Raw genomic sequence first — 72089 nt, forward strand, 5'->3', positions numbered from 1 at the left:
GGCAGTGCCAGTAAAAGAAGGGGGCGTGTCTGAGTGTGTTTGTGTGTGTGTGTGTGTGTGTGTGGGGGGGGGGGGGGGGGGGGGGGGTGTCAGGGTAGTCTGATTAGATGGGTTTTGATGGGATAGTGGCTCTGCAGTCCTGACCATGGAGGGAAGATTGCTGGGGAGTGCTGACCGGGTGGAGCGAGGGCCAGTTCACATCAGGTGCCACTGCTACTTTTCCTATGATGCAGATTCTTCCTGTAACCTTGGTGTCACTTAAAAACACAGGAGCTAGGTGCAGTTGAGCTCATTTGAATGGCACATTGCTGTCGTTATGTGAAAACCTTGTATCTCTAAAATGACACTGCCATCAGTCAAAAATAAGGCTGTTTCTCTGACATTTAGAGATATGTGGTTTTCAGTGACAGCTGTATTATGGCAGTGGCTGGTGTGTCCGGGAGTGAGGTAAGGAGTGCCTTGAAATATAGCTCATGAGGAAAGGATATCAAGAAATATTGCATTCACTTTAAACCCCTATGTGTAGAATATGTACCTGTCATTCTCAAATTAATTTTGACAGCATAGTATAATGGATGTAGAAAAATGAGACCATTGCGTTATAAATTGGTTAATTCTATGTGTTGCTCTCTATGTGTTTATTCGATTTGTCCCCAGGTACAATTTGGCCTGAAATGTGTATAATTGACTCAAGGCACAAAGATAGAGCCTCAACCAAAACAGAAAGAGGACTCACTTTGAATTGCTCTGCTTGTTTGTACAGAAACAAATATAAGCTACAGGCAAGTACAGATGCTATCCAGACTCCTATCTTTTTGAACGGGGAGTCGGTCCTCTATATCTGAAGTTCTGATATACATATGTATTTACATTTCATATTTAGGAACTCTGACGAACTGTATACAACATGGAGTGTTAAAATTTGTCCCATAGCTCCATAGGCGACACTATTGTCAGTGTCAAGTATGATTGACAGATTTTCTTGATGATATGCATACAAAGGTGCATCGATTGGCCAGTGTTGTCGGTTCCGCCATCTTTAGCATTACAGATTTTCCCCATTCAAAACTGATAGAGTGCCCTGTCTGTATATAATTGTAGGCCTATATAATTCTGTCTATTCTGTCGTTAACATATCTGATTTGCATACTAGCTAACATATCTAGTAGTAGCTATAGTAGCGGATAGTCGCATGCTAATGTCAACATGCGATTATAGCCACTACTAACACTACTATGCTTTGCTGTATTAGACTGTTGTCTAGTTAGCTAGCTAACAACACCAAAAAAAACCAAACCTGTTTATGCGCCAACTTGTAGAGCAATGGAGAAATGACTCGGAGCGCTAGAGGGGAAAGACAGTTTCCTGTGGCACAGCAACCTAAATTACTATAAAAGAATCCACCTTATCAGAATTCACTTAGCCTACATTAGGACCTTATTACATAGATTTGTGACACAATTGCAAAGCCATATAGATAGAAATGGGAAGGATGTGACTGCAAAGAATAGGAAGTCAGACACCATATAAAGAGATTCCCCATTAATGCAAAAAAAAATGGCTTGTCCTCTGTCACATATTTTATTGTTAAACAAATACATGACCATTAAAGTCCACTTCTCTTTAACCATTAAAATGCTAACTACTACAGCTATCAAAATCTGGTCATATATCATACATGTTTCCAGTCTGCAGTGTTCCTAGAGAGTTTGGTGTATTGTAGTGCAAAGGGTTTAGGGCACAGCGACTCTGGTATTTTCAATGGCTGCATGAAGGATACGTTTTCTAATTTTAGCTTGTTAACTATAATTTTGTCTTTTTGACATCACAACTAGCCTACATGACATAATTCCTAGCATAGTGTTAGCATTTTTTTTTTTTTTTTAGCATTTTGAGTAAGTCACTAGACAACACATTTTGTTATGGTTGTTTGAATCTCAAAATAAGTGATGACGACTGAGGTAACAGAAAACAGTCATGGTGAGAGCCACCTCCTGTGCCCTTGTTTACACAGCCCAGGGCCAAGCACCATGTTAAAATGGGCTCTACAATGTAGGCTAGTTAGCTAGGCTAAGATAAGAGATAGCACTTTATTGATCTCCTTGGAGAAATAAGTGATAGAGAATTAAACTATATAGAATAGCAAGATGTATAGAGATAATTCAACACAGCCATAGACTGCAGCTGTATCACATAGCCTAGGGAGTCCAAACTTTTGAAATGGCAAGACCCCCAGAAACAAATCACAAGGACACCCTTCTGAGGGGATTTGTTGTTGATATTAATACAGAATGTTATAGCCTACTATAGTGCAGGTGAGATAACAGCAGGGTGAAACCCAAGAATATTAATTCTTATACACTTACTCATCCTGCTAAATTATTGTAAATGAAATAATACTAATATTGAATAACTATTTCTTATCAGGTGGGGAGCTCCTGCCACCACTCAAGCATATACATCCATTCTAGGTGTGACCATGTATTGCAGGCTATAGCAGTTTAGCCAAAAAATCTCAATGATTTACACGCCTGTGAGAATAAAACGAAGTTTCCTCACATCCTGCATATGAAACTCCGAAGTGACATCATGTATGGAAATATCCCAGTGTAGCCCCTCCCTGCCCAGTGACATCAGATGGGGTCTTGCTGCTTTCCTACAGAACACGGTGGATGAAACACAAGCTCAACTAAACTGGGAGAGCTCGACAAACTAAACCTGGTTTATGCGTTTGCTTCATGGGACAAAATTAGCGTGCTTTCGTACCAGGTAAGTTGCCATCTTTTCACCGGGTTGCTCTTCACCGTTATTTGTGAAAACAGGCTGTTTTTGCACAGCTAAAAGTGTTCCCGGGGTCTAACAAACAGTCGCTCCACCTGGAAGCGACGTACCGAATCGTAAAGCCAAAGAATTAAAACTTTTCGTTATGGAAGGCAACAAAAGTGATATAATGTCGGCTAAATGTGCTAGAAAGAACGACGCGGTAAAACAAAGACATAATGGTCAACATTTTGATTTCGCCTGTCTTTCCAGTGGGGAGTATATTTACATTTCTTTCTTCCTTTTTTTTTTCCTATCTCGGTATTTCCCCTAACTAGGCAATGTGCACGTCTTTGAAGTTCCAGACATGTATTTTGTTACTTAACTGTATCCTAGATGCCACGAAACCAGAGTAACGTTTGTTACCACTAAAAGAAAGACTCTTTGCTACGTTGAAGTCTTTTTTTTTATCCCTCACTTCAAGTTCCAACCCGTTCGAGAGAACGGTATCATAGCCTTTTTTTTTTTTTTTTTTTTGGTAAGATGCTAAAAAATCACAGCAAAACCGTAAGTCTCTAAATAAATATTGTAGGAATAATAGTAATGGCATAGGAGATAGGCTACAGATACCATAAAGTACGATACGGTGACTATAAACACTACTGAGCACCGAATACACACTATAAGGAACACTATAGGAATACTTCAGGAGTATGATGGTGATTTTTCTTTAGGGGAAAAGGCACTGTGCGTGACATCGGTTGCCATGGCATTAAAAAAAAACACAACCCACCAGATTTCAAGTGAGGATTTGGCATCATCTTGAGGGTACAGACTGATGTGTAATGCTTCAAATTGCAAGCCCCATTTTATTCTGGTCTGGCTCTCTGTAGTCGCCAGCCCTGCTCACCAAACTGTTAAATGCTTGCAATAACACAAGCTACGGCCTGGTCTCCTCTTTTTCTAATTATTTTCCAAAGCTGATCTGTCATTCACTATATAGCCTACCACAGTAAGTAGCTTATATTGGTTCCCCACTTGTCTGCTGGCACACAGGCTGCTAACATTGCAATGATGGAAACAGCAAAGCATTAATCTGCTGTTTTGTCCACTCCAGGTCACCTTCAGGTTTCTCAAGCAGTGAAGTTTGGTTTTGTATGGAGAGAAGGGTGTGATGTATTCTCTTGTCTAGTGAAGTACAGTAGGCTGCCAGTAACCTGCTGTAGCACTTACAACAAGGGAAAGTCATTAACTGAGTGACCGACCAGCATGGAAAAACAAAGGTGATCAAGTCTTTTGGTAGATTTGAATTTTTTTCATGTGGAATCAAAACCACAGCCTTTGTATTGCTTTGAGAATACAATTTTCGTACTGAATAATACATGAATACCATATAGCTTATTTAACTAAATGTCTTACTGTGCCAGCAGCAAGAGTCAGTCTCATTTGCTCTCTAGCAATCTGAATATACTATGACCACGATTCAGTGAGCTTACATGTGTTCACATAGAAGGAGCCGGTGTATGCCCATCCCAAAACATGACCATCTGCTTGTTATGAAAAGAAGGATAATGAAGTAGATGAAAGATACTCTGGATTAATGGCCTCGCTCACTATCTAGCAATGTCTCAATCCAAACTGGTCTTCGTCAGGCATGATTATGATCTGACGAACCAGTTTTGATAGAAGACACAATCAGTCCAGTGTGTGGATATCTCTTTTCTTTTTCTTATGAAATTGAAGTGATGTCTGCCTGAAATAATCAATAGCATCAAGAGTAAATTGGCTGTGTGATGACCTAGATCGATTAACATGTGTGAAGTAGAGGGCAGCGTCTCCTATCTGATGTGCAATAGTACAATTTCTAGCTGTCTCCTAGCCTTCCTATTCTATCAGTGCTGTCACAATAACTGGAATTTCAATACTACTTTGATACAGTTGAGAAAGATTGAATTCAGTGTTGAATTTTCTAAACATTAGATTCTGTGTGTTCTGTAAACTAGGATTCCATTTTAACATAATCTATAGAGGACGTACACATGCGGATTAGAATGGTTCAAGTACTAATCTGCAACTGTTCCATATAAATAAGGGTCCACTCTGCTACTTTCTATCACCCATTGATACCATACAATAGTGATTCAACCTATACCCAGTTCTTTTACATTTGCTGTTCTAAACAACTATGAGGAACAAATCCTCTGCTGCGCAGGAAGTGATGCATTGTATGTCTACGGAAGCAACGACAGGGCTTTGTTGGAATAAATATAAGAAGGTAGAAGAAATATAAGATGCCACAATCAACATTGAGTGCCTTTATTGTTTCATTATATATGGCTAGTGTCTAAATTGAATGCAAAATAACAAAGCAACGACTGCTTATCACCAAAGGTGTCACTAAAATCAAGACAAACAAGAATCTTGTGGATTATCGCTTTCAAGAGCAAATCAAATCACTGCTCTCTATGGGTTGAAACTTTCAAGCATGTTGCACATTTGACCGCACCCCGATCCGTGATTTCAAAGCAGGTATTTTGCCTTTTGAAAGCTGATTTGTTGGTCTGGCTCTTGACAGATTGCAGCATTCGGGAGCTAAACGGCTAAAAACATGGCAACAGCATCAAACAATCCACCACATCTTGAACTGGATCCCAGTCCACCTAAACTGGCTGACAAAACTGGTGCCAGGAGCAAAATATGGAACTATGTCACATAAATAGCCGACAAAGAAAGACACACAAAATACATCAAACCCCCTGTGCAAAAGTTGCTACAAAGCTGTCCAAGTGTGGTAACACATTGCTTGACGGTTCTTCTTGATTGCTGTGGTCAAACTTTTACAGATTTAATTTATTAATAAATGGTATCAAAGACAAAATTCTGATATTGTGACAACACTGCATTCAGACTGGACATTTTATCATTCTCCCAGCAAAACCTATTGCACCCCCCCCCCCATCTTGAGGACCCAATCTTAGGTTACAGCTGGACTTCAATAGAGTTCATTGTCTGAACGAATGTGCATGTGATTCCAGATAAGCTTCTCCCTCCCGGCGTGAACGTGCGTCTCCTGGTGTTCGGTCTTGCCGGGGCTTGGTTCCAACTGATTACAGTCTGAATTATGACAGAGAGGGCACTGGCAGGGTTGGCATCAGATACGCAGCTGATGAGCCCCCCACCCCACCCCCCCTCACACACACACACCCACACACCACCACCACCCCAGGGCAGCCCTTGTCAGCCTTACTTGTCAGTGATGGTAGCCAGCGATTATACTGTGCATGAGTCATCCTGAAGCGTGGTCATTCCCTCGCAATTGTCCCCCTTCACGCCAGGCATCAGCTGGAACCCAGAGTGAGTGTTCTCTGTTGAAGGCGTGCACTTGTCTCTACCTGTTATCAGGAAGGGAACATAGAACATACCTTTTTTATCAGTTTCATTTGCATCTCACTTGTTTGAACATAGGAATGCTCCATGACGGGCTGTGAACGTTGTGTGTTGTAATTGGGAATCGTGACTGGAGCAGTATGTTTCAAGAGAGCCTGGGAATGGAGCGTGTATATATGTCACTCCGTGTGTGTGGGTTCGGGGAAGACGGGTGGATGGGGAGGGGTGCGGGCATGTAATGCCATTGTTTTGTAGTTCGTGACAAGACTGGCAACAACGAAAGAAGTCCAATGAAATTCCTTATAAAAGCCCAGAATGACAGTTTAACATGCCCTCTAACCTCCTCTTTATTATTGAAAGAATGATAAGTTTTCCTCTCTTTTTACCCCTTTACTTGAATAATGCATGATTTCATTTGGACCCCGGCATACCACGCATTCCTTTTCACTTTATCCCCTGCAGCCATTTTGCCTTGGTGTGTTTATATTGCGAGGTAAGGAATGAAGTAGAGATTGATGGCTAGAGCTAGAGCAACACTAATAGAAATTTTTTTTTTTGGCATTTTCTTTTCTTCCCGGCATTTTATGACTGTCTATGTCGGATACACCCGACCGAAACACGCCTGGTTGCAGTGGGAGAAAAAGAGACATTTGGGAGAAGCCGTCTGCCAGAACTAATGTGCATGACAGTTGTAATTCTGGCATAAACAAGCAGTAAAGCCAACATGTAGTTAAGCAGATCTACCCACTGACTCCTCATGCTGATAGTGCCAGAGGTGTTGGCTGCCCAAATGTTCTAACACGCACAATAGTTTTTATTGCCCCTAGTCAGCAGCATACTACACTGAGGATGGTTGACCAACAGATTGGTCAGCAAACACAGACTGTACGTCTTACAAAATGGATTACTGCGCAAAAGGTCTTCGTCTACATAGGGTAACTTTTAGTCTCAGAACAGACAGTTTGTCTACTGGCTGTGGACCCCAGGCAATCAGGAGCTGTGGCTGCAGAGTCTTGACAGCTCTGACAGCTGAGATATGGGAGAGATACTCAGTATAGCCGGATGGTCTTCTGAAAAAGAGCAGCACTAGGATGTGATACCTCCTCTGATTGAAGCTGGCACATCACCCAGGTAGTTTTCAATGACTTATTTATTAGCTGAAATAACTTTTCCCTCAGAATGAAACATTTTATGATTGTGCGGAGGAGGGCGCGTAAGGTGAAACAGTCAGAACGGTTTTACTCGCACATTTCTTTGTCAGAATACTGTTTCTGTAAGACCCCTGTAAGACTGCTTCCCCTGTACACACACCCTATTAAATATTCCTCTCATTAAAGTGCAACATCAGTAATCACCATTTGCTTATGCTTTAGCCCTAGTTGTGGAGATGGCTCTGAGCCCGAGTGTAATTTTACAGATTTAGTGAAACATTTTTCCTCCCTCGGCAACACTTAAGTATGACAATTGTGTACACTGAAGCTTAGCTCCACCTTGCCCCGGGACATGAGATATTGGAGCTTTGTTTTCCAACCAGTCAAGGCCGGAGCACTGTTGACTCAGTATGAGAGCGTTTGTGTTCTTGCTCTCATTTTCTGTTGCCTGAGAACAAGGCATCTGTGTCACTCACATTATCTGGTGAGTTCACAAGCAATTTCAAGGTCCCTGTCCCTCACTCTGACAACAAGGTGATGCACTGTAACCAGGTTTGCCTAACCTTTTTAAGCTGCGTCGCACGTATATCACGTTGTTGGATACTACACTAGACGACGCTGCACGTGGGCGGCTATAAATGGCAGCGAGAGGTGTCTGTTTTAAACATTTGAACTTCAATACCCATAAATCCTGTAAGGTGATGTCAGTGAACTGCACACAGCACGCTCATGTTTACCAGCCCGGTCGGTCTGTGATGCTTTATACCAAAGATACCAAAGGGACGAGAGGCAAAAGGGCCAATGTTGATAAGTGGATTTGGATTTCACTCTGAAGTTTCAATTTTTTACTTCCTGTGTGTGTGTGTGTGTGTGTGTGTGTGTGTAAAACATTTCCCACCAGTGACCATACCCAACAAAATTTGATTTGGGTAATTGGGGTGAATGTCTCATTGTAGATTCAGTGGGGGTGGGACACTCTTCTCATTTGCAGTCCCACTTAAAGCGGAATTTCTCACTTTTTTGTGAATCGCAAGATGAGAACAATGCGTCGAAGGCTTTCCGTTGAAGGAGACGAGGGAGGCAGGGAGAGTCAGGAGAGATCTGGCGGGCTGTCATCACAAAGGCATTTCCTCCTTGTTTCTGCTGCTCAGCCACTTCCTGCTCAGGAGCAGCCTTCCTTAAACACAGCACAGCTCCACATCTGCGCCGGTCGCCAAGGAGAATATGAAGCCGGCTTTTCGGTCGTCAGTGTTTCCCCCGTATATTGCTGAGGGGGCGAACGTCATTGTGTGCCTTTGGCCTTGTACACATTGACTGTAGCATTTACAGCCTGTGCTTCATTAATGCTCATCCTCTGTCGTCTTTTCCTGTATCCAGATGTACAGAGGCACACGAGATGGATTTCCTTACTAATGTAAGCACCGGCATGAACTGGACATGATGAATAAGAACCGAAGCATGTTTTGTTAATATTATCGCTAAACATTCCTACATAAGGAGAACATCCAACTTGTAGAGTTCTCTTGTGTGTATGCTACATATCACCTTTATCATTGGATTGGTTTGTCCATTGGTTTGCAGTTTACTTGGTTAATTAGATCCAGGGCACAATGTGCAAGTAGAGGTGTGCAGAGCCATTGTCATTGCCATCAGGAACTCGGTCTATGGTAAACTGTACACCATATGATAATAAAGTAATAATTATTGCAAAGACTAATATTAGAATTGTAAATGTCTGATGTTTTGATGGGAAATTAGTAGTTGTGTGATTGGAAAAATTGCTCAGAAGTGTAACCTAGCCAGTGGTGCAGTTTCTTAAAGCTTTTTATGTTACTCTACAGTAATTTCACCACTATTTTATGATTCAAATAATACCATTTGCAACTTACTTACTTACTCATTACAGGACACCCCCCTTATAATGAAGCTGCATAGAACTTCGCCTTTTTCATTAATTTCTTTCGGACTTATTGAATTTCATTGTCAGTAATTTTATTCCTCAGATTAGTTCAGAAAGACTGAAAACCGTTAAGTTTGTACTTTTCCACTTTCATACAGATTGTGATAAGAGAGTAGTCCAATGAGAGAAACCAATGAGATAGCACCACAAAAGAGGTGCAGTGATATAGCACCTATTAAATAAAAAACTGAAATTCCATATGTATTTCATGTTTCTTGCTGCTTCTTGTATGTTTTTTTTAAGAGGGTGGATAAACTAAAGCTGTGCATCATAACCAATCCCCCTTCTGGGAACTCATTATTTTCTAAACCCTTCAAAATCCTGTTTTAACATTCTACCTGAATATTGATATAGTTTTCTCACTTTTCTGAGATGAAGGTGGGTATCTGGCGGTGCCTTATCTGCTGATAAAAGGGGCTTTGTGTTTTCCCTGCCACTCTGTAATAAAAGCCATTTGGCACCGGCCTATTCCCCGAGGGACATCAACACGACAGGAAGTGAATTGCTGAATAAAAGGAGTGGCATGGATGACAGTTTCATAGTGCCCTTCCTCCGTGGGGATTGGTAACGGAAAGGGCGATTTTTAAGACGTTCTCCCGTGGCCGCCGCACTGAATTGGAGTGTGGTAATCGGCTTACAGTGCCTCAGCTGGGTTACTTGCCATTGCTGCTGCTGCTCGGCGAGTATGGCCACCTCGCTTGGTTACCCAAGGCCCAGACAAGGAATTAGAAGCAGAGGTGGGAGAATAGCAGATGTGGATTACAATTTTATATTCACTGCTTTGGTTTTTGTTGCAAGAACCCTATCGGTCTCAACCGGCGTCGAGCCAGTTCCAGCTAACAGCTCCAGCGAAATAGTTCCATGTCTCTCTCTCTGTCTTGCTGTTACTTTCTCTCTCTCTCATCCTCCACCCCTCCCTTCTCCCATTGCAGACAGCTTGAAGGACGGAGTAACAGGCAGTCTGAGACCATTTGAGGTTAATAGGGCTGACAATAGACCTATGCTGTTAAACAACACCACAAATACGGGCAGAAAAAAAAAGATATGTCCAACTTATTCTCACATAGCCAGCAGCCAAGGGCAATGCACCAAAGTTCACTAGACTATCTAGTCTGTACGATGCTCTCTATAAATAATTTAGTATTTTATTATGTCTTTGTCTGACTGTAATGATGTAATTAATGCGTCAGGAGGGTGTGAAGTCAGATGGCAAAGCACCCCATATTGATTGAGTCATTTTTTATTCTGTTTAAAACAGATGGAGGGAGAGCACGCGCATTCACTCGCAGCGGCCCTAACGGCGATGCTGTTCATGAAGAGTGCTACATTGTTCTCTTTCACTCTTACAGCCGATTGTCATGTTTAGACAAAGATACCGTTTTCCTGAAACAGTGTTGTCGGGTCGGTCGGCCACATGTCTGACACTGTGAAACGTTAGCGTTTAAAGGGTGAAGCAGCAGTCGCGGCGTGTTGCTATGTTGTTGAGGCACCGAAGAAAGCACCTGCATTAGTGCCAAGGACATTCCTTCCTGACACAATCCCCTGATCAGATGCATGAAGCAGTGTTAACTTTTAATTCTCCACATTATGTCAACCAAAGGAGCTGCGGTAATGGCTGAGCGGCTGAGAAATTCTATTAAAGACGTCCAGAGGGAGTCTTTTTGACATGCTATTACCGCAGAAGTTGGCTAAGCCTCGTAATGGCCTCAGCCATTGTCTTATTACCAGGCAACTTTTGGTCATTTGCATGACAGACTTTTATTGTTGACAGTGGTTGCTCAGATTTACATGCCAGAAGTCCCCACCCACTATTGTTCCATTCGGATGTTCTGCGGTGGGGGTTAAACGCTCCCGGGTGGTCAGAAGAGGAGAGCCCAGGTTTAGATAGCTGCTGCAGACCACCCAGGGTTTATGTCCAGGCAGATGGACACAACCTACACCCCCCCAATCTGCTTCAAAGAGATGAGGGCCACAAGTCAAGGGAGGAACTGGTAACATGAGGCTGTAATTAGTGGAGGAACATTGATTTTAGGGTTCCCCTGATATGTATTTTTGAAGTCCGATAGAGATACCGATATTTTTTGATCGAAGCTGTCGATAGCTGGATATTGTGCTGAATATTGTGTCAAAATTCAGTATCTTTAAATTTGATATATTTCATGCCAAAATATTCAAAAAAATTCCAAGTATCTAGTGTCGGGTCGTATTTACGGGGACGGCATAGGAAAATGTCTGTGAGTCTGTCATCTTGTGTCTTGTTTTTGTTACCAATAACTGTACAACAAATACAATAAAACTGTCAGCCATTTGTAATTATAGTACAGAGCTGCTACCTAGGCTAAATGCCTGAGCCTCATTTGGAGGGAGGGAGGGAGCAGTTCTAGTATTGTTGCTTGCTTTCAAATTCTTGCTCATTTCAAAGTTGCCTACAGCAGTTTTAATTACTGTATCCAACTTTAAAACTCAGGTGACAGCTTGGTCCAAATGAAATTCATTAATACAATGAAATATTAATTGTGCGGGTATTTGTCAGCCAAGGCTGCCACAATTCTTGTTAAGACAGCCCGCCTTGGCTATAAAGCTCTACAGATAACAAATGAGAAAAGATGTTTAGGTTTATTTATAGTTATGCAAGTAGTTGACTTTGCAATATTGGCCTGATGTATCAGCAATCCAGTATATTGCTCTAACCCTTGATTCATTTTAATTGTTTAGCCTTTTTGATATATATATATATATTGTAAATATAAAATACTGACACTACTGTGCAGTAACTAACTTTAACATAGGTACAGTAAAGCTGAATTTAGTAGAGTGACTGTGCCTCTAAAACATTTTCTTGTTTGGCAATGTTACAAAGCAGTGTAAGCTCGACACTGGCCTACTTGAATCACTCATGCTCTAGTAGAAGCATGTCAGTAGAAGGCTATCATCAACCCTTTCCCCTATCTATGCAATCTGTCTTCCCTAAGCTTACAGTGTTATGAATTATGAATTGGAGGTAAAAAGCTTGCAGTCGTATGTTGGTGTCTGTCTCTCGAACCAGTGTGTTCCACTGACCCACATCTGCAGTTGGCAGTATTGGCCCTGTATTGTCTCTTGTAGTCTTCTTATTTACATTGACACAATAAGGGTAAGAATATGTCTCTCCGCCTTTCCTAATGGGCAAAAACATAACTGTTACGGACTGCAAAAGAGAGTAGACACAGTGAAGCAAACCACATTTCCCAGAGTGAGGCAATGAGAAGGCAAGTGTCATCCCCAAAGTATTCAGGAGGACGAAAACAGACTGGCTGAGGCACGGTCTGGGAATTTTAGCCCCAGTGCAACATCAGCCTGTATCCTGTCACCTTTCCAATAACTTTGTATTTATGTTGGTATTGGCACATATTCAAAATGTACCAATAGATTTACTATACAGCTTGAATGTTGGCTTCATCACATATGGCTGGTTTTCACATTTGCACTAGCTCTTTACGGAAAAGAAAAAAGCACAAAGCCAGTGTGTTCATGTATCTCAGAATGCTGTTTGGGCTGTAATTTATATTGAATAGCTGAGCTACCGAGGTCAATATGGCCCAATATGGCTCTTTGAAAGCCAAATTTTAAGATTTTGTTTTCAGATAATCACCAAAACAAAATAAAAAAAATCAGTAGATATGTCAGATGTTGTTCAGTCATAAGTTTTTTAATAGGACCCAAAAGTCATGTATCAGTTAGGACCTAATTTGTACACATAAATTTGCTGAAATTCATGAACATTAGTCAGACATCTGAATTTATGAGTCAGACAGCCAAAACACTTTGTTATTCTGTTTATATGGGGGGATATTGCCTTCTGAGTCTCTTACTCTCCTGTTGGTCTGGTTTTGATCCAGATCTAAACTCTGCGAGGGAGCTGGGGGATCAAAGTTATTTAGATCATTTCAAACACACACACACACATTTATACACATCCCTTTTACACTAGCCTTTATGGCTTGGTTTGTGCTGATGGAAAGCTGAGAAGCAGCAAAGTGAAAAAAGTTTCCAAATTAAAACTGGGTCGAATATTTTAGTGATGGTGCGATGAGTGAAGGGCATGATCAACATCAACAGGATAAAGATTTCAAAGGCGAGAAGATGGGGAGTTGGAATATTTAGCTTGGGTATGCTGTCTCAAACATAACATTATATGTCTTAAATAATCTATGACATGTAAAAAAGCAAGTCTGCCATAATATAGGCCTACCTCAGAGATGCAAGGGAATACTCTCTGACTGTGTAGACTTTCTAGTGAATGTGATAAAGCATCATTTTCACCACACTGGTAAAAAAAAATGTTTTCACTCTTTTATTTTCTCTGTTTATTAGGTATTTGGGAGGAGTACCTTTTATAAGAGTTGGGGTGTGTGTGTGTGCTCATTTGTTTGTTCTTTATTTCATGTGTAATTCTGCAGTGTAGCCCCTAGAGCCCTGCATAAGGGAAATACACCAGGCAGTATGGTAGAAATAAAATAAGCGTCAATCAGCTGGAGGCTGGTGGCTGTACATCCACGTACCTGGAAATAGCTTGGTGATTTTCTAACTATAGTGGCTAAGTCAAGGCATGAATTAAATATTTTGTTACAACAACACTGTGCTACCACAGCACTTTGGGGTTAACAGGTTTTTAAAGTCAGCGTAGTTTCACTCACTGCAATAATGCATATCCCGGAGTACCTAAAAATAAAATCACCTGGAATCGCCTGACCAATAACCTAAAAAATTCCCCAACACTAGTTTCTTTTAAAAGCAAATACAAATAATTTATTTTCACCACAGCATTTGACTGTAATGTGCTTTATAAATAAAACTTGACTAATAAGTCTTTACTAAGTAAGGCAGAGGGAATGTATTTAAACATTTTAGTGAATAATATCCTGGTCTTCTTCTCTTCCCTGTCCTATTCATTGTATTGATCCTCATAAAGAATCTTTATTTTCAGTGTAAAATGAAAGTGCTGCTTGACTTCATTTATACATACGAGGACACATCTTCATTTGTATTCTGTTACTATCGCTGGTTTTCACTCTATTTGCATTAGTGAGCATGTTTCAAGCCTGATTCCATTTTAAAATCACAAGGCATCATGCCAGTTTAATGAGACTATAAAATACAGGTTAAAGGTTAATTATACAGCAAGTACAGGTTGTATTTGGAGCCCTTGATGACTCAAGGGCTTGGAGCCAAAGGCGCGTAAGTGTGTTATGGCAGAATTTACAGGAGAGCCAAAACAAATTTTTATCAAACTTGGCTCAGCCGCAGTTACCACATACTGAGCGCAATATCTGAACTTTTTATCAGATTGCTACAATTTCATAACATAAACTGAGTTGAGTAGTACAAAATGATTTTCAGCACACCATGTTGAAGTTTCTTAGTGTTCAGCTGTAGAGGAATGAAGTGTCTCGCTTGCTGTTGCCTTGGCTGAATTTGGCTTCTGAGGATCATGCCGCCATGGAGACCAGGCTGTGGCATAACTATTTATATTATTTAATACATTTTTTTCTGTTTCTTCCAGAGATCATGGGAGGCTGTTGACATCTAACTCTGCCATTAGCTAAAGGGAACCCAGGAGAGCAGCCTGAACACACAGGTTGGCGCACAGGGAAAGGACCAACAATGGCCGCCCATCGAATCAGAGCCACCACCAATAACAACATTTCTCTCCCTCGCTGCAAGTCAGAGGGAACGCTCATAGATCTCAGCGAGGGAGTGTCAGAAGCCAGTCTCACTGATGTCAAAGGTTAGCTGCTAAAACAAAAAAATACATTTTTTTTTTATAATATGTATATATAAATAAATAATACATTGAATGAATCGTCTCTAGGGTTTTTTAAACCTGACATTCTTTTGTGCTTTTTTCTCAGTGCCTTCTCCCAGTGCCTTACGACTGGATGCTACTGCCTCCTTCGGCACTGCCAGGGAAGTTGTTGCCATTAAGGATTACTGCCCATCCAGCTTTACCACCCTGAAATTCTCCAAAGGGGATCGTCTCTATGTTCTGGACACATCGGGAGGAGAGTGGTGGTATGCCCACAACAATACAGAGATGGGTTACATCCCTGCAGCTTACGTACAGCCTATCAACTATAGAGACTCCTCCTTCAGTGACAGTGGGATGATTGACACTATTGGAGACTGTAATGAGGAGGCAGCCAAAGAAATGGACCTTCTAGGAGAGTGGACAGGGGTGATTCTGAAACCGACCACCCTCCAAAATGGAAATCCTTTTACAACAACCCACACCTCTACCAACCCTTTTCTCCATGGGGGTCTTCAGAGTCCACTTGATCAGAATAGTAATGAGAAATCGGTAGACCTACTTCTGTTCGACACCCTGGCTCCATCAGCACCAAACTCTACCAGCAGTACTGTCAACATTAATGGTTTTGGCAGTGGCATTTTCGACCCCATCAGTCCCAGTGTAGGAGTGGGGCAAACGTTGCGCAGGGACAACCCATTTTTTAGAAGTAAGCGGTCCTACAGTCTGTCTGAGCTGTCCATCCTACAGGCTCAGTCTGACAGTCCTCAGGTTTCCTCTGGTTTCTTTGGAGGCCTGAAAGCCCCGGCACCAGAACAGTTCCAGAGCAGAGAGGATTTCAGGACCGCGTGGCTCAATCATCGCAAGCTGGCCAGGTCCTGCCATGACTTAGACTCGTTGGGTCAGAACCCTGGCTGGGGCCAAACACAGCCAGTGGAGACCAACATAGTGTGTCGGCTAGACAGCTCTGGAGGGGCTGTCCAGCTTCCAGACACCAGCATCAGTATCCACATACCTGAGGGCCATGTGGCTCCTGGAGACACCCAGCAGATCTCTATGAAAGCTCTGCTGGATCCACCGCTGGAGCTCAACAATGACCGTTGCACCACCGTCAGCCCCGTGGTGGAGATCAAACTCAGCAACATGGAGACCAAAACCACCATTACCCTGGAGATGAAAGTGTCAGTCGTGGTGAAAATGGAGAGCAGACAGACAACAGAGGTCATGTGTGTCAGGAGTGACTGTAAAGAGGGCCCCTATACGCCCATTCCCCAGGCATACATGTATGGAGACACAGTCCAGGTGTGCCTGGATAACCTTGAACCATGCATGTATGTGTGTGTCGTGGCTCAGTCCCAATCACTATCACCAGACTCCACAGTTTGGGAGCATGTAGTCAAAAAGATCACCCTAGGAGTGTATGGTCCAAAGCATATTCACCCATCCTTCAAAACTGTTGTGGCTATCTTTGGCCATGACTGTGCCCCAAAGACATTATTGGTGAGTGAGGTAGGAAAGCAGGCACAGTCTACTCCACCAGTAGCGCTGCAGCTCTGGGGCAAACACCAGTTTGTCCTGTCCAGACCCCAGGACCTCCGCGTTGGGGTTTACTCCAATATGGCCAACTATGAGGTAAAGGCTAGTGAGCAGGCCAGAGTGGTCAGGGGTTTCCAGGTCAAACTCGGCAAGGTTAGCAGACTTCTCTATGTCATTGCCTCTCGCAACACTGAAGATGTTTCAGATTTCACCTTGAGGGTCCAGATCAAAGATGACCAAGATTGTATACTGGCCCAATTTTGTGTTCAGACACCAACACCACCACCCAAGACAGGTCCAAAGACATCAGTGCAGAGGCGCTTCCTGAAGAAGAAGGAAGTGGGTAAGATAGTCTTGTCTCCTCTTGCCATTGCCACCAAGTACCCTGTTTTCCAGGACAGGAGAATCAACAACCTGAAGTTTGGAAAACTAATCAAAACAGTCATCCGCCAGACAAAAAATCAGTACTTATTAGAGTACAAAAAAGGAGACTTTGTCGCTCTCTTAAGCGAGGAGAAGATCAAGCTGAAGGGTCAGTTGTGGACCAAAGAATGGTACATTGGATATTATCAGGGTAAGACGGGGCTTGTACATGCAAAGAATGTTCTAGTAGTTGGCAAAGTGAAGCCCATTTACTTCAGTGGGCCCGACCTTACCACTACACTGTTACTGGAGCAGATACTGAAGCCTTGCAAATTCCTCACATACATCTACGCCTCTGTCAGAACTGTACTGATGGAGAATATAGGCAACTGGCGAGCGTTTGCAGATGCCCTAGGTTACAGCAACCTGCCCTTGACCCACTTCTGCCGCGCAGAGCTAGATAGCGAACCTGAGAGGGTAGCATCTGTGCTGGAGAAGCTGAAGGAAGACTGCAACAATGCAGAGAGCAAGGAGAGGAAGTCCTTCCAGAAAGAACTCCTGACTGTAAGTTATAGCCTTGGCATCGTCTTCCCCTCTTTTGTTGCAGTGACTTCGCATTTTATCTGAGTTATTGATTTGAGAATCATGTGAAGTGTCCTTCCCTGTTTTAACTTTTGCTTCTTGGTTGCATGTCATCCGTCCTATATGTGTGTCTGTGCATTCAGATAGCCATGGGTTTCTGTCTGTATCCTTCTGGCAGCAGACTCTTTTCTCTCTTTTAGCACAATTGTAGCTTTCATCTGTTATCTGCCTACACCTGCTTGAGGCTATGGTCCAGTGTGCTAATTCAGTTGGGAGTACAGTCAATAAATGCTGTGTAGGCATCAGGGTCAAATAGGGACCTGGGAGTTGTGGAGAGCAGCAGAATATTTTCCCTGAGTCCGTCCCCGCCCAAGCCTCTGTCTCTTGAATTACACTCAATAAGAGTGCAGTGCAGTGTATGCATGCTGCACCCGTAAATCCAATTGATAGCTCCGGCTGCTCTGTTAATGCTCTGTCTTCATTTAAGCCCCCACATATGAATCAAAGTCTTAAAGAAAATAACAGGGCTGTCAAAAAGCCTAATGAAACAGACCCCAACACTTGTCATTAAAGTGATTTTGGAAGTGGCATTTACTATGGGCATATATAGAGGTTCAAGGATGTGTGACTAAATGTCATAACCTCTCAGTGACAGGCTTAAAAATAGAGCCACGGGTGCTTGTTATGTATAGATGAACAGTAAACTCACAAGGTTATACTTCTACTCTCATAGCAATAATAGTATGTCTTTTTCAGAAGGCATTCTCCCCTCCTTCCGTTAGAATATCAGATGTCTATTCTTTAGCCCACTTACACAATAGCAGGGATTTTACTTGAGCCTCCCTTGCGGAGAGAACAGATGTGTCCACAGCAGACAGGAGGCCATAACTCCAGACATAAATGTTGTCATGTGTCAAGGCCTCATACCGCTCCCTTTTCAGTATATTCAGCTTTTCTTCAAAGACAGACAAAATGCTGAGCTCTGTACACTAGAAATGTGCAAACAACTCTTTCTGCTACTCCACTGTGCATATTCTGTCTTCAGGACAGTGATTTTCACTGTTGCCTCCAGCAACATGGGTAGCAATTCCCACCTTGAGATGCTTAACAAACATATTGAACGCTCTTCTCATATCAAGTCTGACTTGTGGCTATGGCTCAAGGTGTCATAAAACATTGCATTTTCATTTTTACTGTTTTTACTCCTATGTGATTCCACTGTGAAATTGTTATCTTTGAAAAGAGTGCTGAACTGTAGTATTGAGCATTCCTAGTGCCTTTATTCTATTATTTCTACCCTTTCTTTTTCTTTAAAAAAATATCCTGCTTTGAGTATCCATCGGAGGTCATGGCAATAGTACAGCAGAACGGGCTCCAAAGTAAGATGGAACATAAACACTGTAATTTACATGGGGTTGTAAACACTAGTTAGAACCATTTATAGACACAGTGGAAATCCAGTATGGAAAAGAACATAATACAAGGTGGTGTCTGAAAATATGCCATTTCTGAGGGTTAGTACTGTACAATTCATTGCTGAGTGTAGGTCAGCACAGTGCTTTCAAGTTTCCAGTGTCAGGGTCTCACCAAAACTACTGGTTACTGTGGGAAACAACCAAAGCATGCACCAATCTAGCAAATTGGCAATTACTAAGGCTTTTTTGTTGAGCTGACACAAATATGCTGTTTGTGCCATTTAGAAGCATCTAGAGTAATGCTAGTTTTTGTCCTCTGAAGAATGGATTTTGTAGTGCTGGGTGGGCTTTAGTGTTAGGCTTAGTGCGTATAGACTGTCAGATGAAATCCTCATCTCTCTCCCCTCTTGCAAATTAACTGTTTTCAATGTCACAGAAAACAATCTCTTATGATTTGCTGGTGTGTCATTTGACATGGATGGGAGTCTATTTTTAGAAGAAAGAGAACCAAATCAAAAGGATTGTGGTCTTCTGAAAGAGCTGCCTTTGTGCGCAAATGTCTGAATGCATTCTCATCTACTTTGATTGTTCATGAAGAAAGGGATCATCAGCAGTGTATATACACACACACATATATGTAGAATTATCCCTGTTTTTCCCTCGGGCCCCAAATTTAGCTGATTCTCAGGCAGGGATGCATTGCCTATGCACTGAGGCATATTGTCATTAATTATATACATCTTTAAATACCAAACCAAGATATAAATATTTTGCATATGTTAATAATGACCACAAATTGAACCCTTGCTGGAAGCCATAGAGACAGCGGCGAGCGATGAATTCTCCTGCACACTTGCAAACTAATCTTTGATGAGCCTAAATGATACATGCAATGTTTGAAATTTTACAATAAGCATAATAAACATAGATATTTATGTTTGTTTGAATTGTATTATTAGCAGTAGCGGCAGTAGTAGTAGTACTGTTGTTATAGCTGCATAATACCAATTCTTCCATTCCAGAGATCGCTACATATTATTAACTTAACATCTTGATTAGGGCTGGGTTTAAAAAATCGGTTTTCCGATTTAAATCGATCTTCATTTGAATGATCCGATATCGATTCATAAAATCCTGAGATCGATCTTTTAATATATGCCTTTTCCCGTGGATGCTTGAAGCTACACTGCACTAAAGAAAGCACTTATCTGGTCACTCTCACTGACTGTAGAGTTTGTAGAGTTGCACAACTTGCACTATATTGTGTTGACTGCTGTAGTGTGTTTGTCATGTTAAATAAAAAGTACATTAATGTAACTGCTTTGGGGTCAATTCTAAATGTAAACATTAATATTTTTAATAATAGTAGAGACAACTGAGTGCAGGGTAACAGGAATCGAATCAAATCGGAAATCGAATCGAATCGGGACCTTGTGAATCAGAATCGAATCGATTCGGGAAATCAGTGGCGATACCCAGCCCTAATCTTGATAACATCAAGGTTTGAGCTTTCAGTCTCTGGTTCTTGGCTTTTGCCAATTATGGTTTATTGATTAGGTTGTCCTAGACAATAAGAATAACATAAACAAATAATCAAAGTAACCAGTACTTCCTTTTGAGTTAGGCAAAAGCCTCTAGCAGCAAACAGTAACAAGCTTGCAGCCTCAGTGTAAACTTTCATGGGAATACTGAGCTCCTTAAGAGCGCCGGCTGAGATTTATCATGTTGCATTGCCCTGCCAGCTGCCCAATGGGTCGATGCCTCTCCCAGTTATTACAAAAACAAAGCCTTTGGCAAGCTGAACAGAAGGGAGCGGAGTGCACCTCCCATCTTTAATATCTGGTATTTTTATAAAATAATTGCACAAGAGAAATTGCGTCATACTGAACGGCTGTGGTTATAAAACAAACTTTTTAGATGTTCATCCAGAAACCATTTCAGTGTACCATAATAATTAGGTGTTTGCTGTTTGAATATGAACCATGAATTGGTCTTTGCTTGTGACCCTTGCAGTTACCGATGAAATACCTTAGTTATTCTTTCCTTGGAGCAACAGTAGGTTCTGCATAACGGAGATTGGACCATCATTCAATAACTCTCACCTATCAGTCATTTGTCGGCTCTGTCACTCAGTCTTTAGAAACCAGAATAGCTTTCCAGCCAGGTTATATTCCTGTTACCCTGCACTCAGTTGTCTCTACTATTAACCACGTGTCATCAAAGCTCACGAGTCTTGCAGGTGGCATATATTTGAACAGGATGTTCCTCAAGGAAACTCCCATGCCATTGTGTGTGTGTGTGTGTGTGTGTGTGTGTGTGTGTGTGTGTGTGTGTGTGTGTGAATGTAATGTGTGTTTGCAGGGTGGCGTGAACACTGTAATTGTATCTTTGCTGAACTTAGTGGCTGGCTCCTAACGACGAAGAGTGTTGTTTTTTCCGTGGCATTTGTTATATCACAGCCAGTCAGGAAGGAAATTACAATGGCTCTAAACTAATTTGCTCCCCCTATCCCCCATAGGCGTGTAAGATTAAAGACCACTGTAGTTTTTTGGCATTATGAAAACATTTAAACCACATATATATCCTGTATTTACAAATGACGGCAATTACAGTAGAAAATATGAGTTAATTTGTGTATTTACTCAACTGGTGAGTTTACATTGGGGGACCCAGATTCTTGTTTAGTTGGATGGTGTTATTTAATCCTTGCTGTATAATAGAGGACACAGAGAATACTTATGTCTTACTAGGCAAGCTGCCTACAAAACATTTGTAATGACTTTCCCAATTCAGATTCCTTGGGACCCAGAGCACTGCTGGTTTTCTGCATCCTGGTGTCCCAGGTCTAAATCCGTCCCTATTAGATGGCTAGAATTAAAACCAGTTAGGATAACATCAGCAGTACTCATCCAGTATCAGTGCTCAGGTCACATGATCATATGGGCTTTTCTGATCTTAAACAAATACAAAACAAAGCCATTTTCATTAGGAATGCATCAATACTAATATCAATATCACCCTTTCTCAAAGGATGTGAGATCTCTTCATGGAGGAAAACATATTACATCTTAATCATGACCCCAAATTACTGATCTGAGTCTATATTGTTCAGTAAAAGTAATGGATCTGATTGGTGTTCATACATTGGTGGCTCTAAATGGCAGTGAGAGATAACTTTGATTGAACAATTTGAACTTCAGTACCCAAAAATCTTGTAAGGTGACGTCAGTAAACTGCACACAGCATGCTCATGTTTACCAGCCTGGCCGGTCTGTGATGCTTTATACCAAAGATACAAGAGAGAAAAGGATCTATAATTGGTGGGTCCAGTTTTCTCTGAACAGAACGCTTGTTCACTGCTGTTTAGGAGACACTATTGGATTTCCCACCAGTGTCCATACTGACACAAGAATTTAATTGGAGTGGATCTATGGAGTCTCAGTTAGTTGGGGTGCAACGCTCTTCTCTATTGCAGCCATATTTAGTGATTTAGGCTGATAAATCGGGTGTATTTTTATATGAAAACCTTGCTCACTGCAGCTTTAAAGGAGTCTGTTTTGGCAATGAAAAAGTACCATTTATTCGTTCCTATTATTCACACAGGTCTATCATTACCTGGTGACCTCATGGAACTGAAAATTACTACCCAGTCGCTGCGTTTTCCAGAGGTGAACAAGTTAACCCACTTGTTAACTTGTTTTTTTACATAGGTGTTTACAGACTGAACTTGACATTCTTCCACATTTGACAAAGTGAACAAGTTCTAATATGTCTTGGGGCTGATTCATAATGACACCAAATGCACTGCCTGAAGACAACTATCATAAAAAATTGAAATGATTCAAATCACTTTGACCATGTAGCAGGTTAAAAACTGGATACATATGCAACTATTGTGCAACCTGTGAGAAAACAGTAGCCTATTGTTTTCATCTAGAGCAAGCAAGAGGAAATTTGTTCTTGGTGTACTGCAAAGCCAGTTTTGTACCTAAAATTACTAATGATGGACATTTTTACTTAACAAATTACTGACATGATGGCAGATCACAGACACATATTACAAATCCCTAGATGTTCCCAGGTAATAATAGTCTTACGCGAATGAAGCTATCATCACAGTCTGGCTTATTCTTTCTTGCATAACAGTGATCTAATTTGAGTAGGACTGGGGGTCTGTGAAGAAGTCGTGGTGGTAGTTGCTAAATGATGGAAAGGAGCCAGGTTGTGTCTCTGTTGAGGATCACAGGCCTGCAGATGTTTCCTGCCTCATTGTTAAGAAGCTAACAGAAGCGGCAGTTATGGACCTGGAGGCGCCTGTGGTCCACACGACCTCCTTGTCCTCCCCATACCCCTACCCCGAGACCCCTATCATAGGTATGACCACACTATCGCAGACAGACACTTAAGTGTTGCATTCTCTTTGGCTTCGGTTGATAACTAGAGCCAGGTGACTTTTGTCTGTTCTGTGGAGTAATGCTTTCAGGGTCAGGGTTTATTTTGCAAAACTGACCGCCCTGCTGTGCCAAAGTCCCTTTAAGGACAGTCAAGTTTGTGACTAACAAGACAAGACTCCTATCTCTTTGAATGGGGAGTCATCTATAGCTAAAGTTCTGACATACATACATATCATTTGCATTAGATATTTGCGAAAACTGCTGAATTGTTAACAACATGGAGTGTTAAAACGATTGCTGGCAGACAGTTGATGTTGCCCCCAACTTGCGTGAGTTGTCATAAATAACAAAGTTCTGATGTTGTGTAAACCTGAAAGTATGATTGGTGGATTTTCTTTGTGATAAGCACACAAAGGTGCATCGATTAGCCAGTTTTGCTGATGATACGTTTTACGTCAGAGCCACCATCTTTAGCATTACGGATTTTCCTCATTCAAAACTGATAGAGTGCACTGTCTCTGTATGTGATACTGTCTCTGGCTGTGCATCTTCTCAGTTATAACATGGCTAACATTACTGTGGTTGTGCTAATGCTACAGATTGTGGGCAGCTCTCAATTGTGAGTGTGTTTATAACCGTTCTTCTCCCTGCAGCTACTCCTCCAGGCGGTAAATACGAATGTGTTTGCAGTCAACGTGTTTGGTTAAATAGGGGCTTAAAAGGCAGTAGTTGATATTGTTTCTTCAGCCACAGAAGCCTCTGCCGGCTTAAGATTAAAATCGCGGCATGACCTTCTCTCCTTCGTCTCCCCCACTCCGAATTCCTCTCATGCTTCTGTCCAAGTAAAGAACGAGATGCATGAGGGAAAGCTGCCCCTCTCCTCCCCCTTTCCTCTCCTTCATCCTATTCTCGGTATCAGTGAAGTGATTGAGATTCAGAAAAAGATTCGGGATTCTGTAACATATCAAGGCACGAGATGACATAGGTGGGAAGCCCGCTGTGCCTTACACTAAAAGGGGATTTTCTTCTAAAGCGCTCGCACAGATCTGCAGCGGACCCCCGTCCTACCACGTTTGAATTATTTGCAGCGAGATCACTCCAGCAGATAGGCCATGGGAATAATAACATCCTATTTCTGGAGGATGACTTTGAAAACTGGAGAGGCCACCAGGGTGATTATGTGTGATTAGGCCTGTACTTTGCCATTTTTGTACACAGCTCTCCATTTTTTTCCACCATCCCCAGGCTCCTTCTTCTTTTTTTTCTTCACTTCCCTTCTTGAGTTGTCGGGTGTGGCAAGCTGTTTCGATGGAATAATTTGACTGCGTAACATATCTCCTCCCCTCTCCAGAGATTTGGCCTTGTATGGGAATGTGTTTTTTTTGTTTTTTTTTCTGTGTGCCAGTTTGTGAAGAATGAAGAGGGTTCACGCGAAGGGCAAAGTGTCAAAAACAGCACCCACAATTCTCTAATCTTTTGGAGTTGAGGGTGCGGGGGTGTGCAGTAGGTTGCGGACACCTACCAAGAGAAAAGGTAAAGAGATGAGAAAGCAGGTTCAAATCAAAAAAGGAGAGAAATTGTAAAGCCACAGCGTGACTGAGATCTAGTGTAGGTGGCGCAAATGGGAAAAGGTGGAGTAATTCAGATGGAAAATGAGGATGGGATAGAGAAATAACGCGGCGGAGATTGAAGTGGAGAGATTGACGGTGCCGGCTGTGTAACTAAGAGAAGCGGAGAGCAAACTGAAACGGGGAAGAGAGGTAGAGAGGTTGGTACGTTGCAAAGACGCTGATGAAAAAAGACCCGTGTATCGTATCGGCCTCAACACGCCATTGATCCTGTACCGAGATTTTAGCTTGTGAAGTGTTTTGTTTAGAATGAGAGAAGCGTCTTGAGCAGTGTCTCGCACTGTGTAGAGACAGAGACATCTGAACCGCCCGCCTCATTTCCCTATCTGCCCCTATCTCAAAAATATGTCTGCGGGAATTGTGTTCTCATTTTGACAAGCAGATGATTTATGCAGTGGAGAAGTTGCAGGGCTTCAGCGGACTGATTGCTGAGCTGGTGAAACAATCTCTGTGGCATTTAACTAAAGCATGTGCGCACACACACACACTCACACACAGAGAGAGAGCGTCTCATAACCCATCCATAATGCCCAGCTGACATTTTAGAAAAACACAGCACAGCATATAATTTTTCCACAGTCTTGGTATAATGGTGCGGTGCCTAAAGCTGTTTAAATTGCAGTAATTATAACCCTCCTGGATTCTAACCCCATCTACTGCAGTGCAATTATTAGTTTAAAATCTTCCCAGATACTAGTGGGGCACATTATTCAGTATGTGATAAATACTTAAAAAAAAAAAAGCACTATCAAAACTTTATAGCATCTTGAATTTTTCATCCAGTATGGCATTCCAGGATAAGACTAACTAAAGTGGAGTTTAGCAAAACTTTGTCTAGTGAAATGGACCTCGCAACACCTAGGAAAGCATGAAATTGAACTCGCACATTCACAAAACGCTTTCATAAAATTCCCCAGTGTGTTAACTGCCACCTCCCGCCTCATGCCTTAATAAACTTGTCTTATTACTATATGAATATTTCAGATGAACGAGATGCGGGCAGATTTTTGGAGGTAATGAGGACTATCTGTCTGAACTCTCATTCCCTCTCAACCCCCCCCCCCGTAAGCCTCCTGTGAAACTTCCCAGAAGCCTTCACAGTTCGCCGCCATGTTAAAGAGAGGGGAGGAATCAGGTATAGATTAGAAGCACAAGCAATTAAATGGGAGCTTGAGGAATTAATAGGCCGCAAAGTACAAAAAAGGCACCGGGGGAGCGTCGCAAGTGGAATTATTGATCGAGTCTATCCTTTATTCATTGTGTAAGCCGTACACTGAGGAGGTGTGCATTTAGAACGGAGAGGCGTGGCGCTGTGTGGCAGCTCACTGCACAGATGAGGACACTGCTATATTTGGTTTGGGGAACGGCCTCATTATAGCCACAGTTGGTATATTAATGTTAATCAGCTTCTTACGTCAGCAGTAGGCTAGTGTGGATTCCAAGTTTTCCCAGCAAGCATTTGATGGATAGTGATGTGCAGCAGGTTGGAGGCCCGGTCAGCATGTTCAACATCAGGCCAAACATGCACAAATGATATCAGAAAGATATTTAGGCCCATATTTCACAAAATAATGCAGGTAGCAGCTCAGCATCTATTCGATATCAAAACGTTTGCTGGGAATTTTCAGTGTTTTACGCAGACACGTCAATCCGACCGCGGGTCAATACTGAAAGAACTGTTTGTAATGTCAACAGGTCTATATGTGGAGCATTGTTGTTAGCGGCGCTCCTGTCCGGTGGCCGACTTAAGCTGGAGGTGAGACGGGAAGTGATCTCCTTTATTTCGGCAGGGATTTCCTGCCGCTGTTATCCGAAGAGGAAACAGGTGCTTGTCGAAGGCCTTATCTTTCTGACGGACTCTTCCCCTCGACAACATATACACAACATCCACAAAGAAACCAGAAACGGCTTCTCGCGCATACAAACAAACGCTCTGTGACGCCAATACAATCAAGAGTCGCTCCAGGCCAAAACAAAAGCGAAGTGATTTGTATAATCTGTCCAATAGGCTCGGATGAAGTGGCCGCAAAACTGCCCTCCGTGTTTTTTGATTAATGTAATTTGGAGGCGGCTCGGCATTCCTGGATAACGGTCAGCGGTGGCTGATTGGCCCCGCAGCCGCGGCTATCTCACCCTCCTGGTCCTGTCTCAGAGCGAGAGAGGCTGTTGAAGCATGGCATCTGCATTCCTCTTCCGTCTCCCCTCCCCTCCTTCATATCCTGTCATTCCACACATTCCTGCCCATGGAACGAAAGTCCAAATTGGAGCTTTAAATTCACTGCCGCTCTGTTGAGTCTGCAAGTCAAAGGCTGCAGCGGAGTGTGTCCGGCCATGCGTGACTGCAGAATGTCCGGGGAAAGTTTCCAGTGTGTGTGTCTGTCTGTGAGTGTGTGTGTGTGTGTATGTGTGTATGTGTGTATATATACGGGAGTGGGATGCATGGATCAGCCCATGTGTTTCCTTGTATGCATTAGTGCACACGTACCTGTATTTGCATGTGCCACATTTGTTTTTGCAAATAGGTTTTGACATGCCCTGTCTGGCCTGTATTTCCACTGAGCCTGCTTTTCCCACAAGCACCAGTCATCTACCCCGAATTGATGGAGACAGAGAGGGTAGAGGGGTGATGGGTGGAACTGGGCTGCTGTCCAAAATGGTTAAACCCAAACAAACATAAGCCACTTTGGCACATTGCACATCGTCTGCTTAGTTTTTTTTAGTTTTGTTTTTTTTCTCATTTTTAAATACAGCATGCATACACATGCTGCCGTGTGCCATTCACCATACTGACCTGTAGCTCCTCGGCATCCTGCCCCGTCTATCAGTGTTAATCACCAAGTGCTTCCCTCCCACAGTTCAGAGTCGACTGCAGCCTGAGAGCTGCTGTAGAAGCGACGCTAGGCTCTCATTTCCAATTCCACCAGAAAGCATTTAAAAAATGCACAAAGCTGAAGCTTTGCAGGAGGGCCGGGGAGGCAGGCCATGGAAAATAACAGAGGATCAAGTCAGCGGCATGAAACCTGTAGAAGATGTACATTAGCAAGTCTCTTTGTGCTGTTTTGTGTGGTTTTAGAAGTCAGTCTTCGCTGACTTCTGCTCAGCATTCTCGTCCTCAGTAGACACCGTGTTAACTATTCACTGTTGTCCTCTCTTACCCTGTCTGCTAATCCCCAGCCAATTCTGATTTCGACTTATTTTTTCAGTCCCAAGCTAGCAGGACCCGCATGGTTCCCGAATCCAAACCTCTACATCAACTGCAGGAACTTGTCAGTGCTTCTTTTATCTGAACCTAGCCTGAAATACTCCTGTGTCCTCTCTCTCAGGCTCTGCTGAAGATGGACTGTCAGGGCCTGGTGGCCAGACTCGTCATGGACTTTGTGCTGCTGACCACAGCTGTAGAGGTGGCCGGCCGGTGGAGGGAGCTGGCTGAGAGGCTCGCCAAGGTCTCCCGCCAGCAGATGGACGCCTACGAGGCTCCGCACCGTGACAAGAACGGGGTGGTGGACAGTGAGGTATGCCTGGGTTACAATAGTTTACCGTTGTCTTACTGTTGTGTAAGATTAGTTCAACTGTAGTATGTTGTAGTATGGTGATGACCTGATCATTCAGATTAAAGTGAGGACAGATGCATAGTGTGCATTGGTGTACGCATAATTGAAATGTAGCTTTTAAATGGGCAAGAAAGAGTCATTTGTGCATATTAAATTACAATGCAAGTCCTCACAGTCAAGGAAAAAAAGCCTGCTGAACTGTTATTGGATGGCGGTGCATTCCCAATAGGTAGCAGAAGCACAAGATACTCAAATGGGACAAACCCAGAACACCCTGAGGAAGGCTCTGGCTTTAAATCCATTTTTAATTAAACTGGCATCATTTTTGTCCTTGCGTGTGCTTCCCCATCTGAGTGTCTTGCTCTGGGCTACAGGGAAACCAGAGCTACAAGTAAATAAAATCAGCAAGGGAATTTCCACCAGTGATGGACTGAGTTTGCTGCCAATCCCCAATGTATTCATCCAATCGCCCAACACTAAAGGGAATCAGTAATCTATGATATCTTATATCATCTTAAAACTAGCATGTCAGTCATATCAGCCTGTGCCAATATGAAAATTCCATAGTACGATTATCTTGGCCCAAATTATCTCGATGTACGATATTATCTCGATAAATATTAAGATGAAAACCTTAAAGTACTGTAATGTGCTCCAATTACTTAAAAAATTAATTTCTCATATGAACATTTCTCTTTTTTATAAACATTTTAATGTAAGACTGTAGAACATATGTAAAATATTTATGTAAAATATTTGACTTTTTTCTTAAAAAACAAAATTATAAATTGCTGGTTTTGCTTGTAGAAACTGTAAGGATAGTTTAAAAAAACACAAAAATCCAAATTACAGCATCTAAAATAAAGAGAAGAGAAATAAGAAAAGTGCTACTGGCCTGCATCCACTTTAACTCAGTTAGCAACATAAATATAGCTATTTTTTATAAAACATCAGTGATGACAGAGAGACAGACCTGGGCTGTGCTGTGTGTTTGAGTTTGTTATTCAGCCTCCCAACAAGTCGCTGGTTATAAAAATTAGGGTCTGTGTCATAGCCATTATTGTGTTTTTTTTACCGCGATATAGAGTAATTGTCCCGTCCCTAATGTCTTGACTTTTAGTTGTGCACCTATAGACACAGGATATCCTCTTCAGTAGATCACAGGATGTCCTCTTCTCTCCCTCGGTGTGTCCGCAGGCCATGTGGAAACCAGCCTACGACTTCCTGGTCACGTGGGCAGCCCAGATCGGCGACAGCTACAGGGACGTGATCCAGGAGCTGCACATGGGCCTGGACAAGATGAAGAACCCCATCACCAAGCGCTGGAAGCACCTGACCGGCACGCTCATCCTGGTCAACTGTCTGGACGCCCTGCGCGGCTCCGCCTTCAGTCCCGCCGCTCAGGACGACTACGCCATCTAAGTTCCTCTCGCTCCCTTCAGATTCCCGCCGGTGTTTGGAGATCACGAGCTTCACCTCGCTCGCTCGGAGCATTTTACACGTCACACGTTTGAGATGCTGCACAACGGCCGTCTTTGCTTTCTCTCAATGCCACTACTACTGTTCTCTTATGTTTTTGTCGTGTTCCTCCGGCTCTGCCTTCAGCTCCTCATACCCAGAGGAATATCGCTAGACTGCCCATGTCTCCGTGGCCTCCAGCCAAACTACACAATGCTGTATGTAGCTCTCAGTATTCACAAAGACTATTTTAATAGTTCTTGTCTTGCATAGTATGTATTTTTGTACTAAATATGGCACAGCGTTGTTTTTTAAAAGAAACACTTTGAACACTTTGGTTGAGAACTGTGGATTGAATGCTGAAAAAGACTTTTTAAAGAAGAAGACACTTTTAAAATATTGGTATCCTCGTTACAGTAGCCTTGTCACGTTATGTCAAACCAGTTATGTATTTATTTATATATCGTTTAAAAAGAAAACACATTCTTATTGTTCAGGGTCCCTCTCACTGTGGTCCTTTTTCAGATACTCAGACATATTCTGGTTACAGTCCATATTTTCTGGAGGACTGTCATCGATCTGTGCATTAAACATAAAGAATAATTTATTGATGTTTGACAATAAGTTTTTACCAAACTCTTCACATAACAGCCAAACCCTCGCCACCCACTTCACAAGAGCTGCCTTCTGGCCTGTGTTTCTTTTTACGCTACCTTTTTTGGAAGTCATTTTTTACCAAAGCTTGTCAAAAATTAATACAGCTCTATATATATAACACACAGATGACCTGGTTCAATGTCAAAGCCACTGTTGTAACGGCACCGACTATCCGTCAAAGCTTCTGGATAGGTTTTGTCTTTGTGTGTGTGACTCAGTGCTGCGTACTGTATAGCGTAGTTACATGTCCAGTGGTGAGTTTGGAAACCATCTTTGGCATCCCTTTTTTGTGACTGCATACTTTTGTGGAAAAGAATATAAATAAAAATGTAAATATTTGTACGCACCATTTTGTCCGCTGATGTCTGACTGACGATGACTACTGCTGTGATAATATCTGCCGGCATCAGATGGGTTCATGTTCTTGGATTGGATTTCCCTGTAGAAGCGCCAAGCACAAAACACAGAACATCACAGAGGATGTTTTTTCTTATCTGAAACACGAGCGACAGGCCGTTATGTTTCGCGTGTAATCAGCATTCTGTTTGTGCAGACCACCCCGGAAAAAAACAACATCTCAGAAAATGTGCTGTGGAAAGCAAATGAGATGTGCTGGCACTGGGACAGCAGCAGAGGAAAGATATAGAGAGAGATACTGAGGGCCAGCTACTGGGTGCAGACAGTCAGAGCAAGGTCAACGCCAACTGCAGAGAGACGGCTAGAACCAGGGAGAGAGGGAGAGAGAGAGACAGGAAGATTAGCAAAAGGAGGGATGTGGAACTGCGACTCTAGATGACCTCCAGCAGCCTGCCTGCTTATCTTCCCCCTGCCCTCCCTCATCACTCCATACGTCTGATGTTGAAGGCATCAAACTGTTTACAGCCTCAGCAAAATGGTCTTAAATTGCAAATTGGAGTTTGAGTCATACACACTCCCCATACAGATTCCCAGAGGCAGAGCTGCTCTGGAGGCAGAAATAATCTCATTGGTTGAGTTAAACCTCAATGGGCGGAGCCAAAGAACCACAGTTCTCGGGTTAAAATATAAAATAAAACATCTAAATTTCAATTGAAGTCAGCAGGCTAAGCTATAGGCTAGTACAGTAGCAAAGTGTTAGGCTTCATAATATTACCTCCTCTCTTGCCCCTAGTCTTTTTCACTGGGCCTCAGTCTAATGTTAGACAGAAAAACTGTGGTTCTTTGGCTCCGCCCACTGAGGTTTAACTGAACCAATCAGATTATTTCTGCTTCCAAAAAATGTTTGTAGAACTAAAACTCCAATCTGCCTTCACACTGAAAAGAAAAATAACTTTTTCACCTGTTTAGCTAATTTGATCATACTATATGTCGTACTCTATGATCATACATCAATTAACTTGTATTTTCATATCTAAATCTCATTCATTTTACTTACTGGAAAACAAAAATCTTTAGTGGTGGCTTCATCATGTACCATGGGCATGTTCAATTGCCAAACAGGAAATTTAAAAGGAAACAGTAGGGCGTTGAACGCAAGGTTTTATGAGCAAACATATCGTTCAACCTTTTGCACCGTAGCAAAACGGTGCAAACTTTGAACATGGCCCAGCATTTGTACATAAACGTATATACATAAAAATTCCAACCAATCAAACCATCACAGATTTTTTAACAATCCCGCCCCACTGCCCTTCCTGTCCAATAAAACTGTGCTTCTCTCCCTAACTGATATCCCATTAGTTTACACTTCTGAATGATTATCTGTGTTATGTCCCGCCCCAATATCCTGTTTCAACAGGAAATACATCACATTGCCAAGGAGGCAAGATGCTCTCAAAATGATTTCCTGATTAGTGAAAGTGTGTGCAATGGTGGAGTTTTGTCATGTTTCCTCTCAGCTACAACGGCTTTTTTGGAGATATTTTAACAAACCTCATTTGGACTCATTGTTAGCAGTAAGAAGCTAGCAACAGGAACTTGCCGTTTCAACTGACAGCTGACTCTGGAGTCAATATTCTCTGCGGGTCCAAGTAAGAGAGAAATTATATATAGGTCCAAAATCTCTGAACTTTAAGGGTCCTATTAGGGTCGTTTTCTCTCTACTCTCTGCCTCACTTCTCTCTCCAATTCTCTGTCCCTTTTCTCTGCCTCTGTTTCTCACTCCCGCTCTCTGTGCCGTCAAAGCAAGCATAATTAAATACACAGATTAATGGAGGAGAAAAAAGCCAAAAGGAGTGGAATTAATTACAGCAGAATATGGGCTGACATGCTTCAAATCCCAGCCTGGAGTGCTAGTAATGAGCTCCCCCCGGGTGACGGGCTCAGAAAACACAGCTTGGCACCCCACGCACTGCAACTTTCTTCACCAGGGTTCAAAATCCAAATCGGTGTTAAGCCAAGGATAATCTATACAATGAGGGGATTCGTGTTGATATTTCGCCATCATGTCCGACATGTCCTACCTATTAGTTTCCTGTGATTTGGGTTTTCTCTGGCTTAGGGTTTTATACTTTCCTGAAACAAACGTCCGTAAGATTTCTGCTCGTCTAACCAGCCTGCTCCCGACCGGCGTTGTGTCTCATAAACGAGTGCATTAAAGATCAGAGTGGGAAAAACTTTGAAAGAAAACATCTCTCCCTACTTCTTCTTGTACTAATTCGCACTGGTCCCACATACTGTAGTACACCCCTGCCTGGCGATGAGGGACACGTATGGGAGTCCTTGTTAGTGGACTCTCTGGCTCTCTCTCACTGAACGAGATCTTACCATCTCCATAATGCTGTTCTAAATTTGGCCCTTTGTGGTGGCCAGACAAGAAGTGGAGGAACCCAAAGTTCGCCCTGAAACGCAGACTCTGTACAGAAGCACACAAAATGTTTTTGATCTTCCTCCGTCAGAAAGATTAGATCTCAGTGAAATGCAATTTTACTTAGTTGTTACTCTTCCGCAATCATATTTTCTGGGACGATAAGGGGGATTTTTTTGCATCTCTAAAACATGCTGGAGTGGAATGAATGAAGACAACATGAAGCCATTCAGAAACATATATTTTTAATTTCATAGTCTTGTCAATGACAGTTCAACTCCAACTTTTTTTTTTTTTTTTAAGATTTATTTTAGGCATTTTATGCTTTATTGACAGAGACAGTGTGAGAGAGAGAGAGACAGGAAAGTATGGGAGAGAGAGAGGGGAGGACATGCAGCAAATGACCGTGGGCTGGGTCCAACTCCAACTTATTGTGGAGGAGGTGGCAAGTTATGTCATCAGTAACTGGATTTCCAATAGCTGATGACAAAATTCCATACAATGTATCCAGTATCGCAAAAGAGGGTTTGTCAAAAAAGAAAATATGCATTAAATATAGATGGAAATGCATTTGTCAAACACATAATTGCATTGCAGTACAGTTGCTATACCTGCTGCCACTTCCTTATATGACCATTAGTTGTTACATCATCATTATCATCATCATCATTATCATCATTATCATACGTATTGTTTCGAACATGTATAAGTCTCCATTGTGGTTGTATGACCAATAGTTGGTGCATTAGAATATTCCAAAGTTCATTTCTTTGTTTTGGTGTTCAGACAGCATGAAGTATGTCCAACATTAGTGGACAAAAGAACAACAACACCTTGCCCAATAATCGATTCTTGAAAGTCACTACATTTTTTCTGGTGAATGTGTTTTCTGACATTCAGAAAGCCGATTAATCCACTGATGGAAAACACACCTAATTCACATTTTATTTTCTGTGACATTTTCAAACATTTGCGCACAATTCCCTCCATAGCTGGATGGAAACAAAGCCACTGACATTTTTTTTACCAGCTGAGCACATTGGCGAGAGAATTAAATCTTCCTCCTCCACAGAGCTGACACGATGATTGTGATGTTTTGTCGGGTTGTGAGAGAGGGCTATTGCTGTCAACAGCGCTGCCCCGATATCAGTTAACTCCAACTATAAGACCGTTGTGAAAGCCTGACATCCCTGCCAGCCGAAAAGAAGCCCAGCGTGATTTGAGTCATTTCTTATCATTGCGCTGTCACTTCGCTGCGGCAGCCATCAGCAGAGCCAAGAAAAGGTCAATGTCTGGTTGAACCACTCAGCCTGAGAGCCTCACAGACGATTAATGGAACCATTTCCTCTTGCCTCTAAAAATTTTGACGTGGAAAGGGCTTTTTTTTTTTATTCCGGGTTCCCTCGAAAGTCACTGCCCTCTGTCCTCTTTCTTTAACGTTGGAGGTGAGTTTAATGTGTTTTGGCAATATCATAGCTCATCTGAAACTTGTTAAAACCTGATATGCTGCGGTAACTCTGAGGAACACTGCAGGGAAGTAAAAAAGTAGGCACATCTAGAATATAAACTTCATCGAAAAGATACCTGCCTACTAGGGATACGATGTAATAATAAAAATTCAATGACAACAAAGTCTGACAGTGCAGAATTGTGTTTATTTCTGAGTCACAAATCTTTCTAGCGATGGCATCGTCTTGCTAGAATGTAAACAATTTAAAAATGTCATTACAAAGTGACAATAATATAATTTGGATGGAGAGCTTGTGAAACTGTGATGGTCAATCGTCTCATTTGTGATTACTACAGCAGAACAAAATGGAGCTAATATCACCATTCATTTTTCTGCCCCGCAATACGTATTGTCACATTTTTGTATCGCGATATATTAAATTTCGATATATCATCCCATCCCTACTGCCTACTAGATTGATGCATCTTTGTCTTTACAAACCATTATGCAGGATCTTGGTCTTTAACGCCACACACTGACTATTGACCAATCAATCAACACATTATTCAGCGAGGGAGCCTGACAGGGAGCTGTTGTGTGAGGACTTACTCAAGAGACAGTGCCTCGCTGATAATCTATAAATGGCACAAATCCTCCTTTGCATCCCAACTAGGGCCGAAAGAGATAGATACAGTAGATACCTTGTTCATTTCTGTCTCATAACAGCCAACTGCCACTTCAGTTCATGTGGGAGTATGACTCGGTTTGCTAGATTATTGTGCAGGTTCACCCACCTGTCTGAAATTGGCTATTGATTGAAATGAGAGTGCAAAGACTCATCAGTCGCACTCCAAATCACACTGACATTTTCTAGCCATTTTCTCCAACTACACTTCTCTTTTTTATATTATAGTGCCATCCAGTTCCATGTTGCAATGTAGTTTTCAGTACTTTCTATTTTCACCATTTTTTAAACACTCCAACAGACAACAACAAAAATAATGCACATAAATAGGACAAATAGTACAACAATAACAACAAAGTGCCATTTATAGAAAAAAAATAAAAAGTTGTGTATGTAGTACATATAAGCACATACATATAAGCATACATGCACACACATACTATATATGTACAAGTACTGTATATACACATACCCATAGCTACACACCCAATATGTAAATATAGGGATATATACTACATACGCATACACATATGTGTATGTGTATATGTATAGCAAATGAAAAAAACACTTGGCCATAAAAAACACATCCGATATTGGTACAGCTAGGTCACATGCGGGCTGAGACAAATAAGTTCCACATATGGATGTGGCAGCAAATCAGATTTGAAGAAATGGGATATCATACGACTTTGTGCTGTTTACGCCTTGAGCAGTAACTCAGATACATATATCCGATTTGTGTCACTTCAAATGTGTAGCTTAAATGTAGCATTTGGCTGCTAGGGAGAAACATTCTAGATAGTGAGAACCTTGGAGAGCGACAAGACCGTCAAGTGACACACACACACACACACACACACACACACACACACACACACACACACACACACACACACACATGCATTAAAAAATATTTTTTCTGATGTCACCTTGTGGGCTCTGTACAATTGACTTGCATACATTTGACTTTGTTATGCTCATATTGAACTGTTGAATTAAAAAAAAATGTTGAATAACTTATTTTTGAAAATTGAACTTCAAATGCAATGGCTTGAAATCGAATGTAATTATGACTGAATTTAACTTTTAGCGATACTTTCAAATCCAGTTTCCCCCAATTCAGATTCAGCTTCCTGTGACACACATCTGGGCACAAGGGACTTCTATTCCCCCCGAGCGTCGACTGGAAGGCAGCCGCCTCCTCCCAGGCTGCTAACAGTGGGCTAACACTTCTTCACTTCACCGACCACAGGCCATGTGGCTCTGTGCCTCGTCTAGCTCCTCATCCAAGGATTGAGCCTCATTCTTCCCACTGACTTCTGTACTGATATGAGCAAATTCTAATCTATGCAATTCGGCACTAATCTCTTCCCATAGAATTTACATGAATTAAAAAAACAGGTGCATCATTTGCTATAGTTTGTCCTCCGACCGGTGGGAGTTCTCCAGAGCGAATGCATACTGTTTCCACTGACATTAGGGGAACAGTAGGCCGCTTGTTCTCCAAGTGGCTTTTTGATGAGAAAGGTGAGTAAGATCGAAACCTGGCAAGGGAAGGCAGACTCTCTCTGTGTACACAGCGCTGTGAACCCCCCACCTATCCACCCCCACCCCTTTCTTTCACCCCCCCCCTTCATTTCTCTGGTGTGACAGCAGTCGACCCACTTAACCCCTTGTGTGTGTGTGTGTGTGTGTGTGCGTGCACTGAGCACACTTTGGGAGGGTAGGTAGGAAGATAAGGCGGGTTAGCAAACAAGAGCCAGAAAAGGTGCACAAGGGAAGATGTCAACCATGTGAGCCTCAAATATTTTTATTTTTATTTTAGTTTTGAGTGAAGAAGTGCCTGGACCTGACGCTCACAAAAACCCAGCAAGCGTTTGACAGACGGTCAGTCCCCATTTGTCAGTCCAGTCCAGTGCAGTCAGTCCATCCCCATGTGTTTACATGATGTGCAGGTTCAGCGCCAACCCAAACAAGCACAACATTTTCACAATATGATATTATGGCATGGCAAAACTTAAGAAACTGTTTTGAACTGATACCAGAAATATATTTAGATCCTGATTTGAGAAAACGATGCAAGTAGCAGCTATGGACGACTATAGACTATCTATCCAACGTCTCAATGTTTGGCTGTGAAATGGCAATGTGTCGTTTTATTCCTCTGAGTTCGGGGGGGCGGTAAACGTTCTGGGATTTCGAGGGGATTTGCTGTTGAGAACAGGTTCTGAAGGCTCCACAGGACGCATGCCAGAAACGCTCTTGTAGCTCCCGACGACGATCCGCGCGAAAACTTCTACTTCAAGTGACACCTCTGTGTCCGAGGGCGAGCGTCTGACAGAGACTGACACATTAAAGGCTTGCTCTCCCTCTCTCTCTCTCTCTCTCTCTCTCTCTCTCTCTCTCCCCCTCTCTTTTTCTTGACGAACAGAAACTGTACAGCGGATGACGCGAGTTGTTTGTCTCCCTGGCAACCTCTGCAGCCCCTTGCTTGGCTTCAAGGAGGATAGGTTAGGTAGAGATAAGGACATGTCATCAGCATTACACTAGAGACCAAAACCCCCCCGACAACAAGCTCTCTACGGTTCTGCTTGAAACACTAGACGAGACCAACGGAGAGGGCTATATTTCAAAATCCAACTCATTTTTCACATGCTTGGTGTGTTACGTTTTAGAGTTTTAGACCTTTCTCTCTAAAAAAAAAAGGTTGCTTGTTCTATACTGCAATTTCCTAGTGTTGAGCCAAAGTGGATAAAATATTGAAAAGTCTCATACCAAGCAGAAAGGAAGGCTTTTATGCCATTATGTGTGAATGTAGAGTAATGGCCCGGCGGCTGCAGAATCTCGCTGGATTCAGACGATTAGGCTGCTGATAAGGCTTCTCCCACCGCCTCTCCGCACTCAACAGCCATTTACCCCCCCTGATTCTCCTTTAATGTACACCAAAGCAGAGCCGTCCATGCATTAACAACAGCGGGAATAATGAGAGAGGTTTATGGCAAACACAACATGACTGAGTAATGGTCAATTATGGCGCTCTGTCCCCCTGTGGAGTGTGAGTTTCATCTCCAACTTAGGGCATGCCAGAGAGCCGAGGCGAGGAAACGAGAGCAAAGCGCACTTCCTTTAATTCATACGGGGCGTGCTGCTCGCCGATCGGAGGCACTTTGGAGTTGTTTTCAGTGGTGAGATCTCTGCGATACACCTCTCTCCCTCTGTCTCTATCTCAGTCATTACTATCCACTTCCCATATCTGGGGGTATCCATCACTATGCTTTCAGCAGGAAATCAAAACACGAAAACACAATTTTTTTTTTGGAATGTGCAGCGCTGGTGGAAGGCAGGTAGAGCGACCACCTAGCGAACAAAACACTCTGCTCTTAGTAAACACTGGTGCCATGGCAACCTCGAGAGCACAGTAGCCAGATCTCCATAGTAGCCTTTGTATGTGTGTGTGAGAGAGAGAGAGAGAGAGAGAGAGAGAGAGGAAGAGACAGAGAGGTAATGACTGAAAGACATCAAGACGGAGATGATGCAATAACAAAAAATGTGGCTAGTATCTGTTGGGTTCGCAAATCTGTACACTGATTGCAAAAAAGATATATAGAGTAAGGATGGGGAAACAATTAAACAACAACACAATCTACTATTTGTTACTTGTAGCTATTATATGTTTTCTGTAACAATGAATGTCTGTAAGATCCAAAGCCTGACCAGGGACAAGTAGAAACCTAGTATGCAGTGCATCTGCTTCATGTTTTTTTAACCTGTAACAATGATTGTCTGCATTGTCCCTGACAAATAGACCAATAAATAATAGGGACGGGACAATATTCTTATCTCACAATACAATTCGATATGCGATATGGTGTTCTGGATTCAGTACAACCATGATAAGATGTAATAAATAAAAGTTAAATAACAAAGTGCAGATAATATAATTTCGGTGGAGGGCTTGTGAAATTGTGAAATTGTGAAATTGTACTACAGCAGAATAAAATTTAGCTAATATCGCAATTAATTTTTCTGCCCCATGATACATATCATCACAATTTTATAATAAATACATTTCAGACTGGTGGAAACTTCTGAAAAAACAATATTAACAAAGTGTTTGATGGAGTCTACAGAGCATGGATGTTCCTAATTGGTTTCAGTTTCAGAGACACCGCTCTTAACCTGCAGCTATTAATTTCCCATCAGTGGATGCCATTTGCATCCAACATGAAGTTTAAATGAAGGGAGCATACTGTGACTGAGGTTGCTGGCACCACACATTTCCATTAATAGCAGGGCCATGTTTGCTTATTGGGCTGCCGTCGCTGCAGATGGTTGTCTGGAAGGGAAAATCACAGACAAATTTGTTCTCATTTCGGGCCGGTGTAACGTATGGCATACTAATGGCCCTGCTATTATCATGTCTGGGTTTGAGTGGCAGGCGCAGGCGTCGCCGCTCCGCTCGACTGGAATGAGCGAGGCGGCGGTGACTCACAACACCCGGGCCGTTTTTTTTTTTTCGGTGTGGAGAAACGGTGAATTCCCTATCTCTGATGCCACAGTGTGCACATGCCAGCCCGGAGTGTTTATGAATACGTAACAGGTGGCGCTCCGTCCAAACAGCGGCACCTTGATCGGGACTCTCCTCAAGAAATGTTTTCACCTTCGCAGGATGCTCGCCATCTGCTCCCCCGGTCTGTTGAAATCTGAAGGCAGACATGTTTTTTTTTTTTTTTTTTTTTTTTTTTACCAGACGAAAGCCCCGATGTTTGTTGTCTCTCATTCCATTAAAAATTAACCCAGCTAACATGTAGGGAATGGGGCCAAGTGTGTGCGAGTGCCATCACAGAGTCAGCCAAGGCTCCAGTTTAACTGGGATGGAAAGGAGAGATGCTTGACTGTTAAGATCCTCGGAGGTAATAGCTAAAATATGAGTTATACCATGAATGTATTTAAAGTTAAAAATGCTGGGTTGATTAAAGATAATTGCCTGCTTACGGCAATCTCTTTGATTTAGCAGGAGAATATTCTAGCAGGCGGTGTGTAGACCTTGGCATCTTCTCAGTGTCTGCTTTTCCTTGGGGCAAAGCCCAAAGGCCTGCCGCATTCACAGCTCTCATCAAAATGTATGTAGGATTTATCCACAGAGCCTATACAGATGGATGGTGGAGGCTCACACATGTTAGACCTTGTGACATGGGGGCAGCTGCTTGGCTTTCTCAAATCATGTTATACCATGAATTTACACTGCATTACATACTGGTAAAGCATAAGGTCTCCAGTGGTTAATCCAAATCCAAGATTTTAAATAAGAATGACAAGCAGTGGTGTAGTGGTAAATAAAATAGTGGTTAAACTATGACCTCTAGGGATGGGATGATACTATTCAGTACATGATATTTGGTTCAGGATTCAGTACAACCACGATACGATGTAATAACTAAAAGTTCAATGACAACAAAGTCTGACTGTGCAGAAATGTTTATTTCTGAGACACAAATCTTTCTAGTGATGGCAATGGCTGCTAGAATGTAAAGAAGAATTTTAAAATATCGTTACAAAGTGCAAATAATTTAATTTTGATTGGGATTACCACAGCAGAGTAAAATGGAGCTAATATCGCGATTCATTTTTCGACGATACTTTCAACAATACGTCACATTTTTGTATTGCGATATATTGAATTTCGATATATTGTCCCGTCCCTAATCATAAGGCAAAAACCCTTAATTTACTACTTACTAGGATGTATCCTTTGAATTGATGTCATAAAGTTTTATATCAGCCTAAATAAATAATTAAGCTAAATAAATAAAGCCCATACACATCTCTTTCTTCATATACTGTAAGTCAGGAAAACTATGAGACCCTCATCCGTCATTCCGTCCAGTCTGGATGATGCTAAATAGTCTTACCTCTGATCATCCTTATGGTGAAAAATACATCGGGTGCCATATGTTACACAACACATTCTGAATGCCTGCTCGCATGTTTGCGCTTGCACACACACACACACACACACACACACAAACATACAGAGAAACATCTCTCCATTTCCATCAAAGGCACTTCAGTGGAGACATGAAGCATGAAAGTGGAATTCAGGGCATCCTTCTATCTTTCATATACTGCCTCCACCCCCATCACTTTCATCGCTCCACCCGAGGGCTTCTGGAGACCGGATGCTCTCTTAAGGGGGGCGAGCGAGTCTTGTCACCTTCCATTATACCCCACCGCAGCCTGTTGCAGGCAACCATGATATCGTGAGCAATGCTTTTATCTCCCAGCAGCAGGTTCAAGGATGTGGAGTTCTATCTATCTGTGGATTGCCCTGGCCCTGTATGGCCCCTATGTATTTCCCTACTTGAGTTAAAAGTTTATATGATCATTTGACTTTGAAACATGTTCAAAACCCAATGCATAACTACAAAGATATCAAGAAATCAAAGAGGGATTAAGCATTCTTTTTCTTGATTCCTAAAAAATGATGTTTTGGAGATATGTGTATTCAACACAACCAATCTAACACAATTTAGAAATGGAGGATTTTCCATATTAAGCAAAAGGTGGATGGTCCTGAATTTGTGATTTGTCTTCAGCACGTTTGATCTGTCAATGGCCATGTGTTTGATTTTCAGTGGATTTAGGCGTGTCAGCTTAACCTGTGTAGGCTTTTCCGCTTATTATATCACTGTAAAATGAGTTGTGATAACAGCTGTCACTATTACATTCCTTAGCACACTTACCAGTCAATTTAAAGAGATTTTGAGTTTAAATAAGCCTAATAATTTTCATATCATAGCAGAAGCTGAAGCAGATCACTGGGGGTTATTTGTTGCTGTGGATCCATCGATGTTTTCATGTGTCATCATAATGGTATGTTAATGAGAAAATCATGCTTGTGGTATCTTTAATGGACACCATTAAAAAGTTAGAGGGAACAGCCATCAGGGCCGGGCTCACATGGCTGCAATTCAGTTAACCACCATTCATTTACTAATGATACAGCACTCATGCTCGATTACTTCTTAATATGTTAGGAATGACAGCATTCTCATGACATTTTTGTCAATACAGGAATACTGAATGAATGTACACTACCAGTCAAAAGTTTGGACACACCACATATTTCTTTATTTTTTACTAGTTTCCACATTTTAGAATAATCGTAAAGACATCAAAACTATGAAATAACACAAATGGAATTTTGCAGTGACCAAAAAAGTGTTAAACAAATCAAAACTATCTTATATTTTAGATTCTTTAAAGTAGCCTTGATGGAAAGTCAAAGGCTTTGGAAAGAAATTCATACATAGGATCAACGTCACTATTTATATTTGTCTAACAAACAAATTTCAAGCATTTAAGCAGAAGCCTTTAGATCAAAATGGCTTTAAGAGAATGAAAAACATAGTGCATTCAATCAGGTGTGTCCAAACTGACTGAAGTGAAACTGAAGTGAACTCGACCCTGATAGGCCCGTGCCCACAAGCAGCTAATCTAACATGACTTGGAAACAGACGATTTCACAGGAAAAGACCTCCGTTGCATCACTTGTCTTTCATGGCTACTTCAGTCAAACTCTCCAGCCCTTTGTGAAATATAGGAGAAACTTTATAGAAATGCGAATACTTCAGGGTCATTAAAAGAATATGAATGCCATAACACAGCGCTGCAATATCCTGCAAATCCAACTTGGAAGTCTTCGAGCGTTATTTGAACTTACATCACTTACTTTCTCATCAATGAACACGGACCATTCTCTTTGTCCTTGAGAATACAGCCATAAACATTCATTGTATCTTTATCCATGATTTATCCATGAACTATGAAACTAATATCGAGCATGCCCCATCCTGAACACATGAACAAAATGACATTTTACAGTAACAGAGCTGTGGGTGTATGGCAGTTGAAAATAATGAGGCTGGTTGCATAGCAGTAAAGATGAAAGAAGAAGTGTGAACTCCATACATTGAACAGTTTGCCGTGACCTAGTTCGAGCTTCTTTTTTCGAGTGTGAATGTTTAATATCTTGCCTTTGCACCAACAATCACACCCATGTTGGCACTCCACTAGCGGTAATAGGCGTGAAATTTACATACCGCTTTACAGTGCTGTAACTGGCCTGCAGGAGAGCGGTGTTTTGACACACCCTGGCATCTGAGGCTGAGTGGAACAGCAAATAAACATCCAAAATATCCTCATCTATAGAAGAGTGCAGCTAAGAGCATGGTGATAACTCTTGATGACAACACGCTCCATAAGATGAATAAATTATGCTTTTAAATATTTGGTTCATAAACACACAGGTCTTTTGGGTAGTATTACTTACCGCTCTTGTGGCTCTTGTACGGCCAATACATTAAATCATAATAATAATAAAACCTTTAAAGGAGTCAGTGGAGGAATAAACTTTGTATATTTGTAAAATCCGTGTGCTAAAGTGCAAACAAAATGTCGCACATGTGGCGTCATGAAAAAAACAACACGAAGAAGAGCCACTTCTGCATGTGAGGTCAGATGATTGCCTGTGAACTGTGGAGGCTTCTTGGGGAAAAAACAAGAAAAAGAAGAACCACTGTTGAGGTCATGTGATATGTCAACGGTGGAGGCCGCCGAAGGAGATCCACCATTTTATCTGCAGCTAGGTCCTTCTTAACGCAGAGGGGCTGTAGCAAATATATCCAACTTATCTATGACATCATCTAGTGACTTCTAGCAACTTTTTGAGCAGCCAATAGCTACTTTCCTCTGAAAAGAATTGGCAAAACTGAAACAGGCAGGGGCTAAGAGAGAAGGAAGCTAATATTATGATATGAAGCCTAGCTTGCTGCTAACTAGGCTTGGGCGATATCCAAAATTGAATATCACGATACTGTCCCGCCAAATTGTCGTCGTTTTTTTTGTTTGTTTGTTTTTCTTCACTTTTTTTTTTACGTGTTTTACTCACATTGTTTGGGGGGGTATTTTAGTTTATTTCTTCCAAATTACATCCAATTTCTAGGCTGTTAATAATAATGATAATAATGATAATAATTATTACCGAATTTGATCTTACTATTCAAGCATTGGTGGAAAACAACAGTCATTCTGTGTAATTTGCTGATTCCTGATTGTGGAAAAGGAAACCCACCTGAATTAAAAGGACAAATTTTTCACTTAAAGTATGATTGTTTTTGTTTTTTATCCGACCACAAGTAGATTAGGGGGGGGGGGGGGGGGGTATTTTCAATATCGCGGGAAGATTGCGATATTCACAAAATACCGCGATATTCGATAATATCGAATATTGGTCTAACCATACTATGTTGTCTAAGTTAGCTAGTTAGCTAACTTGCACTCAGAAAAACAGTGTTTTTTTTTGCTCCGCCCACTGAGATTTAACTCAACCAATGAGATCATTCCTGCCTCCAGCAGGTCTCACATTGTAGTTTATTTACATTTACAAACATTACAAACGTTTTCTAGTTTCTAGTTTGTTATTTGTAAAACTAAAACTCCAATCTGCATGTTGCTTTAGGAGCAGATGAGAGCTGCTGGCCCGATCAAACTTTTATGACTAATGGAGTTCCTCTGAACAGGAGGAGGAGTGGAGGTAAGTGAGCACAGCTGGATCATTACTGACTGCACATTTGAGTTTAAAAACACTCCTCCCACCCACATTCCTGCAAAGAGACTATTCACCTGGGAATATGTGTGTGTGTGTGTGTGTGCATGTGGACTTGTTTTGCTATACTTGTGTTTACTTGAGTTTTAGACCTTTGGAAAGAGGACATTTTGGATGGTCTACTCTTCTACAAGGGGTTCGTTTAGGATCAGGATGTTTGTTTAGGGTTAAGATTAGAATTAGGACTAGGTTTAGGTTAGGGTCAGGGTTAAGGTTAATGTTAAGGTTAAGGTTAGTCTAGGATTAGATTAGGGTTTTGGGTTAGGGTTAGGGAATGAATGTAGTCGATGGAAAGTCCTCACAAGTATAGTAAATTGAATGTGTGCGTGTGTGTGTGTGAGAGAGAGAGAGAGAGAGAGAGAGAGAGAGAGAGAGATTGAGACATCCTATTGGGAGAGGAGAAGGCAAGCTGCAACACAGCACGCACACACACACACACACACACACACACACACACACACACACACCATCTAACGCAACCTAGCCTGAGACTTATGTTTTTTTCTACGTTTGTTGATGTTGGAATTGTATTAACAGTAATAACAGTAGTAGTAGTATTTTTTATTTTACTTGGTTTACATTGTTCACATTGTTACATTGATACAAATACAATGCCAACAAAGCACCATTGAATTGAAATTGAGAGAGAGAGAGTGCATGCGCATATTTCTATGCATGTGAGTGAGCATTTATTTATTTGTTGTGAAGGGCAGTGAGAGGATGAGAGAGAGGGAGGGGAGGGAGAGAGAGAGAGGGGGAGAGAGGGAGGTAGGGAGAGAGAGAGAGAGAGAGAGAGAGAGAGAGAGAGAGAGAGTGGGTGGAGTGACTGCAGTGACAGGTATACTCCTAGGAATGGTGATGAAGTATTGTAGCTGGGTGCCGGTAGCGTGTGTGCACACGTACAGAAAGTGTTTGTTCTAACAGGTACTGCCTGGAACGGCTGGCTGAAACTATGGGTTTGCGTGTCTGTGTGTGTGTGTGTGTGTGTGTGTGTGTGTGTGTGTGTGTGTGTGTGTGTACGTTATTGCCATACTCCAGCATGCTCAGACCTCTCCCCTCATTTCTTTTCACTTTGTTTTATCACTGCAGCACCACCATAACATTGAGTCGTTGGTGTCACCTCATTAACTCAGGGTTGAACCAATTCTTCTACAACAACCAAGCTGACTGTACTCCATTTCCTTATTGGAAATGAGAAACACACAGAGACTAAAGGTTATCAGTTACATTTTATCTCATATTTATATTTCAAGTTTCCTGTGGTGATTTACTGTTTTGTAAATAAAAAAATAAAAAAAAGATCTGAAAGCTCAGTGTTGAAGAAAACAGGCGTGCTGTGAAAAGGAGAAGAATGGAGAACCTGGTAAAACTGTTTGCTGAGACCGTTCTGCCCTCTAGTGAATGGCAGTAATATTGCACATTAATGCCATAGACATGAATTACAGTTATGCTGAGGTTTTATAGTAAACAATAGAAATAGAAAATGGCCAAACCTGGTCATTTACCAGCTTTTGTAGTTTTTAAAATACAGAAAAAGGATTACACCTACGTTTACTAGTTACATACTGAATAGAAATTCATATGGCACAAGGAAAGAAATCAATATACTGTCACATCAGAATTGTTTCAGGCACGTGTTACACAACGCAATCAATAAACATTTAACATTAATATTGCATGAATATGCTTATGCAGGCAATATGTCACACTAAGGTTATCTTTGCTGCTGATTTATTCAGATTACAGTCAGCAATAACAAGACACTTGAGACGTTACCTGCAAGAGATCCTCCTCTTTGAATCACTACTGCATACTTGACTGAACTGGGAAAACCACAGTTCAATGACAGTATGGCGCCCCCTGCTGAAACATAAATACATGAAATACATTTTTAGCACCCTTATTGACTGACTTTGGATACAAGGACTGCAGTCTGTAGACGGTAAAGGTTGTTTTTTGCTTGTAATGTTATGTTTATTATATTAATGCTTATATTCTATGTTAAAGTGAACCTATGTGAATATATACTTACAATTAATATGGACAATTAAATTCTGAATTAGGGTTTTAAGCCTAGATAGACTGCTGGGAAGCCATGTTGGGTCATTAAAATGTATTTTTTATGTATTAATTTTACATGAAACCCCCAAAACTGTCGGTTGCATCCTCTCTTACCTTCAAACATCTACAATAACCCAGTTCCCTCTCCTGTGAACCATCAGGAAACCAAACAGCGTGGATGCCCAGATCTTCTTGTCAGACTTTTATGAGATAAAATCAAAGCAGTGAGAATACTTTCACCCAGAGAAAGTAAACTTTTCTACCAGTTCTCATCAAAGTACCTAGTGGGAATAGCTACTTCTACCCATAGAAAGTTTTCCACTCAACTTTTCCACTATTTCTAATCTATCATAGTTTTCCTGAATGATATGGACAAAGAGATGTGTTGGGCTTTATTTATCTAGTTTCCCTCCAATGAAGTAGCTATATGGAGGGAAAGGTTATGGGAACATTTCATATTTTGGTATGGGTATTCAAAAGTAAATGTTGAATCTTTATGTTTTGTGTATGATTGTATTACTGTTAATACAGTTAAATATAAAAATAAAGTTAATTTATATTGAATATTTATTTAAATTCCATACTACGGTTACTGCCAGTTTAGTTTACACTTGCATTTTATAAATTCAATGCATGCAATGCAACTTCGATATTATTACGGAAATTGAAATAGTACTTTGTTGCACTATTGTCACCAATGTTGGGGAAGGCACTTTGAAAGTCCAGCTTTACAAGCTACCAGTTACTTCACACTGGAAGAAGTTGAACTACAGCAAATCTACCATCAAGAAAAAAATATATTTTGGTTACCTACTTAGATAATGTAGTTCAAACTACTATGTAAAAAAAATACCATATATACTCTCTGCAATGTCATATATTACAAAGTCACATAGCTGCAAAAAAAAGTACTACTGCTGATTAGGATGTTAACAAAAACGTTATTTAATTAATTTTATTCTTTTTTTTTTTTTATCACAGTGTTATGTAACTTTCTGTTGGATGTAATGTCCATCACTCCTACATTTACACTCATTCTGGACCCAAACCCAAACCAAACTACAATATTTGGCTTCTTCACATAGAAAGTGGAAGGAAAGTTATTTTTTTGTTGTATGGAAACATAAAAGAAAGAAAGAAAATAAAGAAAAAAGAAGGTTGAATCAAGACATGCGATCCAGAAATAAAAATAAAAATAATAATAATAATAATGATAATAATACAATTGCAGCTTTACTAAGCAAGATTTTTATGTAAATATCCACCTGTTATCAGTCTAAATCACAAAGTGGGGCTGCAACAGAGAAGAGCATCCCATCCCCACTAACTGATGCACTGTAGATTCCCTCTATTTGAAATTCTGGTGTCACCATGGACAATGGTGGGAAATCTCCACACAGCAAGTGACAAATTGAAATTTCACAGTGAAATACAAACTGTCTTCTAAACTGCAGTGAAGTCATAACAACAACAACAACCAGTGAAATAAACGAGTAAATAAAAAAAAAGAAAATAACAATGGAGGAAAGCAGTGAAACAAATAGAACACCAAAACTAAATGTTCAAAAACATAAATATCAGCATTGCTTTTTTCATTACAGAATGATTGTTCACTGTCTGCTTCTTCATTCTTCTTCTTTGGGGCGGGAACTTGATCAACTGAGGGGGAGGAAGGTGGGACTAACAACACACTTCCTGCCTCAAGGAGAAAGGTTGCTTCATCACATGCGGTGAAACACTGCTGGTTTCTGGGAAAAGCAATCATATTATTGCAACATGTGACTGAGTAACGCATTACCACCCACTGCTGGTGAGGAGGTTTCTCTGGTAGCCCGGGCCTCTTAGTGCCTCCCTGAGGCCAGTTCACAGTCCATTAGCAGCCCTGGCACTGGGAGGCCCATTCCCATTTGGCAAGGGCAGTGGAGGAGAGAACCAATGAAAGGAGATATGCAGCATCAGGACGGATGGAGGTGTGGGTGAATGAATGGATAGATGGAGGGAAGGAGGGATGGACGGATGGTGGTAGAGTGCTCCACCTTTTAATCAGTGGTGGAAAAAGTACTCAAATCCTTTACTCAAGTAAAAGTAGCAAGACCATAATGGAAAAATACTCCATTAAAATTAAAAGTCCTGTATTCAAAAGTTTACTTAAGTAAAAGTATAGAAGTATTAGCAGTAAAATGTACTTAAGTATCAAAAGTAAAAGTCCTCATTCTTTCAGAGTGTTAAATTATTGAAGCATTAACCTGTAAGAAGTATTTTAATGTTGTCAGTCTAACTGCTCCATATACTGTTGCGGAGTTTAAACTCAAACTATGCAACATATTTTATGAGCTTATCGTATGTTTTGCATGTAAAACCTTATTCTGCAAAGTAACTGGTAACTCCAGCCATCAGATGGAGGAAAAAGTACAATATTTCTCTCTGAAATGTAGTGGAGTAAAAGTATAAAGTCAAAATTGAAATACTCAAGTTAAGTGCCGGTACTTCAAAATTGTACTCAAGTACAGTTCAGTCTGCCAATTCACGTATTGACAATTAATGCAAATACATATACATAGAGTTTAGTATGGCATCTAGGCTCTGATCCTGTCAACAATAGGGACAATAGGGAACTTCCCCCCGGGGGAAACCTAGAATCAGAGCCTACAGGTGGATGCTGGGTGGAGGTGGGGATGATGAAATGATGTCTGGTTAGCAGCAGCGATACTGAGCAGCAGTAACCAGCAGTCTGAGCAGCGTAGCTGAGTAAAGTTACTTAGTTACTTTCCACCTCTGCTTCTAGTTAAATGATTAATTGGGTGGTGGGAAGGAATTCTCTAACGCTGGTGGAAATCTTAGTTTCAGGGAATCCAGAATCTCCCTGTATGATGAAGTTAAGGTTTACAGTTTCATCATTTATGTGTTGAGTGAGTTTCATAACTCTCAGACCCTTAAAACCTGTTAAACCCCCATGGTAACAGTTTATACATAATGATCATCAATGGGAAAATGTGCTGTTTTTTTGATCTGTGCTGTTCTTGTTGTAATCTGTGTTTCAACTATAAGGCAGAGAGAGAGAGAGAGAGAGAGAGAGAGAGAGAGAGAGAGAGAGAGAGAGAGGACTGTCATGTAAAAATAGTCCTCCAGTTTCTGGACCAGACACTTGTAAGGTTATAATTTTTTTTCGAAAGGATGATTAAAATTAGATATGAGCCATATAGCCTATATTAAATACATATAAAACGCCTTTAAAATATATACAAATGTAATGTGATCACTTGAGCTAATTTTGCCCACAAAGTTATGCTAAAATGGAATGTTTAATATTACAGCCTGTGCTGTAATGCACTCAAGATCTTGATCAAATACATTTCTTATGTTGTATGGAAGCAAATATAGTTTTTATACTTTATACTTTTAACTGAAAAGTCCCAGAAAGACAAATATAGGAACACAAAGAGAGCCACAGGTGATTAGCCTGTTGCATGGAGTGATAAAATCAGTAACACACATAACACACATAATGTTATGTGGGTCCTACTGGATTTCAACTTTACTGTTGCCTATAACCAATTATTGGTTTATTATTAGGCATATTTATTATTAATAATAATAATAATAATAATCATTATCATCATCATCATCATAACTTTATTTATTTAGCACTTATCAAAACAGAGTTACAAAGTGCATAACAGGAATAAAAGAAAAGTAATAAAAGTAAAATACATACTGCAAATGCATTCCCAGAAAAATGAGTTAAGTAAAAGCAAGTCAAAAAAAGTGTGTTTTTAAGAGAGATTTAAAGGAGGACAAGGAGCTGGCTAGCCTGATCTCCTCAGGCAGGTCATTCCAGACTCTAGAGGCCCTGATGGAGAAATCCCAGTCACCCTTGGTCTTCAGCCTGGATTTTGGAAAGACCAAAAAAGCTCCACTTGCCGATCTGAGGCTGCACTCGGGCTCATATGGGGTTAAGAGCTCAGCAATATAACCCGGTGCAATCCCAACACGCGCCTTAAAGGTGACCAGTGAAATCTTAAAATCAATCCTAAACTGAACGGGAAGCCGAGACGGGAGCGATGTGTTCTCTGCTCCTGGTCCCTGTGAGGAGTCTGGCTGCAGCGCTCTGGGGTCGCTGTAATCTGACAAGGGAGTTACAGTAGTCAAGAGTTGTGATAAAAGCATGAATAACAGTTTCAAGGTTCATAAAGGAGAAAAATAAACTAATCTGTCTTAAAAATGCTTATCTAAAATGAGATTGTTGTCCAAGATGACACCAAGATTTCTACAATTTGCAACCAGACTGAAGAGTCAAGAGTCCATTTCCATTCATATAAGCAGTCAACTGCTAATAGTAATAGTATAATAGTACTGCTAATAGTAATAGCTGGTAATAGTAACAATAGTAATAGTAATATTTAGTTTATTTATGAGGCATATTTAAGACATATGAGAAAACAGGTCCCATAGGCTAGATCTTCCTACTCAAATCAAATTATTGTATTCTAATATTCCTACAGGGACTTAAACAAAATATTAAAAACAAAATATTATTGACTTATTATAGCCTACAGGGACTTTTGTGGTACTCAATAGTGAGTTCATAGTGACCTTATCACACTATATATTTTTAATCTTCTATGGTATCACTATAACATTCCTATAATATACTTATAGATGATGTCATTTATGTAATTTATGTAATTTCACTTTTGTCCAAAGCAACGTAGAATATAGAAACTTATATTGTGATTGTGGTACTCAACTGTGACTTAGGGATAAGATAAGATAAGATAAGATAAGATAAGATAAGGTAAGATAAGATAACATTAGATAACATAAGATAACATGAGATTGCACTTTACTGATCCCCTGGGGAAATTCAGGGGCCACAGCAGCAATTGGTGGAACAATGCCAAGGAAGTCAAGTAGCCTACAGGAAAGGTAATAAAAAAAGAGGTAATAAAATAAAATAATACGGGAAAGGTAATGTACATAAATATAAAAAAAAGTGCAAATAAATGCAGATTTGGATGAGTCCAAGTTATAGTGACCTCATCACACTTAATTGTATTAGCATTTTCTTCTAGTAGCCTATAATCACACTTGATCACAAAGTCTGTTTATCCTTACTGCCAGTGAAGAATCCAAGGCATTACAACACCTGCCATCTGAGTGCAGGAATACACACAAACATTCAACACTTCGATTGCTTCTTATTTCGACTTTTTTTTTTTTACTGTAAGCAAACTTGAAAATACTGGCAAGTACCAACTAAAAATGCAGTATGAATTTTCAGAACCAACCTGAATCAAATGCAATTCTGTTCTTGCCTATTTGTGCCAGAAGGTGGCGTAGTTGCCCACGGTAGTCTCTCATGGCTCTATGTACATCATGAAAATACTGCACAAAATACATGTTTATCTCTGAAGTTCATCATATCTAGCCAAACCTATGAGTATTTCATATTAAATTATGGACTTTTCTTCTGTTAGAAGGCATCAACCACTTGTGACTTTAGGCTGCAGACAGGCAATTCTCGGTTTAATAGCTTTTCATTTTTATAGATAAGGCTATCTACAACACATTGGTATTGCACTCAATCAAAAATCGTTTTTATAATAATAAAAATCTCATTAAATGAAGTTGATGTAATATTGTCCACGAATAAGAACAAGCCTACCAAGCCAGCTCCTACAGCCTAAATGCTTGGTGTTTGGCACATGGCCCGACTGGGTGGAGCGTAGCTGGGCTGCTGCTGTTTTGCGGTGTGTTTTCTCAGCCTCACGCCAGTGCTTATGCAGCGATCGCTGGGGGAAGGACCTCTGACACGAACCGGTGAATTATCGGTGGATTTTTACACGTTATATCCCCGGCTCGGCCCACTGGACCGGTGTCTCCATCATCATCATCATTTCTAAGGCGAATTTTCATTTGCGCTCAATTTTGCAGGGAGAGGATTTGGAGAGCTGGGAGGAGAGAGAGAGAGAGAGAGGGAGAGAGAGAGACACGGAGGGGACTTAAGCAGAGAGACGGCTGGACTGAATCACCGGAGAAGACAGCAAAGGGTCGGGTTTGTGATCCTTCGCGGCGCCGACACTGTCCTTAAGCTGTCCGAGCCGTGTGACAAGGAGGGTAGGATGTTCTGTCGCTGCCAAATGGATGCGAGTGTGTGAGGAGAATGCTAATGAACGGCGCGCTGCGTCCTGCGGAGGCGCACCGTGTCCCTCGCTGCTGCTGAGGGCCACAGCAGAGGTGATCACTCATTCAGAGTGCACCAGGGCCTGCGCATCACTTCACACTCTCACCTAAAGGCATTTTCTAGTTGCATCCCTACGAATTGATGACCGAGATCTGAGCATCGGTGTATTTTCAGACGGGACGTGATCGAAGGTGGGGGTGGATTCCCCTCTACCAGCTATATTTGGGGGAAAAATGGGCAACAGTTTCTCCAACATCTCTGCCTTCCAGTCCCTTCATATTGTGATGCTGGGTTTGGACTCGGCTGGCAAAACCACCGTCCTGTACAGACTCAAATTCAACGAATTCGTCAACACCGTGCCCACCATCGGCTTCAACACTGAGAAGATCAAGCTGAGCAATGGCACCGCAAAAGGAATAAGTTGTCACTTCTGGGACGTGGGGGGCCAGGAGAAGCTGAGGCCCCTGTGGAAGTCCTACAGCCGCTGCACGGACGGCATCATCTACGTCGTGGACTCGGTGGACGTGGACAGGCTCGAGGAGGCGAAGACCGAACTGCATAAAGTCACCAAATTCGCGGAGAACCAGGGCACGCCGCTGCTGGTGATCGCCAACAAGCAGGACCTGCCCAAGTCTCTGCCGGTGGCGGACATTGAGAAACAGCTGGCTCTGCACGAGCTCACGCCATCCACCACGTACCATGTCCAGCCCGCATGCGCCATAATAGGCGAGGGACTGCACGAGGGCATGGATAAACTGTACGAGATGATAGTTAAAAGGAGAAAATCTCTAAAGCAAAAGAAGAAGCGATAACAGCCGCCCCCCTGCAGGGTGTGTGGACAGTGTATTACGCAAAATTACTGTAACTAAATGCTATTCGGGTATGCCAATGTTGCCCTAAAAAGAGGTTTACTTTGCAGTGATTTTTTTGTATATCCTTTCGTTTGGGTTATTGTCAAACTTGTTCAATGCTGTGAACCCCTGCTGAATGATGGTTTTGCACGCAAGAGGCTGCCTCTACTGGTGCAGAATATATACCAAGGTTAACCAAATAAAAAAAAAAGAAACTTGAAATGACTTTAGGACTCTTAGGAACTACAGCATTGAGAAAGAGAAACGGGCTGGCCCGTTATTTGCTGCTTTACCATGGATTTTTCAACCTAGCTGGACATTTTACTTTTGAAGACGCTCCTGTGCTGTAGCTTCTCTGGACATTTTTTTTTGTTTTTTTTGTTCTGTTCTATCCACAGGTCCTCAAAGAATGTGGAAAACACACAAGTTTTATTTTGCACGTGGCTTTGGGTCATTTTCACTTCTGCCCCCTGCTCTTTTGGAGGAAAAAAAGACTGATGCCAAGGCTTGTCTGTCGTATGAGTCTCTGGGTATGGATGTCATGCAGATCACAACAAGGTTTTTGGAGCATTGAAGTAGCCTTTACTATTCGTGGTGGACTGAGGATAACATTGCCTGCAGCGTGTCCACTACTTTGCACTTTTCATTTCCTAACAAAATAGTAGAGTACTACACTGTTTAGCGGAGCGGATCCAGGTGGTTTATGTACTAAGAAGCCAAAATTGAAGTATTTTTTGAATATTAAAAGATTTAAAAGCCATGACATGGGTGGTCATTGTTCATTTACATGTTGGTGGTGGTAGGAGCGGTGATCATGATGGAGATTGTATTGCCTACAGGAAGAGGATAATGTAAACTGATGGGCAGGATAAGGACCTGTGAACTATTGACCTGACTTGATTGATTTCTTTATCTAGCTACTCTTCCCCTTGAGAGACTCGCACCTCATAGGTGCGGACCGGAGAGAGAATGTGGAGGTTGAAGGTCGCTGAGTTCAAAGGCCTTGCAGAGGGTTAATGAGAATCAATTCACAAAGAAAATCTCCCTAATGGTCTGACATGCCTGCAAAGCCAGTCTGAAGCTCTTAGGAGTGGAGACGTCGGTGGGATGGCTTCATCACAGAGTTCTCTGGAGCTCACAGTGTTCTGGTCTGAGCCTACTGTGTCTGGAGTGAACATTTATAGCAAGCAGGAGCTCATTTGTGAAATTTATGGATCTGCAATGCGGTGTTGTTTTTTTGCGTGGAGCTCGCCCTTAACCCCTCATAACCTCACAGCAATAGTGACTGCAGATACGTTACCGACCTATTGATTGATTCATCCATTCATTGAGTGATTGATTGAGCTCTTATTTTGTAAAAGCAATGTAATTGTCACTGGATATCATAATGTAATTGTTAATGGCAGCCTCATTATTTACAGCTGCATTGGGTGAAGTGTAGACTGCAGCCTCCCAGGTGAGCCTTGCATACTGATTAATATGTTAATAATGAGCGTTTTATAACTGGGTTTTCCACTTGTGCCACGTGGCATGTGAGGAAATCACTCCAACTAATATCACAAATTATAATTTGACTCTACAGGTATTTACAGTAAGAAGTGTCATACTTTGCTCAGTCTTTTGTAAGGTTATATGACCACAATTGGTATGTTACTCATTGGTATACTATATATTTTTTTAAAAAGTAAAGGACAAAGGCAAATCTTCAAGTGAAGTTAAAAAGCCTTTATCGTACGGCTAATTCATATTGAATTTGTTAAAAACTCAAATGTGTTTGGGCAATATGCCTTCATGAGGGAGTAAAAGGACAGCTCATCACTTTTCGGTCATCTATATAAGTTTCCTGTTAACAAGGCAGTAGAGACAGTTGTGAGCCAATCAGAAAACAAGGGCATGGTAAACCTATGTACAACAAGCACAAGATAAAGGTACAAAGCAGAGAATATAATAGGAGATAACAATAATTTGTACTATTAACAATAACAAAAATTGCACCTAATTGCACATAATTCATAAACAAACACAAATCACAGAGGAATATGCACACAAAAATACAAAAAAGTCTAATCAAAATCCTCATTGATACCTAGATAGGTTGTGGCCATAAATAAAAAAAATAGTAGGCTTCTCCTTTATTCAATAGTTTGCACACTTAGGCAGGCATCCATGTAGCAACTGATAATGTAATAACTTGTCAACTTGTTTTAAAATGTGATTAAAATGTCCCTCTAAAGGGGACATTTATTATTGTTATATTCTTCTTAGTCTTCTGAGTTATTACATTATTGCAGTCAGTATTATTATTACATCATCAGTTAAAAATATGTTACAACTCTTAGCCAATTATTACATTAACAGGTTTTATAAAATCTTTTACACTTTTTTGACATTTTATTACATTTTGACAAGTTATTACATTATCCATCACTTACATTATCACTTGCTACAACCCTGGCTACTGTTATGTGATTTTTGCCTTTTGTTTGAGGCAATGGTAGGCTACTTACTTCTTTCACAATAATCTATAATTTCCCGTCAGTGATGATAGCTGAGTCACCGCATGGCATATTTCTGTTTTAGAAAAAAAATATTTCAACAAGTCTTAGCTGGTTGAGGGGCAATACCAGAGTGTGTCCTGCTGTATGCTTCTCCAAATTAATATCTGTTTATAGTCTGTTTATAAAAATAGGTGCTCAAAGGGTAAAAAAAATACTTGGAAGAAGGAAGCCAAGGTGCTCTTCTCTATAGAAAAACAATGTATTTTTTTAAGTGCCTTGGCTTCCTTTGGCTTGGCTTGCGGTGAGGCAGGAGTTGGATCCTCTTTGAGTAACAGTATGTTCAGAAAAATAGTCAGAGAGGGAGAGAGAGAGTGGGGGTTCCCCAGGAAAAGCCTCCTTGTGTAAGGAAAGCCATTGTACAGCCGCTGGAGAACAGAAACAGCCCTGTCTTCTCAGGACTACCCATTGCTATGGCAACAGCAACAGCAAAAGCAATCCAACCTCAGCGATCTCATGAATCCAGATATCTCTTCCTTCAGGTGTCGACAATGTTACGTCTGTGCTGGAAGTGGACATCGATTGAGCATTCATTTGAGCATAATACAAGAGTAGAGAGGAGATAGTGGGGTTGCCTTCACCTTTAGCACCGGCATTTCTTCTGTATTTAAAGTGGTAATCCTCAAGATTCTGTTGCTGTCTTTTTTTTTTGTCTCCATCTTTGATGCTAAACGCTCATTTCAGTGGTGTTTTCTTTATTTTGTCTCCATCTTTGGTGCTCAGCGCTCATTGCTGTGGTGTTTCTGCACTGCACTTCCCACAGATCACCTGTCAATCAAACCGTGTGGGCGGTCCTGTGACGTCTTTTTTCTTGGATTGATCAAGTTTGAACAGCAAATGCTAAAGCTTTCATGAGCTGGTCATAGCTTGAATCACTGTTGTGTTATATCAGCTAGCGATAGAGAGTAGTAAAACAAACATTTATTTGCATGAAAATGCCATAGATTATTACTTTAAATCAGCCGAATTGCTGGCTTGTTCTCAGCTTATGTTAATCATTATTCAGTGAGCATTTGCTTCCGTTCCAGGTTTGTGTTTACTCTGTGTCCACAGGGTTTACCTGAAGTTCAGTTCTTGGAAGACTGTACGAGGTGCAAAGGTCATTAGTCAGGTGCTGGATTTCACGCTTAATTTAACAAATGTCTATGTTATTGAGGAGGAGGGTCAGAGGTGCTGCCAAGAAACCCAATATCCATTTTTCTCCTCCCACTTAACACTGGCATAGTCCTTCCCTCCGTTTAAGCCATTTGTCCCTCTCTCTGTCACGCTGACTTCTGAAGCACACGAGGCTGCTGTTGGCAAAATATCTAAAGGCCACATCTGTACAACATGGTTAGGTACATGATCGGCCTATAAATGGACTGCAAATATATGCAGTCTGTGACCTCCAGAGGAGCTTGTCCTTGTTTATGTTTCGATGTCTGCTGAAGGTACGGTTTTACTGTCTACAGAAACCAGGCCTGAGGTGGCTTAGGACCAGGGCACAGGGCTAGTTTTACAGTAGAAAAGACTGATTGAACACTGGTTAGCCTAAGAAATAGAATTGATCCAGTTCAACAAATGGTTTCTACTTCGCAAACCCTAAACATCCCAAACAAAGGCTGAAATGCTAAATATACCATTCGTATTAATTGCTTGATTCATCTTTGCTCCAATCATTTGACACACAAAAACAGACACACACACATTAACTATAAGCTGTGGACTAATTTTGTTTGACAAAATGAAATATTGATGGGAACCACAAACTTTCAATTGATAAAATTATTTCATAAACCATAGATGATTGGGGAGAGATGATACTATGGCTTTGACTGTATATATCTGGAAAAAAAAAAAAAAAAAAGCAATTACAGGTAAATAGATTGTCATCATTTGTAAGATATTGAAGTAAATAGGGAGTAGAGAGTGGAATTTGATATACATGAACACATTATACAATCAATACTGAAATAGTAAAAACTGAAGACAGTGTAGGAGTTGCTTTGTCTTCATCTGTATTCAAATATACAAGAGGCAGTGGATATGGTGCTACTTGAAAACGCCCACACTGACCCACTTCCTCGCGCCTATAAGTTGTTTGGTGATGTAAGGATGTTCTAAACATTTGGGGAGAGCTTATTTTGAATAGTAGTTGCTATAGATTCTCTTTCAGTTGAGTATTCAAAACGATAATAATCAGAGAGCATATAGTACATGCTTGAGGATGAACCATACACAATGTGGACCCTTATGTGTTCCTTATAGCTGGAGAGCAAACGCTCTTTCTCATGACTTGGAGGTCAGGATAAGGATCTGAGTTGCAGGAGGTTCTCTTGGGGTGATTGGTGCAGAGACACATCAACAGTTTACTGTCCTAAAAAATGATTAAATAGGACCTCATTGTTCAAAAAGCATACAGATTAACAGCAATCCACAACTTTTTCATATCAATAAATGTCTGTTTTGCTACTCTCATCATTGATTGATACCATACAATAGTGATTCAACCTATAGCAGGTTCATGAAAGCCTTTATATTTGCTTTTGTCTGGTGTCTGGTAGGTCTTTCCTGGGAAAAATCCACTGGCGTTTTACGTTTCCGGGTTGTTTGGAATAAATAGATGAAGAACTAGTTGTTAGCATGAGCAGCGATAGCCACCATGGCTGAACAGACAAAGAAAAGAGTGCCACCTGCAGAAACTTAAACTGCATCAACAGAAAATCCAAGGAAAAAGAAACAGATCCATCACTCATAGGAAGGCAAGCAGCTAAAAAGGAAAGCGAACGCCTCTGAGCCAAAACTAGAGTGAACATTGCATTGTCTTTCCAAGATGAGAAAGGACGATGAGGAGTAATGAGGCTCTTTTTCTTCTGGACTAGCTAGATTTTGCTAGCATTTATTAGCCACTGTCCGCTTATGACCGCTTATCATAAAAAATCGTACCTAGTGCAGCATAATCTGCCTTCTGCTAAACACTTTCCCTAGCTAGCAGACATTATACTTCCCATAATGCTGTGTACCAGCAGGGATATCCAGAGGAATAAACAGGTTGTGTTCTTTTGTGGCACTCTGCATTTCTGAACTCCCCACCACCCCTCTTTGTTTCTCTTTCTTCCTCCTCCTCTTGTCTTTGTTGCTGCCTCCCTCAGCACTCCAATTATCTACTTAAAGCGAGAACAGAGTTGTTGTGTCAGGCAAAGTAAACTGCTTATCAAGGAGGAGTGTGTTTTTTTGTGCTGCTTAAATCGCTGCAGAAATGAAAAGATAATAGCCCGACACTGTAAACGCTGTCAAGCTGAACACCCATCCCTGTTTCTTGAGCTTTTTATTGTCTGCTGTGCTTTGCTGTCAGTGGGAACACGAATGGCTAGCCTAGCATGCCATCTGTAAATCCTAGATGTAGTGATTTTAACAAACATGTTAAGAACCAACCTCCCCTAACTGCGCCTTTGTGATAGTGTATGGAAAGTCACTGTGCCTAGGGTATAGTGTATAATGTATAGTGTAACTGTAACAGTGCCAACACAACACTTTCTTGTGCCTGCATGTTTTTGCAGCTGTATTGTGTGTACAGTGGATTGATAAGCCTTGCATTGTTTGGGTGGTCCCTGGCATATATAGGTCATGTTCTTTTTTTTGTTCTACTACCCCCCACCCCCCTTCCTACACACACACATACACACATACCACTCCCTGTGTGCGTGCATGTGTGTGTGTCGATGCATGACAACAATGCTTATATTAAGAGGAAATCGAGAGCTATGGGGCTATGAATAATGTTAACAATATGGTCGACTCAGACATTTTAATGAGTGTTTTTAGTATTTTTTAGGCTAAACAAGGATTTGAAAGTATAGTATAGGAGAAGCTAAACATACAGCGGTGCATGTTCCCCTGCATCTGAAGGGATAAAGCTCCTGTCACCCGGTGACAACCTCTGCCATCCCTGAGAGCCTGCACACCATGTAATCAGGGCAAAATAGCCTCAAGAAGTCAGTCCATGTGCTGAGATTAATGCAGAAATGGGTCTAGGTGCAAAAAATGTGCTCAACTGCAAAAAAGTGACGTCAACTGCTTATATGTTCAGCATTGCAGCGAAGTCTAGGGAGTCTAAAGGACAGAAATGTTTGCTAGTTTTTAACGTCTTTTTCTTGCACTTTGCGCCAATGTCTGAATAAAACAATAGCAATTTAGGCTATTTACTGACTTATCGAGGCCATTTTGACTACATGGTGTGCATATTGCTTTACCCCTGGTCCTTGTTACCTCTGAAGCTATAGGTGCAGTTTATGTCTCTTTGCTGCTACTTCCTCAAAGCCTACCATTACAATGTTTTAATAGTGAAAGAGAGAGCTTGAGGAAGGGAAGGTGATAAGGACAGTCAGGGGGGTGGGGGAGGTGGGGGTGGTGGTTTGCTCAAGAAAGTATGGAGGGGGGATGGGAACCTCCATCCCTAGAAAGAGATCAGAGCCACATGTTTGTGGAAGACTTTCTATATTTTAGGATTTACATTTGAGACATTTAGCAAGTACTGTTAGTGGTATAGACACAGATTGTACCCATCCAAGGAACTGTGCAACAGTTTGATTTAGCACTAAGCAAGGGCATCAGGGTGTTAAGTGGGCCATTATCATTCATTCATTCATTCATTCATTCATTATCTTTACCATTATCTTTAGCTTATTCCTATTCAGGGTCACAGGGGGCTGGAGTCTATCCCAGCATCACAGGGTGGATTAACTTGTAATAACTGCATTTCTACATTATGTCAATGTTCATGCATGTATAACTTTTAAACACAAGGAAATTAATGAGGAAGACAGAACACTCGATACTGTTTGATGTCACAGACTCGGTCAGGTGTATTTTTAACTTTTCTCCAGACAAACCAATGATTAAACTGTTTGGACTGGGGGTAAACATTAACACTTTGTGATAATCGGTAAGCCATTGGGAGGACACGGGCAAGGGACTCTGTGGACAAAGACAAAGGATGACTAGCGCCAACGCATTGTGGAAACATGCAAATTGCCATTCTTACAGCAACACATGCACGTGTAAACACAAACTAAGCCACAAAACAGGTCCAGAATGCAGCTTCCTTAATTAAAATGATAATGTGCTGTGGCAGCCAAAATAGCGGCATCGATGCTGCGAAGGCTTTGGGGCAAAATTAACATTTGGAGGCAGCGAACGCCATGCGGTGCTTCCTAAAGCGGATGAGGAGGAAGGTGTCGGGGATAGCGCCAAGGTGTCTGAGTAAACATCAACAGTCAAGGCCCAGACAGTGCGGTCTTTACACCACTTTATTCGTCCTTGACCTTTGGAGGAGAGGCTGATACTGGAGCCTGACTGGATGGATGGCCAAGCAGGCTCAGCTCTCAGCATGCCTCTGTGCCTGATGGGTTGGTGGTGGCTGAGGGCATTCAGTCTTGGTGAGCTGGAGTCTTGTTGGAGGAGGGTTGTGTGTTTACAGAGCTGTGACTAGTGGCCATTTGCTGGAAAATATACACACACACACACACACAAACACACGCAAAGTGGTTTAATCCTCACAATTGGCATCAGGATTAGAGGGATATGCTCTGTGTGCCTACATGCAGTATGTGGGTGGTTGATAGTGAATGTATACACTGGTATGTGTCTTGATGAAGTGTGAGCAGACAAAATGAGAAATGGTGCTCGTTGTAGATTCTCACAAAGTGGTCGTAAGGTAAAGTTGGTAAGTCAGTACATTGAAATAAGATGATTGCAGTACTCAACCCCTTTGTTTCAGTGTAGATAAATTGCAACCTGATCTCACACAAATACGTGAAACAAACACGACTTGTGAACACCAAATTACGTGTTGGTGGCACGTAAAGTGTTAAAGTAGTGGAGTGGTGGATGGGTGATGGATGATTTGCCTTAAACTCCGGGTTCAATTCCCAACTCTTGCCAAGAAGTTTTCTGTGAGTGAAGTTTTCATTTTCAGCAAAAGTTTTCCCTTCATTTTTTTTTTTTATTTTGGGCATATTAGCACAAATTATTAGATAATAAATGGTAAAGAGAGACAGGAAAAAGTGGGGGAGAGAAGGGGATGACATGCGACAAATGTCCCTGGCTGGATTCAAACTCAGGCACATGGTACCTTAGCCAACTGAGCTACCAGGATGCCCAGTTTTAATTTAACCATGACCAAACCTTAACCTTAACCTTAGACAAACTGTTTCAGTTGCCTAACATTAAAGGATAAGTTTGGCGATTTTGGACCTATATGTATAATTTGTCCCTTACATACCGGTAGTACTTGGACCCACAGAGAATATTGACTCACAAGTCAGCTGTCAGTTTGAAACAGCAAGCTCCTGTTGCTAGGCCTCTTACTGCTAACAATGAGACTAAATGGGGTTTGTCAAAATATCTTCAAAAAAGCCAGTCTGTGAAAACAATATGGCGACAAACTGACATATTTCTATCCAGCAGCACCGCACCATTTCTAGCAGCAGCACCGCACCATTTCCACTCAGTGGATCGTCTTCTACCAAACGCCAGTAACACACTTTCACCCCCAAATAGTGTGATTTCCTGATTAGTGAAAGTGTGCCTAATGATGGAATTGTGTCATGTTTACTCTCAACTCCCCTGTGGAGCCTACAAATGGCTGTTTTTGAGTTATTTTGACAAACCCCATTTGGACTCCTTGTTAGCAACAAGAGGCTAGCAACAGAGCTCACAGTTTCAACTGACAAGCTCCAAGTACTACATGTATGTAAGAGACAAATTATATATAGGTCCAAAATTGCCAAACTTATCCTTTAACCAACATTTCAACTCTAACCTTAACCAAAGTTGTTTTAGTTGCCTAACCTTAACTGTTAGCTAACCTTTTCATGTGGCGAACATGTGATAATGGTGTGTCCAATTTGCTATTGTCACTTATCCTTTCGTGGTGGAGGAACGTAATCGAGACTGCGTTGACTCGTAAAGCGTGGATGAAAGAAAACAGTGTAGATATATACCCAGCTTCAGGAGATCTAGATTGAGCATATAACCAGGAAATAGTAATGTATTTTTATGTGTGTGTGTGATGGCGTGAAAGAGAGAGAGAGAAGCAGTGAGTAAAGGAGGGGAAGGTTTCCACACATTTTGCTGTGTTGTGCGGTGGTTTATTTCCTCACTGATGTGTTCTATTGAGGAGACTGATTAATGTGTTGTACTGGCGTGCAGTTTAGTCTGAGAGGAAGAAAGCTCGGGGGAAACATGCCTCTATATGGAGACAAGGCCTTCAGGGACACACAAGCTACCCCAGCCACGCATGCTACCATTACAGCCCATTCATCTTGGCACCGGGACTCTTCTTCCCCCATACCACACACTGCCACGAACACACACACACACACTCACGTTAGGAGGAAATGACAATCTATTCTTTTCGCTTCCTACCCAGTAATGTGTAGATGAATTATGCATTTTATCGGATGACAAAAGAGGCCTGTCAAATGCTGCATAATCAAGCGGCGGCTGAGCAAGGCTGCCAGTGGACATCCATCTTCTGCAGGACTCAGAGAGAGGCAAACCCCATGGTCACTTTCTACATTCACACAGCAGCTCAAGCGTTCCCAATTCTGATTTTCCCTTCACATGTGACACAGATCTGATGTTTTCTAATCAGTGTGAACAGCATAAAGCTGCAAGGAGTCGCATTTTTTCAATTCCCACCTGGACCACATGGATATGCGGTACATGAAACCTATACAAATGAAAATCTGACTTTGTCAGCGTTGCCATGACAAGTAAATCTTACGTCAGTCACCACAATTGTCAGAGTTTTGGCACTCATGGTAGCTTGGCCAAGCCAGAGTTAGCATGGAGGACAAAGAGACACAACAATGGAAAGAAAGCCAAATAGCTGACTTGATTGGTATTTGGTGCTATCCTGATATTCAGACTGAATGGCCAATCCATTATTCAGCCTGAGATTGCCTCCTCATTAGCCATTTTCTGTATGGAGGGGTTGATTTCCCCTAACCAGTCACTGTAGTGACTGACGTATCCAGCTGCTCTGACATCACATCAGTTGACACTGATGCTGTGCAGCCAGTTAGCCTCTACATCCATGGTTAGCCAGTCAGTCGATTCTGACAAAAATATTGTTTTTGCAAAGACAGTATGTTGGTTAAGGGGATGATTTCAACAAAACACAGATGAAAAGCCGTTCCATGAACGGTTCAAACTTTAGTCCCACCCACAAAGACGCTGATTGGCTCGATTGTTTCTCCAAGCTAGAACAAGCCGTTGGCTAGAGCAACACCAGAATCGCTCAACAAAATCTGAAAAGTGGGCGGGGCACGATTCAGGAGTCTGGAACCAGGCTAACTTGACGTCTCAATTCAAAGTCAAAACTCAAAGGCACATACAGTAAGTAAAATGTGTTGAAGCATTCAAAAACGTCTTTAGTCAATAATGGTATTGGATATAGGTTACATCCTAGAATAGATATGAACAACTGAGCTGCATTTCAGAATAGAGCATGAAGGCCTGCGATGTGAACGTAGCTTTAATGGTCTGCCCAGGACATGGCACATACAGCAGTAGATGGAGGAGGGGGAGAAGATTATTTGGCTGTACCTATGTGTTTTAGCGTTTGTGCGATTTTTTTGACTAGTTCATTCATCTGCTATGAAATTTTCATTGGCCTTTGCCCGTTTGAGTGAAAACAGACCCATAGCTCATTCTGCACACACAAATGACCTAGTTAGCTGCTTTAATGACCTCCTCAGCCTTCGGCACACCCACAGCTCTGGAAACCAGATCATTCCATGTTGAGTAAATCCATCTCCTTGGCTTAACAATGCAACTCTGGGCCCAAAAAAAGAGATAAGCTGAAAAGCTGAACGCATTTGGAAGAACAACAAACTAAAAATCTTCTAGGGAGGGGATGGGTCAAGGATGCAAGAGCTTCATCCTTCTCCAACCTGGAGATGGGAATTATGATTCACTCATTCACTGTTTCAGATGGGAACTTCTGCGCGTAGATCTTACTGTGACTTTGAGGCAATTGTGAGGCAATCTCTTCAGGTGTGTTTAGTGTTTCCCACAGTGGGATATTCGATAAAAGCTAAGAAATTAGGATACATTTGTAATTTTAGATTTTCTTAAGTAGTGATGGCCAATACTTGTTGCATCCCACCAGTACTGAAAGATGGGTTTCTTAGTATTTTTTTCTGGTGAGTAGCATTACATTATACATCATATATAGCGGTTGTTTGTTAATGCACACATCTCAGGCTCCCACTGGATGGTTATTAATAATTTTCCGTGCTCCTCCAGAGATTGAAGACTACACGATGAATGGGAGAGGAGCTTGTATTTGGATTATGAATAGTTACCTCTGCTTTGAGGTGGTTGACTTTGATGTGGGTGGTTGCAGAGCAGGGAAGGGGTTATCTGGAAGTCAGTGTAGGCAGATGAAGGGGTTTGGTGTTAGTTAAGTGCAACAGCAGGGAGGGGATCTTCCACACCCCGGCTGACAACTGCCCTGCCTCCATCCCTGATGAGCCAGCGCCCGGCAGAAAGAGAGGCAAAATGGTTTCCTTCTGCCGGTCTTGCTGGGCCGAGCAGGGGAAACTTCTTTCAGATGGAAATGGAGCAGACTTTTTGTTGCCCCAGTTTTTGTTCATTCTCTCTTCCCATTCACCGTCTCAGTGTCTCGTTCTCCTCTTGTTCTTATTTCTGTTATCCCTACCGCTTTCCAGAGACGCAGTCTGGGGTCTGTGCACGTTCTCTATTGTTATCTCGGTCTATTTGTTCTCTGTTTTTCTGAAACCTGGCACAATCACACTCCTACTCCACTCACAAAGAGAATACTCAACTACTTCTTGTTTCCTTGGCGGAATACATGCACAAGTCTATCTACAGGAGAAATCAAGAAAGGGGTCTGATAATGTTGAAAATGCTTGCTGGTGGATGGTCTCATTGCCCCTTCAGTGTAGAACACAGGAGGGCTCAAAGAGGGAATCAAATTTTCATGACAGTCTTTGACAGTGAGATTTCACTCATTTATCAAAACAGTGAAGTTCAGCATTGGGTAATTTAGACCAGTACACAGCAACATTGTCAGCGTTAATTTAACTCAGAGTGTAAAAATCAACACTATGCCAGTGTTTCTATCAGTCCACACCCATCAGAGTTCATTGAACACTTCAGATAGTTTTGAACAGCTGCCTCAGAGTCATATCTGCTCTATGAAAATCTGTAGCAACACTAATTTCTCAATAAATAAGTTTAGTGAAGTATTACGTAATTTCAATCAGGAAGACTACTGATCATTCATTCATGCTTTCTCTTTACCCAATCAGAGTTGGTGAACACTTTCCCTCTTTTTCCAGAGAACCAATCAGAGTTAGCCTTCACTTCCCTCTCTTTTTCAAAGAGCCAATCGTCTAAGTGACGGGAGTATACGCATCACCTTCTATGCTATTGTCCTTCTCTCAGATCTATGCCGTATGCTGCTGTCATTCCAGTCGCTGTGCTTACCTTCGTTCCTCCACCACCCCATCACCACCAATGTCCAGGCTCCAGAGGAACTCCCCAGGGGGAACATCCTAATTCCTACGTCTATCCCGGATGTACTCCTAACTTCACAAATGGGAGAAGTTCCTGCATGGAGCTTATGCCAAAGTTTACATCTTGTTTCATGTCATGAATAAACTTTTTCATTCGAGCATTCATCCTAGTCTCTCCTGATTGAAATGGGGTTTTATCACAGAGTGATCATTGTATTTGTCAAATCAGTGAAAGACATAAGATCTTGAATACATAAAGACATTGTCAGATGCATTTCTACTATGTATCCTTGAATCTACTATATTCTATCGTATCGTACCATACCGTGTCGTATCGTACCATATCATACCGTAAATGCTCTCCCCTACAATGTCTATCATCTATCCATATCTTCCACACACTGCTTGTATCTTGATTCTGAGTTTTGTTTTTTGACACTATGTTCCCCCTCAAATAATGCCATGTCCTCCATGCACAGCCTGCACAGAGCTGTCTTACACTCACTGACTCTTCAATCCACTCTACCTTTCTGTTTGAAACTGTTCTTCTCACCCTCCTCTTCCTCCCTTGTATCTCTACAGAGGGTGTGGATGTGATTTGATGGTAACAAGCTGATCAAATTAAATGTAAGTGGTCTTGAATGACATGAGTGTTTATGTGCCAGAATCCAGTGTGAGAGGTTGCATAGGAGTTTTTGAGTCCTATATTCATGGACGTATCACAGTATTAAAACCTATATATGGTACTAGCATAGGAAGGAAGGATACTACCTAGGTTAAGTACTTGGTCGATAAAATGTATACATAGCATCTTGGAAATGATCTCTTTGACTCGTCCCTGATGTATGACTTGACCATTCATCCGTTGTAAAAAATATCATGCGTCTTGCTGTGTTCCAAGACAAGGCAGACAGGCAAACATGTTTTGAGTGGGAGACCCAGGCAGGGTGAGGAGAGCTGCCATTGGCTGGAACTGTAGTAATCACAGTAGTTTTATGGCCGGGGCTGCTGGGTGATCTGTCGCTCCACTGACTTTCACAAGCGGACAAGCTGTCCCGTTCCACCGAATATTCACTAACACACCGACACACACCCACATACAGATGACATATGCTGTGTTCACACTGTGGCCTAAAAAAAGCCTTACTGGTCACATCGCAGGATATCACTCAACCGCAACGGCAAACTGCCGAAGTTTGACCAATAAAAGATCCATTAAATAGCATTATGTTGCCTGTTCATTTTAAATATTTCACAAATGAAAATGGCAAATTGGATTATGTGACAATAGCACAAATCGGACACAACATTTTTACCTGTTAACGGTTAAGTTTAGGTAAACAAATCTTTGGTTAAGGTTAGGATAACATTTTGATCATGGTTAAATAAGAAAAACTTTCACTTAAAATTAAAACTTCACAGTACAAAATGTCTTTGCATGAGTTGGGAATTGAACCTGTCGGAGTTTAAGCTAAATTGCCCATCCACCCCCCGACCTTCACACCTTTACTTTCCATCACTATATCTTCCATCTTTTTCACATAATCCTTTCGTGGTGGCAAAACATATTTCTCACCTTTTGTGCACGAAATTTGAATTTGAAGACATTGTGCTCATTTCATGAAATTTTGGTTGTTTTGTTGAATACAATGAACATCCAATTTTCCGTCTACCGCATACTGCCACAATACGAACGCAGTAGTAGACACCCACGAGCGCTCTCTTTCTCACACACACACTCTTGCACAACATATAAGCTTCAGTATTCAGATCACAAGGCTCTCACGAAGCAAACACCCACCAACACCCACTAACAACCACCCAATGTGTTTGTTTATGAGTCTCTTTCCATCTAATGGGTTTATTGCCTCTTTTTGGCACACCTGGTCCTGTGCCCCAGTTAAAGCGCTTTGATCCATTGCCTTTGCAGGTGTGAGCTTTACAACAGGAGTATATTGTACCAATGGCTTTCCTCTCCTTGACAAAACATGAAAAAACCTTGTTTTCAGGAACTTCAGTGACCCCAATCCATTGTGAAATCTTAAACCAACGCCCATTTTGCAGTGAAACACAACTTTGAAAGAGCTGGCCCATTGCTATACAAAACCATACAATGTGCTTTGACCCCTATGTTTTGACAGAAGCAATGTGTTTCTGTCTCTGGCTCTTCTCCCTTCTCTTGACATTTCTTCTCCACTAAGTTCATCTGTTAAAAGTATTATCTTGTGGGTAGCACTTCTGTAAAAATGGCATGTGATATTGAGTGGCCCTGACTACAGTGTTTCAAATTTTGTAACTGTATGACAGTGAAATTGCCTAAGTAAAATTTAAATTGCCTAACAAAGACATTTGTGTTGCAATCCTGTGACTGACTTGGCGATCAGGTGCTTGCATCAAACCCCTGTAAATTTACTCAAACCCCTGACGACTTCTTCAGACGACGTCTTCCAAGAAGGGGAAGTGCATAGCAAAAAAATGCTTATACTTGGCTACTGTTTCCTAAGATACACATATTTGAAATAGAAGTCACTCACTCACTCACTATGAGTCATTCCGACAGGAGTGCACGTCTCTCATGATTCACTTAATCTCGAGCCAAGTCAGTAAATTTCCCTCTGCTCTCCTTTACCTGTTGAACAAAAACACCAGGTTTTTGGTAGATTGTCACATATTGATCAACTTCAAATTATAGACACCAGAATCATCCATATGTCCCCGGCAGATCATTGCTACTATCACTCAACATAGTGCACGCTAAAGTGTTAGCATGGAGCCTACTATCACTCAACATAGTGCACACTAAAGCGTTAGCATGGAGCCAACTATGGGTGCATCCCAAGTCTCTTATTTGATATTTCCTCGCTCCTCGCTCCTCGCTTGAACCGGAAGTCGTTCTGGTCCGTCATTTTGAAGGTCGTCATGTAAATGCCCGTTATTTTATGCTTTTTGATATATCATTTTAATGCAAGAACATGGGGAACCTAAATTACGTTTATTTCATCCACAACCCGTTTTGTCATGCAGAAACGGACGTCGCTTCACATGACGCTTCAGAGGAAAGGACGTCTCATTTCTCTAAAAACATATTTCCTCGTTTCCTCTCTCCTCGCATGGTTTCCTTGCGTCTCTCCATGCATCCTCGGTGGGAGGGACTAAGACTCAAGGAAAAGACGCAAGTGAGGGAAACGTGGATGCAATTTAAGAGACTTGGGATGCACGCTATCACTCATTATTGTGTACACTAAAGTGTTAGCAAGGAACCTACTATCAGTCAATATAGTGTATGCTTAAGTGTTAGCATGGACCACCACAGCAAATTATATATATCAGGGACACATTGATGGTTTTGATGTATTTTTTTCATCCCTTAACAGCTAAGTTGACTAATGGGCTAGTCTCCCAAAAACTTTCTTGAACTTGTTACACAACTCAGGGACTATTACAAAAAGTTCTATCTTGTGACCATCCTCCTCTCTGACTAGCTTGTTTGTCCTCATCTCAGACTCCTGGATGACCTTTCATCCTCTGAGCCATGTGCTAAATGTCGCATGTACTATACAGCGCATTCTGCAACATAGCCAAAGCTAGACATGTCGCACCTCTATTAGTCAGTTCTATTAGTGAGTTCAGCTGGTAACACTTTCAAGATACCAATTTCAAGGTACTTTAAAGACTCATAAAGGTATTACACACAAACTATGAGTGCATTATATTCATTATAAAAAGAGCAGGATATGAGATAATACATGTGAATCACATGAAAAATAAACTTGAAGTGGTGGACAAATTAGGCATTATAAGAGCATTATAAGCATAATAGTGAATGCATGACAGTTATACAATCAGGGCATGATGTGATAAACACAATGTGCAACTTTATGGGACAACTGCATAGTTAATGATATTACACTGAATATAATTTTCTCATGTTTGTCTGATGATTATAGTGTTAGAAAAGTTTATCTCTGCTTATGATAGCCTTATAAAATGTGTTTAATCCATCACAATGCACTTCAAGTAAACTGTTCTCAAAAATGTAAAGGGTTGAATATTTTTAGGGCAACTGTACAGCAAATAGTCTCATAACACAGTCATACTGAGTTTGTAATGATACATAATGTCATAATGTATTATAATGCATGTTATTTTCTGATGTACTTATAATGTAAGAATACTAGTGAGTGAAAGTGTTACCGTTGAGCTATAAAAACCATGGCAGGACCTCACTGTTCAACTGAGATGAGTTTTCTGGAGGGCTGCTGTTTGTCGGCCAGAGGGGGATGGGTGAGGTCAAAGGTCAAACTACACTCAGGCTCAGTCTGGCAGAGTAAACAGAAACCGACTTTTACTGCTAACCCACTTCTGTTCCTGGAGGAGTGTTGAACAGTAACTGTTAAAGGCTTCTGCAAATTGCTGAGTTTAGTAATACGTGCCAAATCTGTAAACAAACGCATGGACTTGAACTGCCAACAAACACCCCTTTCTTTCTCTGGGGGGTTTGAGCATTAACTACAAAGTGTTTTCACTAATTGATGATTTGGGTAATACGCTCCAGAACATCACAACTGTCTAAGTTTTCTTGTGGTCTTCAAACAGGTCCTCTATCATGTGAAATCCCTAAATTGTCAGCAGCTAGTATTTGATTTAGATGACACAGAAGGAAAGGCTGCTTTGGTTACAGTTTGATCCAATTAT

General features: G+C 41.4%; 2 protein-coding genes across 3 annotated transcripts; both read left to right on the forward strand.

Annotated features, from left to right (window-relative positions):
• The first annotated feature begins 2674 nt into the window (after window positions 1–2674).
• Window positions 2675–30939, forward strand: LOC139645954 (SH3 domain-binding protein 4). 2 transcript variants are annotated; one of them, XM_071521841.1, is made up of 6 exons: window positions 2675–2769; window positions 8676–8712; window positions 14803–15025; window positions 15150–17506; window positions 28285–28473; window positions 29710–30939. In XM_071521841.1, the coding sequence occupies exons 3-6, from the start codon at window positions 14902–14904 to the stop codon at window positions 29932–29934; spliced, it is 2895 nt and encodes a 964-aa protein (XP_071377942.1). In that variant the 5' UTR covers window positions 2675–2769; window positions 8676–8712; window positions 14803–14901; the 3' UTR covers window positions 29935–30939. The 2 variants fall into 2 exon arrangements, with proteins under 2 accessions (XP_071377942.1, XP_071377950.1); XM_071521849.1 differs by lacking the exon at window positions 8676–8712 and having other exon boundaries at window positions 2703–2769.
• Window positions 30940–53554: 22615 nt separating this feature from the next.
• LOC139645922 (ADP-ribosylation factor-like protein 4C) lies at window positions 53555–55064 on the forward strand. Its single transcript, XM_071521795.1, has one exon. It carries the CDS (start codon window positions 53693–53695, stop codon window positions 54269–54271), a length of 579 nt encoding a protein of 192 aa, XP_071377896.1. The 5' UTR covers window positions 53555–53692; the 3' UTR covers window positions 54272–55064.
• Window positions 55065–72089: the final 17025 nt, after the last annotated feature.

Source organism: Centroberyx affinis, unplaced genomic scaffold (assembly GCF_046629955.1).
Source record: "Centroberyx affinis isolate AG114_WGS23_722 - 3 ecotype Tasmania unplaced genomic scaffold, CSIRO-AGI_Caff_v1 ptg000079l_1, whole genome shotgun sequence".
Taxonomy (NCBI): Eukaryota; Metazoa; Chordata; class Actinopteri; order Beryciformes; family Berycidae; genus Centroberyx; species Centroberyx affinis.

Bases quoted from the DNA above. Each gene is read 5' to 3' on its own strand.
- LOC139645954 (XM_071521841.1), top strand. From the start codon at position 14,902: ATGGCCGCCCATCGAATCAGAGCCACCACCAATAACAACATTTCTCTC. The intron at 15,026-15,149 runs GTTAGCTGCTAA...CTTTTTTCTCAG, and splicing joins CAGTCTCACTGATGTCAAAG to TGCCTTCTCCCAGTGCCTTA. The intron at 17,507-28,284 runs GTAAGTTATAGC...CCTCTCTCTCAG, and splicing joins TCCAGAAAGAACTCCTGACT to GCTCTGCTGAAGATGGACTG.
- LOC139645922 (XM_071521795.1), top strand. From the start codon at position 53,693: ATGGGCAACAGTTTCTCCAACATCTCTGCCTTCCAGTCCCTTCATATT.